This window comes from Caretta caretta, chromosome 3, assembly GCF_965140235.1.
Source record: "Caretta caretta isolate rCarCar2 chromosome 3, rCarCar1.hap1, whole genome shotgun sequence".
Taxonomy (NCBI): Eukaryota; Metazoa; Chordata; order Testudines; family Cheloniidae; genus Caretta; species Caretta caretta.
The window spans coordinates 132358370-132430458 of NC_134208.1; the positions used below are offsets into that span (position 1 = coordinate 132358370).

General features: G+C 43.4%; 1 protein-coding gene across 1 annotated transcript; it reads right to left on the minus strand.

The window, feature by feature from the left end:
* Window positions 1–50446: 50446 nt before the first annotated feature.
* RHOU (ras homolog family member U) lies at window positions 50447–59482 on the minus strand. The gene is made up of 3 exons (XM_048843889.2): window positions 58690–59482; window positions 57037–57095; window positions 50447–53472 (listed from the first exon to the last, which is right to left on the minus strand). Exons 1-3 carry the CDS (start codon window positions 58973–58975, stop codon window positions 53017–53019), a joined length of 801 nt encoding a protein of 266 aa, XP_048699846.1. The 5' UTR covers window positions 58976–59482; the 3' UTR covers window positions 50447–53016.
* Window positions 59483–72089: the final 12607 nt, after the last annotated feature.

A 72089-nucleotide genomic window follows, 5' to 3' on the forward strand; every position in this document is an offset into this window, starting at 1 on the left:
CATTTTGAAGAGTTTTTTCGGCAATCTCAAGGGCTAGATAAAAAATGTTTATTATGGTTTAGATTGTGGAGTACACGAGTGCAATTACCATGAACAAGTACCAGCTTGTGGAGTCACTGTGAGATGGCCCAGCTTATTCCCTGCTTTGAAACAGCACTAGTCTTCACACCCCCCCAGGGACTTAGTGCACCAGCCAGTGCAGGGCACATCTCTAGTCACTGTGCGTAGGGAACCCAAGGACTGGGGTTGTGGCCCTTCCTGCGCAGGAGGAGCCCAAGGAGGTGTGGAGAGCTTTTGTTACACACCCTCTCCCACACATTGGGCACTGGCAGAAGTCCAGCCAAAACCTGTCCCTAACAGCAAGCACTCTACAGCATCAGTCTGTTTAGGAAACAGATGGGATTTCCAAAGGAACCTAACTTCCTTGGACCTTAATTCATCCTGTGCTGCTGACCCATCCGGCAGGTCACTTCCTCCACTGATTACAGTCACTCACTAGTTGTGGGACTTCTTCTCAGGTGCTGCCAGCACATCCAGTCTCCTCTGCCACTGTCTTCTGCCAATTCTTCCTTGGCCTCCCTCGCTTTCTCTTTCCTCCCTCAGTTCAGTGCTTGCTCAGCATGTCTCCCATCTCAGAGTACGTGTTCCAGCCACCTGCGCCTTCTTTCTTTGATGATATTTTCTAACATGTAGTGTCTACTAATATGTATCTTCCTCAGCCATCTGCGATGGTCAGTCTCCAGGTTTATATGTAAGAAATTTGTCTCTGTGGCTGGCTTCGGCTATTCCATATCACTTATGCCCAAAGGGCTAAGCTGTGCATCCCCCTTAGCTTTCGGTATACAGCATGACACATACCTATTGTCTTCATCCACCTCTCCTCACAGTCCCTTTCCCAGTTAGTCATCTCCATTGTTCTCTGCTTACCCTAGACCAGCGTTTTTCAAACTGGGGTCCGCGGACCCCTGGGGGTCCATGAGGGTACTCCAGGGGGTCAGCGGGCCCCACTGATCAACTCCCTCTGATTTCCCCCTCCCTCAACTCCTTGCCCTCCCTCCCAGCACGTCCGGCATGCCACGGATCAGCTGTTCCTTGGCATCCAGGAGGCGCTGGGAAGAAGGGGGAGGAATGGGCATGGGACGCATTCAGGAGAGAGAGCAGAAAGAGGTGGGGAAAAGAAGGAGCAGGGGTGGAATGGGGGCAGGAAGAGATGGGGCAGGGCCTTCGGGGAAGGGGTGGGGGCGGGGTCTGGGGCTGAATGGGGGTTGGGGGTCCACAAAAAATTCTAATCAAAATAGGGGTCCTTGGGTTGCTAAAGTTTGAGAACCACTGCCCTAGACTGAAGCAATTTGGAGAAGGGGCCCTGCTTTCATCTTTTTCTCTAAAGCCCCAGGCACATATATGGCATGCTGCAAGTCCAACATACATTCTAAGCTACTGATATCATTACTTAATTTTGCCAAACTAAAGCAATAGCAGGCTATCAAATCTTGACCAAACCATTCCCTCAGCCCTTTTATCCAGGACCAGTTGAGACAGGACACTGCAAACTGAGTCATTTTTACAGACACCAACAACAATGCTACAAATAACCAATAAACTTGCTAATTCTTTACCTTAATACTGAGTCTTAGTGTATTAAAGGCTCCCACTAAACTGGGAGACAGCTGGGGATTCATCCAGGTAATAATGCTGTCTCTCCTCTTTGTTGCAGTCTTTCTTTTTTGCACAATGGTATTGTACTATGCAATAGGATGCCTTGGGCCAAGTTCATTCCTACTGTCAATCCACTGATGTCACACCAGGATTGAATTTGGCCCTTCGTGCTTATTGCATTGGTAGAGCTTTCCATCATATCATAGCCTAGGGGCAGTTATATGAAGTCCCCCTCCTCAGGAGAGAGAATAAGGAAGAAACATAACAGTACTCAAAATACTCACCATATCTTGAAAGGATGGTGGTACTTATCCCTTCATCAGTCAGTCTCAAAATGGCTTTCTTGTTGCTTCTGCAGATTGTTCCTGCTAGGTTTAAAGAGAGTTTCAGCTACCGGATGAAAACATGCTGGGACACATCCTTGCAAATGGGTGATTAGAAAGGTTAGAGGTTATGGGTAAGCCAAAGAGGCAGAAGTGAGGCATAATACTGATGAAAGGGGCTAAAATGTCCAGCTTTTCGAGATAGGTATCCTGACATTTGCACAGCTTAAAGTCTGATGTTTTATGTATTTGGGATCTTTATGTTCCCCATGTATTGTGTTTATATCATAAAAATCCAGATTTCTTTCTGACGTCTGTTGTCTGTCTTTGAAATGCAGCACCACATCCTCCCAGGGGCATGTAAGAAGGATGTGAATTGGGGTATTAGTTGTCACCTGCCATGAACAGACTATCAGAAAACCGGTTTCAGAGTAGCAGCCGTGTTGGTCTGTATTCGCAAAAAGAAAAGGAGGACTTGTGGCACCTTAGAGACTAACAAATTTATTTGAGCATAAGCATCCGATGAAGTGAGCTGTAGCTCATGAAAGCTTATGCTCAAATAAATTTGTCAGTCTCTAAGGTTCCACAAGTCCTCCTTTTCTTTTTATCAAAAAACCCTCACTTCCAATCAGCCACAGCAGCACATGGTCTAGTCTTAGTCTCTAAGGTGCCACAAGTACTCCTGTTCTTTTTGTGGATACAGACTAACACGGCTGCTCCTCTGAATTCTAGCGGATGGCATCTATTTGCAAACACTTCAGGATGAAAACTGCCCTGGGATGATTGTGTAGCTCCTATTGGTTTCAATGAGAGCTGCATGTGGATTGCTGAAGGCAAACAGATCTCATCCTGCATTTTTTCTGCATTCTAATCTGACTTCAGTGGGCACTGCTGTGCAAAGAGTGCACCATAGAGCCCTAGTGCTTTCACAATGTTACCAACTCTCATCACAAGTCTTGTGATATTTTGTGTTTTTCTTAAACCCCCAGCTGCTGGAGTCAAGCTATTACCTGAGAATCTCAGCTTTCATTTGAATAAAAGCAAGTTTCTTGCCCTCCTCGTTGCAAAGAAGAGCTTGAAAACATGAACCCTAAATGCTCCAACACCAGAAGACAAATCAAAAGAACGAAATATATGGGATTTTTTAAGTCTTATGGCTTTTAAAGCAATCCCATGGTTTTTGGGGGCCTAACTCATAATTTGTAAATGGTTGGGGTTGGCAATATTGTTTTCATTCCCAAGAGGAAGATAGATTTGATGTACAGATTGACTCCGAAAAGCATGGAACAATCACATTGTTCTTTACACAGTCTCACAGTCCCAAGCCAGACATAATTCTCGAGCTTTGAATCAATGTTCTTAAAATTCTCGTAGCTAATTTTGATGGGGTTTCTCTCTTTCTATGCCAACAGCACCAGCATGTGTGTACTGTATTTGCCTTTATCAGAACTTGAATTGCAGGAAAGGAAGGGCATTAGCTGATTGCACTCTCGGGTGGAGTGAGTTAATATTTGATGGAAGGTGATGGAGTGGGTTAATAGCTCAACTTCTGGTGACATGGGTACAAATACTGAATGGGATTCAAGTCAAAATGAGTTTTGTACTCAGCTCTGATCCCTACTGGACATTTGTCACATCAAAAAATTACTGCACAACATAACACAGTTCAGTAAGTCTGGCATTTTGGCAATCTTTATTACAACAGAGCCCTTTGTGCTAGGCACTGTATACACACTTAGGATATGTGTGCACTGGAGCTGGAGGTGTACCATGCCAGAACTAACATGGGCATGTCTACTCAAGCTGGCAATTACACCTTTCATATCCAGGGTAGACATACCCATAGTCAGACACTACCTACACCAAAGAGCCTACAGTCTAAATGGACTGAGAAAAGGGGAAGGGACACACAGAAAGTTGAAGCGTTATGGCCACATTCACAGAGCAGAATAGTAGCACAGCCAGGAATAGAACCATGGTCTCGTAAGGCCTATGTTAGTGTCCTATTCACTAGACCAGTGATACTCACGGCAAATAAGTTAATAACTTAGTGCAAGTTGATAACATAATTGGTTAATAACATAGTAAAAGCATCCTGATTGGTTAATAACTAAGATTAGTTAATAATTAAATCACACAGTGTTTTAATGTCACGTGCTGTGAAGAGCTGCAGGAGGCACATTAAAGAGCCACTTCTGGCTCGAGAGCCACAGTCTGAATATCACTGCAAGACCATTGTGCCTCTGTAGCTAGGAAAGGCCCAGGACAGTTTGGCACAAGCAGAACTAAGTAGGCAAATTGGTACAGTACCTAAGGCCAATCAGTCTTGCTAGCCCTGTCTCTTCTCCATGACCCACAGCAGTGTGGCCACTCATAGGCGCCAACTTCCCCTCTTTCCCCTGGGTGCTCGACCCCACCTGCCCCTGGTCCCGCCCCCACTCCACCCCTTCCATGAGGCCCCACCCATTCCCACCCGAGCCCTGCCCCCATTCCAACCCCTTCCCCAAAGTCCCTGCCCCAACTCCGCCCCCTCCCTGGCCCTATTCCAACTCCTTCCCCAAATCCCCACCCTGGCCCCGCCTCTTCCCCGCCTACTCTCCTGAGCATGCCACGTTCCTGCTCCCGCTCCCTCCCGGAGTGTGCTAACGCCACCAAACAGCTGTTTGGTGGCAGCTGGGCGGGAAGCGCTGGGAGGTGGGCTGGAGCAGGGACGCGGCATTCCTGGTGGGGGGAGAGGAAGATGAGGGGTGGGGTGGAGGCTGAGGGGAGCTTGGCTGCCAGTGGGTGCAGAGCACCCAATAATTTTTCCCCATGGGCACTCCAGCCCCAGAGCACCCGCAGAGTCAGCACCGATGTGGCCATTCACGCATCCCCAGAAGACTGAAAATTCCAGAACTTCCGGGAATGGCGTGGGCCCACCCCCAACCTGTGTGATGTCATCCCGCAGTGCATGCAAGGTCATGCTGCACAGGGGACACCATGTTGAAGAGCACCCTGCCCCCTTCAGTGTTACTTTGCACACACGTAGGGTTGCCAGATGTCCAGTTTTTGACTGGAAAGTCTGGTCGAAAAGGGGACCTGGTGACAGGACACTAAAAGTCCAGTTACCAAAGTAACCGTGATCAGCCTGCCCACCAGGGCAGGAAGACCAGCAGCTGCTCGCTGCTGACAGACATCCTCAGCGGCAGCTACAGGGAACCTCTTTCATCCCAGGAAGGTGACTCCAGTTGAGGAGAGGGCCGGCCCGGGGCTGGGAGGAAGGGGAGCGCCCGCAAGTTCACACCAGTGCTGCAAGCGGGCATGGGCACGCCAGAGAGACCGCAGGAAAGAAGGGGGCAGCCTGTTACCTGCAGGGCGCAGATGCTGGGAGAGGGGCCATTCAGAGGACAGAGAGGAGAACGGTGTTTTATGGTTAGAGCAAGGCGGGGCTGGGAGCCAGGACTCCTGGGTTCTATCACTGGGCCCTTGCTCTAGGAGGGGAGAGGGGATTAGAGAGTTAGAGCAGAGGGGAAGTCTCTGGAAGTCAGGACTCCTGGGTTCTATTCCCAGCTTCTCCACAGACTTGTGTGACTTGAATGAGTGACTTATGGAGAGAGCAGGTAATTGGCGGGGTGGGGAGAGTGCCGCTGTCCCTGGGCTGGGCACAGGGGCCGGGGGGTGGAGGAGTGAGTGTAGGGCAGGATATTGGGGGAGCAGGGGGTAGAGCATCAGAGGGAGGGGGCAGATCAGTGGTATCCAGTTTTCAGAAATTAGTAAATTGGCAACCCTACATGCACAGTGTGGGCATGATTACACCACGGGGGCAGGGCAGCATGCTCTTCAAATGGTATCCCCCACCTGATACCAGACAAAATCATATCTGATTTTGTCTCAGTACTGGACGAGGGACAAACCTGAGAAAAGTAGGACTGTCTGGCTTAAAACAGGCCATTCTTCCTATATATAGCTTCCCTATAGCCAATGTTATACTCGCTTTGTTTGGCTTTTAATTCAAAGAAACAGTCTGAATCTGTGAAATTATATTTCAAGGCAAAGACTTCTGAGGAATCGGGAGTTATACTTGAATGTGCATTACCCTGTAGCCCCCTGTTTCAATATTAAACCAAGTTCTTTTATCCTATTGTTCCATTTCAATTAATTCTGAAGTTCTGATGAATTGCAATTGGAATTAGGAACCAAAGCTACAGCCCAAACAAAACCTGTTTACGCAGGCTGAATAATCACAGAATATCAAATGCCTGCTGGCCATGATACCCCTTCTGGCACTTTGTATTTAAAAGCACTGTGGATCTTAACTGTGATCTTACATGCCCCTTACATGGAGAGATCTCCAGGAGCACCACACATACAAACAGAATATCAGAGACGGGACCTGCTATGCAGATCTCTCGGGGTGGGGGTTGCCTGAAAAGTGTTCAGAAATGAAACCGCATCAGTGAATGTTTGCACTGGGGGAAGTGTTGGGGTTTTTTCTTGCGATGCTACACTTAGATATGGTTCACTTAGAGAGCAGGATATGGCCATTGTGTATTCGGACTCCGTCGATAGATTTCAGATGTTAAGAAATGAAATCTATTGGAAGTGGTGGTGCCCCTGAACCCCAGAGAGATTCGGAATGCTGAACTGGCTGAATTAAATAACTGAGGACAATCCCTCTGATACCTCTAACAGAGCTACAGCAACCCTGCAACTCATTTTCAGCATTTCCACCCCTGCCCTTCTCATTATCCCCATGTTGGGGACAAATATATACATGATGGGCCAGCTCCGCAACTGATATAAATTGGTCTAGCACCATTGACTTCAGTGGAATCTGGCTCCTTGTCTTAAATCTTACATCCAGATTTGAATTTTATAGGCATTGAGTGCCATGCCAAACTTCACATCCCAGGCAGCTGTGTTTCTCCCCTACAGCCCTAAATCAAACAAGCACAATCCATGGGTAATCCCTTTGTAGAAGGTGTTAGTTTTCTCTGATTGTGTGTTAATGTGTGTAGATGATTTAACCAAAGAAAAAGTGGAGCTTGCAGTCAGAGCAGGAGACAATGCTCTGAAATTGTGGAAAAGCAGCATCACTTGCCCCATAACCTCAGCCGTGCAGAACGCAATGCCATCCACAGCCTCAGAAACAACTCTGACATCATAATCAAAAAGGCTGACAAAGGAGGTGCTGTCGTCATCATGAATAGGTCAGAATTGGTTAGTCTCTAAGGTGCCACAAGTACTCCTTTTCTTTTTGCGAATACAGACTAACACGGCTGTTCCTCTGAAACAGGTCAGAATATGAACAAGAGGCTGCTAGGCAGCTCTCCAACACAACTTTCTACAAGCCATTACCCTCTGATCCCACTGAGGGTTACCAAAAGAAACTACACCATTTGCTCAAGAAACTCCCTGAAAAAGCACAAGAACAAATCCGCACAGACACACCCCTGGAACTCCTACCTGGGGTATTCTATCTGCTACCCAAGATCCATAAACCTGGAAATCCTGGGCGCCCCATCATCTCAGGCACTGGCACCCTGACAGCAGGATTGTCTGGCTATGTAGACTACCTCCTCAGGCCCTACGCTACCAGCACTCCCAGCTATCTTCGACAGACCACTGACTTCCTGAGGAAACTACAATCCATCGGTGATCTTCCTGATAACACCATCCTGGCCACTATGGCTGTAGAAGCCCTCTACACCAACATTCCACACAAAGATGGACTACAAGCCGTCAGGAAACAGTATCCCCGATAATGTCACGGCAAACCTGGTAGCTGAACTTTGTGACTTTGTCCTCACCCATAACTATTTCACATTTGGGAATAATGTGTACCTTCAAATCAGTGGCACTGCTATGGGTACCCGCATGGCCCCACAGGATGCCAACATTTTTATGGCTGACTTAGAACAACGCTTCCTCAGCTCTCGTCCCCTAATGCCCCTACTCTACTTGCGCTATATTGATGACATCATCATCTGGACCCATGGAAAAGAAGCCCTTGAGGAATTCCACCATGATTTCAACAATTTCCATCCCACCATCAACCTCAGCCTGGACCAGTCCACACAAGAGATCCACTTCCTGGACACTACGGTGCTAATGAGTGATGGTCACATAAATACCACCCTATACGGGAAACCTACTGACCGCTATTCTGACCTACATGCCTCCAGCTTTCACCCAGATCACACCACACGATCCATCGTCTACAGCGAAGCTCTATGATACAACCGCATTTGCTCCAACCCCTCAGACAGAGACAAACACCTACAAGATCTCTATCAAGCATTCTTACAACTACAATACCCACCTGCTGAAGTGAAGAAACAGATTGACAGAGCCAGAAGTGTACCCAGAAGTCACCTACTACAGGACAGGCCCAACAAAGAAAATAACAGAACGCCACTAGCCATCACCTTCAGCCCCCAACTAAAACCTCTCCAACGCATCATCAAGGATCTACAACCTATCCTGAAGGACGACCCATCACTCTCACAGATCTTGGGAGGTTTCAGAGTAGCAGCCGTGTTAGTCTGTATTCGCAAAAAGAAAAGGAGTACTTGTGGCACCTTAGAGACTAACAAATTTATTTAAGCATAGGCTTTTGTGAGCTACAGCTCATGAAGATCTTGGGAGACAGGCCAGTCCTTGCCTACAGACAGCCCCCCAACCTGAAGCAAATACTCACCAGCAACCACACACCACACAACAGAACCACTGACCGAGGAACCTATCCTTGCAACAAAGCCCGTTGCCAACTGTGTCCACATATCTATTCAGGGGGCACCATCATAGGGCCTAACCACATCAGCCACACTATCAGAGGCTCGTTCACCTGCACATCTACCAATGTGATATATGCCATCATGTGCCAGCAATGGTCTCCCATGTTTAAGAAGGATGAATTCAAACTGGAACAGGTACAGAGAAGGGCTACTAGGATGATCCGAGGAATGGAAAACTTGTCTTATGAAAGGAGACTCAGGGAGCTTGGCTTGTTTAGCCTAACTAAAAGAAGGTTGAGGGGAGATATGATTGCTCTCTATAAATATATCAGAGGGATAAATACCAGAGAGGGAGAGGAATTATTTAAACTCAGTACCAATGTGGACACAAGAACAAATGGATATAAACTGGCCACTAGGAAATTTAGATTAGAAATTAGACGAAGGTTTCTAACCATCAGAGGAGTGAAGTTTTGGAATAGCCTTCCGAGGGAAGTAGTGGGGGCAAAAGATCTATCTTGCTTTAAGATTAAACTCGATAAGTTTATGGAGGAGATGGTATGATGGGATAACATGGTTTTGGTAATTAAATATTCATGGTAAATAGGCCCAATGGCCTGTGATGGGTTTTTAGATGGGGTAAGATCCAAGTTACCCGGGAAAGAATTTTCTGTAGTATCTGGCTGATGAATCTTGCCCATATGCTCAGGGTTTAGCTGATCGCCATATTTGGGGTCGGGAAGGAATTTTCCTCCAGGGCAGATTGGAAGGCCCTGGAGGTTTTTCGCCTTCCTCTGTAGCATGGGGCACGGGTCACTTGCTGGAGGATTCTCTGCTCCTTGAGGTCTTCAAACTACAATTTGAGGACTTCAATAGCACAGATATAGATGTGAGGTCTTTTTTAGGAGTGGTGGGTGAAATTCTGTGGCCTGCATTGTGCAGGAGGTCAGACTAGATGATCATAATGGTCCCTTCTGGCCTAAATATCTATGAATCTATGAATCTATGAATCTATGTACATTGGTCAAACTGGACAGTCTCTACGTAAAAGAATAAATGGACACAAATCAGACGTCAAGAATTATAACATTCAAAAACCTGTTGGAGAACACTTCAATCTCTCTGGTCACTCAATTACAGTTGCAATTCTTCAACCAAAAAACTTCAAAAACAAAAAGAAAAGGAGTACTTGTAGCACTGAGCTTTCTCAAATAAATTGGTTAGTCTCTAAGGTGCTACAAGTACTCCTTTTCTTTTTGCGAATACAGACTAACACGGCTGTTACTCTGAAACCTGTCATTATTCAAAAACAAAGACTCCAAGGAAAGACTGCTGAATTGGAATTAATTTGCAAACTGGATACAATTAACTTAGGCTTGAATAGAGACTGGGAGTGGATGGGTCATTACACAAAGTAAAACTATTTCCCCATGTTTATTCCCCACCCCCACCCCCCACTGTTCCTCAGATGTTCTTGTCAACTGCTGGAAATGGCCCACCTTGATTATCACTACAAAAGGTTCCTCCCCGCCGACTCCCCCGCTCTGCTGCTGGTAATAGCTCACCTTAAGTGATCACTCTGGTTACAGTGTGTATGGTAACACCCATTGTTTCATGTTCTCTATGTATATAAATCTCCCCACTGTATTTTCCACTGAATGGGTCTGATGACGTGAGCTGTAGCTCACGAAAACTTATGCTCAAATAAATTTCGCAAAAAGAAAAGGAGTACTTGTGGCACCTTAGAGACTAACCAATTTATTTGAGCATATAAATTGGTTAGTCTCTAAGGTGCCACAAGTACTCCTTTTCTTTTTGCGAATACAGACTAACACGGCTGTTACTCTGAAACCTGTCAAATAAATTTGTTAGTCTCTAAGGTGCCACAAGTACTCCTTTTCTTTTTGCAAATACAGATTAACACGGCTGCTACTCTGAAAAATGGCACAGCTGGAACCCTGGACTTATATGCAGATAAATCTGTTTAAGTATTTAAATGGCCTCACCGTCACACAGACAGATCCTCCCAGCACCCCTCAGATGTAGGGAAGTATTATTATCCTCCCATTTTACCAATCGGGAATTGAGGCATAGAGGGCCTGATCCAAGATTAAAGTCTTATAACTGACTAAAGTGAACTTTGAATCAGGGCAAGCGAAAGCAAACAACTTGCCTAAGGTCACACAAGTAGCTTGTGGCAGAGATAGGAACTGAAGGCAGATCTTCTGCATCATAAACTAGTGCCTTCAGCACAAGACCATCCTTTCTCTGAATGTCAGTGTGCTGTGAACTTGAACAAGCCATTTAAGCTCTCTGAGGGTCTTTGTTCATTAAAACGGGTGACAGTAATACTGATCTACCTCACAGAGGTGTTGTGAGACTTAATTCATTAATGTTTGCAAAATGCATTTAGATCATTGGATAAAAGGCACTATATACTGCACAATAAATTCTAAGTAGCAGTAGGAACATTCAGCAATATAAAGAACATAAAGTGCATCCTTCCTTTAAGTGGTAAAAGAAAAAAATGTATGTGGAGCACTTATTACGGAAGAATATATTAGAACCATGTTCCTTTCCTGGACTGATGATTATGCACTGCGTAAGGTCACTCAGTAGTTTTCAGTAATCCACAAGGTATGCACCACTGACCTCTGAGGTAATTTTGGATCACGATCAAGCCAAATAAAAGCAGATTTGTGGCTGCAGTTGAGAGATCCTCTGAAAAACTATAAATGTAACCACAGTGTCCTCTGATTTGATCTGAACTCAGTCTGGCCTCCATCAATATTTCTGGATTTAGTCCAGAAACACGGCAGATTAATGACCTAAAGCCATTACATTATTTTATGGTGTAACTTGCCATAGTGTTGTAAAAGTGCTAAGTATACAGCACTGCAAACTTTGGGCCACCCTTACTGCGTGACACATTACTCCACTGAGCATCTGCATCCTGAGCTGTGTAACTGAAAAGGTCAGAACCCCAGTTTTAATTCTGAGTCCATGTTGTGCAGGGCAGTAGAATTTTTTTCAAATCCAGTTCTGGGTAAAGATGACGGGTCAGTTTCAGATCTACCCTGCGTAGGTGAGAACATATTTGTGGGAGGGATGCTGGGGAAGGAACTATAAGAGAGAATCTAGTAACGCTTTAGCAATCTCAGCATCCAGAGATCAGGCACTGTTCATGCAAAATGGATATAATCCTGTAAATTGCTTTCAAACAGCGCTCCCTGCAATTCTGTCAATTACAGGATGGCTGGAGTCTGAAAGGAGGCCATGCTAGAAAGGATAGGCATCACATCATGGCCTGGAGGGGTATCAGTACAACATGTGTTGTTTCATGGCAATCACACTTTGTAATTAAGGGTTAACGCTCCTTTGCAGGGGGAGGGGGAGTCCTCAGGGGAGGTGATCTGCATAAAGTTAGACAAAAGCTTCCATTGGTTTGTTTGTTGTTTATTCAGAGTGAGGCAAAGGAAGAGAGCACTAACACAGACAGGAGCACTCCCAGACTCCTTCCCTTAGGCCTGTAATTGGAGCCCATTGGCTCCAAGATATCAGAGCATTGAAAAAGACCTTGCAAAACTGCACGTCATCCCCTTCAAGAATCATTTGCATTAACCAGCTGTCAGTAGGTTAAGGAAAGTGGCCCCTGAAGTCAAATGAGTCAACAAGACCCTCTGTGCAGCATATGTGTGTGCGTGCAGGCAGAATGTACACACATTCCTCTCTGATTGCTGTCCTGGGGGGTGTTTCAGTGACCCACTAAGTATCCCACCTATCTAACAGCAGTTAAAAACAATACATCGGATGGCTCTTTTTGCAGTTATCAAATAGCCTCCAAAGGAGGTTAGTGATTGTCTCTACAGTGCTTTCAGACACAGAGCACTATAGTCTGTACTCGCAAAAAGAAAAGGAGGACTTGTGGCACCTTAGAGACTAACCAATTTATTGGAGCATAAGCTTTCGTGAGCTACAGCTCATCCGATGAAGTGAGCTGCAGCTCACGAAAGCTCATGCTCAAATAAATTGGTTAGTCTCTAAGGTGCCACAAGTACTCCTTTTCTTTTTGCGAATACAGACTAACACGGCTGTTACTCTGAAACCTGTGTACTGCAAATACTATTGCTGTATTTGCAGAAAGGGAGAAGCGGCAAATACTGCTGGATGTTTGGATGTCTCCTTTTTACAAAAGTGCTTGCTAATTAGTGCTGGTCAGATAATATACCTTGACCAGTTTATATGACAAATGTTGGTGTTTTTCCTCCCTTAAATTATTTGATTAATACTTTTTCACATTATTCATCCAGCTTTAAGTATAATTTATTATGGAGGTGACTTTCAAAGCCACAAAGGCCATTTATGGAATCCAACTTCGATTGGAAGCCAATGAGAGATGGGCACCCGACTCCCATTTATTCCTTTTGTAATCTGCCCCATATCAACAGCTACCAATCTCCTACAACTGAGTAACTACTTAGTATAGTAAGTAAAACATGCAGCGGACTGTGGCAAACTCTTCCCAGAGTTATACCCAGCCCAGTCCTGGAGTTTTCAGAGGAGTGACTCCTGATTAATACCTGCATGAGAGGAATCTCAGGGCTGGTCTACACTAAAAACTTACATTGCCATAGCTACGTCTCTCAGAGGTGTGCAAAATCCACAACCATGAGAGACAGAGCTATGCCAACCTAGCCCCCAGTGTAGAAAGCGCTAGCTAGATGGAAAAATTGTTCCATAGACCTACCTAATTCCTCTCCGGGAGGTGTCCATCAGAGGTTTAGGGACACCCCGAGCATGGGGTTGCATCTCTGACCAACTTGGTTAATAGCCATTGATGGACCTATCCTCCATGAACTCTTGTTTTCCCCGAGTTATACTTTTGGCCTTCACAACATCCCCTGGCAACAAGTTCCACAGATTGACTGTGCACTCTATGGAGAAGAATTTCCTTATGTTTACTTCAGACCTGGCTGCTACCTATCAATTTAATTGGGCAACCCCTGGTTCTTGTGCTATGTGAAGGGGAAAATAGCACTTTCATGTTCACTTTCTCCACACCAGTCATGATTTTATAGACCAGTATCAGATCCTCCTCTTAGTGATCTCTTTTCTAAGATGAACAGGCCCAGACTTTTTAATGTCTTCATACGGCAGCTGTTCCATATCCCTACTCATCTTTGTTGCCCTTTTCTGTATTTTTTCCAATTCTAATATAATTGTTTTGAGATGGGGTAACCAAAACTGCAGGCAGTATTCAAGCTGTGGAGAGCCGTGTGCAGGTCCCAGTTCTGTCTCTGACCTGCTGGTTGACCATGAGCAAGTCATTTCGCCTCTCTGTGCCTCAGTTTCCCCCATCTATAGAATGGTGCTAATGATACTGACCTCCTTTATACAGCACTCTGAGATTGGTGGATGAAAAGGGCTATATCAGAGCTAGATATTAAGATAACAATATGAGCTGGGTTTTGTTATCTTAATATGAATTATAATAATCATTTTAAATGTAAGAATGTGCATTTTTAGTCATGACTCAGTGATCCAGAGCTGTTTTAAAATTCTGCCCTGCCCTTAGTCACATACTGTTCAAAACCTGTTTAGTGGAAAAGAATTGCATTTTACAAGGGGTTTGTTTTTCTTTTTGGTAGGGGTTATAGAAACCAAGATTTACAGTAAGATTGCCTCATGCTCTGCTGATACTAAACCAATGTTGTGCAAAAGTGAAAATTGACCTTCAGTTCAGAAGAACTGGCTTTATCCAGTGACTGCTTTTCCTGCCTCATTCATTTCTTTTGATCATGCCGGCCACGGACACTCCGGCTGTAGGCTGACTCTGGTAGTTTTCACATTGCTGAATGTGTTATAGGTCAGGGCAACTTGGCATTTCCTCTGACATGAAGGCTTTGGCTCTATCTCATTTCAGTAAATTTCGGTGTCAAACAACAGTTGGCTTTGTTGTGATTCTACTGTGACTGGTATGTTGCAATTATCTTTGGATCTCCTTGCTGATAGTTCCGCCTTTTTTTGAATGTGACTGTTTGCACAGCAAGGGAAGCCAGAGTCAAGCTTGTTTTATTGGAAGAATTTGGAGTCTGGAGTCTAGTGAGCTTTTTTAACAGATTTATGCCTAAAATACCCTGTGCTAAGAAGGTGCTAGGCCTTCTCAGATGTGCTCTGGTCCATCTGTTTTTTGAGTAAAAAATTAAGAAGCCAAACTCTGTTCAGTACTATAGACACATGGCCAGGAAGGATCATCACAATCATTGAGCTTGGCCTCCTGCATAGATAGAATTTCCTAGATATGAAGTAATGAATATGACTGAAAACATTTCAGGGACTCACCTGCCCAATATTTCTGGAGTTATCTGGCGAAAACTAACTGTGCATAAACTTCAAGATAAATGTTCATGGATATCTTAATTTCATGGGTGAGTTCCAGGAATTTGGTTCCTCTTTCTCTGCACAAAGAAAAGGAGTACTTGTGGCACCTTAGAGACTAACCAATTTATTTGAGCATGAGCTTTCGTGAGCTTTCGTCTGATGAAGTGAGCTGTAGCTCACGAAAGCTCATGCTCAAATAAATTGGTTAGTCTCTAAGGTGCCACAAGTACTCCTTTTCTTTTTGCAAATACAGACTAACACGGCTGTTCCTCTGAAACCTTTCTCTGCACACACACTCACATTCATTTTCACTCACACACTTTCTAATACATACACTCATTGACACACTTTCTCTCACATGCATGCACTCTCTCTCTCTCTCTCTCACACACTCACACACACACATTCCATATCTGAACCCAATTCACCAGCAGTACCTAACCCCTGCACCTAATTCCCACTCTAAGGCAGAGAACCGAAGCAGCCTTTCACAATATTTCTGATACAGAGAAGAAATAAAGTCCAAAGACAGGTTGGCCTATCAGTTAAAGCGCAGAACTAGGAGTCAGGAAATGAGCATTCTAGTCCCAGCTCTGTCACAGAACTTCTGTATGACTTTGGACAAGCAAGGTAACCTCTTTATGTCTCAGTTTTCCCCAGCTGTAAAATGGGGATAATACTTCCCTTCCTCACAGGGGTATGGAGCAAATTAATTAATGTTCGTAAAGTGCTTTGAGATAGACGATGCATTGGAAATCCTGGAGTATTATTATTAGAACGGAGCGAATAATTCACAGGATATAATTTATCTGAAGAATTTAATCTCTTTTTCTACTCATGAAATATCCTTAAACAGATTGTGATTTCCTCAGATTTATTCATTATTCAAAGGTATTTGTTCTTTGAAATATTTGGATCATGAACATCCAAAATCTAGGCTGTGTTGCCTAGTCAGATAAATCACATGGTATTGTTTCTGTTCCCTGTTTGGATGCGTGTACAAGCTTTGCTGGTGTGCATATCTAAGTGTGGGAATTTAAAATGTCGGTTTCCATGAATTCCCACACATGTGATTTTGAAGTTTATTCTCTAGGAATGTGTTCACCAGCAAAACTTGGTATCTTAAATGTCCATGGCTAGCAAAATAATAGTGTTGTGAAGGGAAAGAAGGAAATTCATGTAGAAATGTAAATGAATATTCCCAGACAATTGTTTGAATTATTTATTTAGGCCCCAAGTCAGCAAGCTACTTAAGCGACTCAGGGCTTGTCTACACTTGAAATGCTACAATGGCACAGATACTCTGCTGCAGTTGTGCCGTCAGAGCACTTCAGTGGTTACACTGCTTAGGCTGACAGGAGGGGTTCTCCCATCGGCTTATGTACTCCACCTCCTTGAGAAGCTGGAGCTAGAATGATGGAGGAATTCTTCTGTAACCTAGCACTGTTTACACTAGAAAATTAAATTGGTTTAACTACACCCCTCATAAGGTGTGAATTTTTCAGACCTCTGAGTGATGTAGTTAAAACAATTTAATTTTTTAGTGTGGACCAGGCCTAATTTTCAGCATGTGAGATTAGTCTCATTAAAGTCAATGGGTCTGCTCCCAACCAGAGTCAGGGACAGGTCTGAATACCATCCTGAATAGAAATGGATTATTTTTTCAGCCCAAGTGCTCTTCTCACACTATATTTTAAAGACAGCCTGTATATTATTACACAGTCATCCCATGTACTTTTTAATGCCAATTGTTCCTGAGCTCAGGTTGGAAACACAACACCTGTTATTCAGGAGACACACAAATTAGTTTGTAAAAATGTTCTCAGTGTCAAAAAACCTCCAGTAAATTGAAAGAAACATTATGGGAAACATTGTCAAAGCTGTATTTGGAGGGCTTAGCTCCATAACTCCCATTAACTTTAATGGAAATTGCCTGCCTACCCATACAGTCGGGGCACAGTGCTTTGAAAATTCACCCTTACAAAGGTACTTTTTGAAATACAAGTCTTTTAATTTTTGTATGAATATACATGCATGAGGGGCCTATTTCAGCTCTCACTTACACCATTGTGACTCCACCGGTGTCAGCAGCATCACCTCAATCTGCTCCAGCGAATACGAAGGGAGAATGAGGCCCACTCAATATAAATAAATCATCGAGATATGATGGAAACAATATCCAGTGGATTCCACTTAAAGCAGAGAATACAGGCTAAATCTTGTTTCTAAAACAAATCTACTATGGCTCGTGCTATCATCAGTTAAGTCAGAGAGAATTGGATTTCTGGTTACTACTCTTTCCCTGAACCAATATGCTAGCTCCATTCCTTGCTCCCTCAGTGAAGGTTTCATCCTGCACTTCTGAGAGATGCAAGATTGGACCCTAAGTTTCTGTGTCTCTTCATGTCCCCCATGCCCTTACAATGGATTCCAGTGGGCTTAATGCTTATTATTAAGGCAGTTGTGGTCTATTGGATTGTGCTCAGGGCTGGGACCTGTGTGTTGTTCCTCATTCTACCTCAGAGCGGTTGTGTGACCTTGGGCAAGTCCAGCCACCAATCTGTGTCTCGGTTACATCATAATACTTACACATTAATGCTGAGGTGCAACAGACAATCCTGAAGTACTATCACTGTAGGAGAAGGCTCCTAGCATACAGCATTTACGACACTCAAGCTTGGGTCTACGTGAAGATTTTTTTAGAAAAAAATTGCTTATTGTTGCTAATGCCAATTTCCAGTGGTGATAGCTGTGGGATATTGAGGATTGTGTTGGAATTGCAAGCTATCACTTTAAGAGTGTGGGAGAGGTGGTTCCTGGTCTGCTTGCAGTCTAGGAGATCTATAGCAAAGCAGGCAAGCAGAGTCAGTTTGCAAAGCGCCAGTTTAAAGCATGGTAGGTGGGATGAGTTGTGTCTCGCTGCCTTAGGGAGCAGCCTGTTTTCTCTGTCTCTGCTTTGGGATTCTTCTGTGTTATCACGTATGTTTACATTGCAATTTATGTTTTATCTAATTTCTGTGTGTGTGTCATGAACATAACAGTAGCAATGATACGAGCAGTAGCATAGACAAGTCTTCTGTGACTGCTAGCATTTTTAACATCATGTTAAACGGATGTTATCTAATCCAGCTCAGAGCAGGCCCAAAATGTCAGTGGCCACAATAGTCTTATCTGTGCAAGCACTCCCCCCATTGATACTACAGTGATGATTGCCATAAAAGTGCCTATAAATAAAAAGCTTTTTTAAAAGATTTGATTTCCTGAACCCTGTCTTACATCCTCCTCCTGCAGAGATAGAATTTCATAGAAATGAAGTAATGAATGTGACTGTAAACATTTCAGGGACTCACCTGCCCAATATTTCTACAGTTACCTAGCAAAAACTAACAGTCCATAAACTTCAAGATAAATGTTCATGGATACCTTCATTTCATGAGTGGATTCAAGGAATTTGGTTCCTCTTTCTCTGGCATGTATACACACTCACATTCATTTTCACCCGCACACTTTCTAATGCATAACTCATTATCACACACATTTCACTTCTGTGAAAAGTTCCTTCCATTATAAGGTTCTGCCTCACATAATGATGCTGAAGTTTTGAGATCTGTACATAGGAAGCACTCTATAAATGGGAGTAATGTTTTATGGGTGGACTCTGGCTAAGTTGGACCCCTGTCTGACTTAGTCTGACCTCTCATCTTGAGAAGTACCAGGCTCCTCCTTCTTTTACCTCTGAGGCAGAGACTGGCGCGCCCCAATTTAGATCCATCACTTCTTTATTCCACAAAAAGAAAAGGAGGACTTGTGGCACCTTAGAGACTAACAAATTTATTTGAACATAAGCTTTCGTGAGCTACAGCTCACTTCATCGGATGTTAGTCTCTAAGGTACCACAAGTACTCCTTTTCTCTTTGCGGATACGGACTAACACGGCTGCCACTCTGAAACCTTCTTTATTCCACTGATTCAGTTAGAACCATCGTTTGGGTTGTACATATCAAGGTTGCATTCTCCCCTTAAAGTACACAGCTAGCTCCCATTAACATTAATCGGAGTTACAAGAGTGCACCATCAGTGAAAGAACAGGCCTCTTACACTGTTAATATTTAATGAGAGCTCTGCAAGCTGGGCAAATTTCAGTCGCTCGGCTCGGGTTTCATACAGACTATTTTCTGCAAACATTATAAATCCACATGGTATCCCAGAAAGTTATTTAGTAATACTGGGCCAAATTCAGAGGCAGGTCTAAGGAAGGCAAAATTGCTGTAACATACCTGTTCCTCTTCCTGCTCTCTCAACCTGTAAGTCACACCAACTTCAACGCTCTTAGATTCAGACTTATTTAGTTGTATATGTATTTATGTGTACAAAGCACCATCCAGTGCTCTGCGCTTCCTTTGTACAAAATGTATAAACAACGGACCAGGTCAAAAGGACCAAACAAACAGCACAATTCCCCAAGAGAGGTTACTCTCGCTGCTTGTTACAGTCACGTAAAAGACATTGCGTCAAATTCTTCACTGCAATAAATCAGCGCAGCTCCATTGAAATCAAAGCTGCTGTGCTGATTTATACCAGCAGAGTATTTGGACAGTTAATTCTTACCCTCCCTTAATTTCTACCCACCTCATGACAGCCTTTCCTGCTCCAGTACCTCTGAGGAGCCCCTGATTCGCCTCCAACCATCTATCCTGCAGTGAGACAAATTTAGAGGTGATGTGTAAATTACATATTGGTGCTAGCTTAAGGGAATCGAACTGAGTCTAAGCTGGTGTGATTTAACATACTGAGACGGCCAAAAGTGTAAAATACATCAGTAGCGACTCAGCTCTGAATGTGAACCTATAAACCAAGTTCTGCCCTTACTTACATCTCATTGGGGCTACATACAATGTACATCAGGAAGGAATTTGCCCCATTTGGGTCTCCCTCTTAGATTCATAGATTCCAAGGCCAGAAGGGACCATTGTGATCATCCAGTCTGACCTCCTGTATAGCACAGGCCGGAGAACTTCCCCACTATCTTTCCTAGAGCAGAGCTTTCAGAAAAACATCCCATCTTGATTTATAAATTGTCAGTGACAGAGATCCTCCACAACTCTGGGATAATTGTTCTAGTGGTTAATTATTCTCACTGTTAAAAATGTGTGCCTTATTTCCAGTCTGAATTTGTCTAGTTTTAATTCCCAATCATTGGATCATGACCAGTCCCTGCTCCCAGACACATGTGGATTCTGTTAATTTCAATGGGAACTCACATCCACAAGGAGAATTGTAACTGAGAGCAGCTTCATGTAAATCTCCAAGGATAGGAGTTGATGCGGACTCTTTACGAGCTTTAAACATGTTTGGAAGGTGGATGTCAATTTGACTTTATAAATGAATAATCCCTCATTCAAGTATCTAGGTATAACCCCCTGCCTACACACCCACCCATCCACCCACAAATAAGAATCACGGAGATCACCAGTGATGGGGTTGTCTGAAAGGAAATTCAGGGTTTCAGATGATTTCCTGACTCAACTGTACAGGCATCAGGGGCCAGGACAGTTTTGCTTGGTATCAGATCAATGTTGAATTGAGGCTGTCCAGATCAAGGAGAACGATTTAACCAAAAAACCTGCTGGACATTAAAGACGTGTCTGCCAGTGCCAAGGTATATTCTATCCATAAGCCAGGGTTTCAAAAGTTGTCAATTTGAATCTCAAAGAAGTAAGTTAAATGGAAAGCTCCATTCTGACAGCCTGTCTGAAATCACCAATACTCCAGGCCCCATGTTGTTCTGAAAGCTAATGCTCATGCTGTGTGATTAAGTAAACACCACATCATTCCAAATCATTATTATCAGGGGGGAGGGAGAGCATTTGAGTGAGCACAATGAGACAAAAATATTTTGTTTTCTCCATGCACCCATATAGTTCCCAGGCATTTTTAAGAAGCAATGAGAGAGCCTCAAAAGTTTCAGAAGTTGGTTTGGTTCAGATAAGCATCCAGAATGCAAAATATTTGCATGAACTATCTGAGCCTCTTGAATCTGCAAAACTACATGGAATAAGAATAAGCTTTGCCCTGAGATTTCTAGTACTGCTTGCTCCCAGGCAGGCAGGAAATACCACAAGAATAGCATTTCTCACGGTATCTTGCATGGAGAAGGTACCAAGCCACAAAGTTTGATTGCAAATCTGGATCTGAACAACTGTGACAGGGCATGCCTACCGCACCCCTGCCTCTTCCAGGAACAGGCCGCTCTGAGATCTTCTTACTTGAGAACACCAGCATGTACTTCGTTTACAGTGTCTCATCCCTCCCACAATACATATCAGCACATCCACACCTTTGCACTGTTTTCCAGCTTTCTGGCCCATTCTCCCAGGGAGGGTGGGGTTAAGGTATCTCTACTCAAGGACCACTGCTTTTTAGGATTCCTAGCCTTCTCTCTCTGCCTCCTTCCTCCTCAAGCATTTCCTTCCTCTGTTCTTTTTAAACCACTTTCCCATTAATGGGTTAATTAGCTCATTGACTTCCTAACCCCAGTGTGGCCAGGAATTCAGGCACACCCCGACCAATTAGGCCTTCTCCAGGGAACGCAATTGGCGCTAACAGTGACCAGAGTGCTGGCTCAAGCTCTATCTCTCATCTCTCTGTCACAACAACTTTAATGCTTTGGAGCTATTGAGACCTAGGTCTTGGTTCCAACACATTTCTCATTTGGTATGAACCAGAATGTGGCATGGCAGAGGTGAGCAAAAATAAATATAATGGGGCAGGACAATAACCAAATATTGCACAATCTACTGTGTGTGGGTCCAACGCCAGGGACACCAGCTACCAACTCTGTGGGTCTTCCCTGTGGGCTGCAGTTTTCAGATCCTCCTCTGGCTCTACGGGGCAAACCTGTCAGTCTGTGGAGAAAACCCTTCCAATTGGCTGCCCTTCCCCACTTCACTTTTTGAGGACACGCAGCCAACCAGAGCCGCTCCATGTGATGAGGGGCTTCTTCCCCTCTCAGCACATGGAGTGGGCAGCGCTCTCATCTGCCACCCAACCTAGAGTGCTTGGGATGCCCGCCGTCCTCCGGCTCCCCGCTGACTCTGCAGCTCTTCCTCTCCGTACTGCCCCTCTCCTGGGGCTTTAAGGATGGGGACGAGGGGGCGAAAAAACTCCCCCTGGTCTCCCCACACCTGGGGGTTTGAGAGACTGTTGCCTCCTCCACCTCACGCAGCAGCAGCAGCAGAAGGGAAGTGAGGGAGCAGAGTGGCTGGGGTAGAAGCAGCGTCTCAGCACTAAGGAGAGCCATAGGAATGGCAACAGCAGCAGAGTCTGCAGGGATGTATTTGGGCAGAACAGAGAGGGGGGATGAGGAGCAAACAGGAATGTAGGAAACAGCACAGAAAGGAATTGGTGCCATTCCTTTTTTTTCCCTGTTTTGAAAGCATGGTCTAAGTTGACATGGACAGTAATACCCAGCTATTATTATATCACGGTCCAAACTGAGATCAGGTCCCCTTTGTGCTAGACACTGTACAAACACAGAGCAAGAGCCCCTGAGGGTTGGCAGTCTAACCAGAGAAGACAGATTAAGGATGGGAGGGAAAACAGGCACAGAGAGGTGAAGCGATTCGCCACACAGTAGGTTAGCGGCAGAGTCACGAGCCAAACTCAGGGCTCCCAGTTCGGTGCCCTTGCCACTCAATCACACCGCTCTTACAAAGCATGTTTTTCAGCTGGTGTTAAAAACATGTCTTTCTGGGTGGATAAGGTGCTCGCCCTGTGGAAACAGTTGTTGTCAGCTGCCACTGCAGGTAATCATAAAAATATGTACTGCAGTGTGAAGCTTTGATGTGGAAATGGGATTTAAAGAAGCTTCACTGACAGGATAGTGCAGGCAGCATTTAAGCAGAGTTTCAAACTGATCTTAATACTCCACTTGATAAATGTCTGGTTTTGAACTTTTCTAAGCCATTAAGGTTTCACATGAAGAATAACAAGCTCTTATGAAATAAATTCTTACTGTTCTGGGGTTTCTCTTAGGAGAAAAAAAAAAAAGACTGAAGTAGAAAAGAGACCAAGAAGTATATCTGGTTCCATTGCCTCCATTAAACACCACCATATACCATTTATACTGTCCCAGAAACCAGTGATGAGACACTGACTGATTTCCTCTGAATCCTTGCCTAACTTCTTTCTAAAGCAATAATAGTAACAAGTGAATCTCACAGTGCACAGAAGTTTGGTTACAATTAGTCCCCATCTATCCATCCACATGTGTATGCCTTTCTGAAACAGAACCAAATCTTTAAGTCTCCCCTTTGTCTTCACATCTCCTTGTTCCGCCTCTCAACCCATATATATCCTTCTTGCTTTCCGCAGCCTCCTCTAACCTGGGGACTCCTAGTTTAAGGAGAGGGATAATAATAAATAATAAAATAAATAAAATAATAACAATAATAATTATAAATAAATAAATTGCCTGAATTACCTCAGCTCCAAGAGAAGGCCTGCTGCTCTTACCATAAGGACAGACTGAGAAGTAAACCTGAAGGGACTGGGAACAGAGCCCAGAGGGCAGGCTTCAGAGGAACCGCAAAGCCAGAACTGTGTGTTTATTTGGAACTTTTATGGACTATTTTGTATGAGTTTTTATAACAAACCTGCCCCCGGGAGGATGTTATTGAGTTAAGAGGGCCTGAAGTGGAGTTACTGGCTTTCTGAAAGGGGAAACCCAGGCAGGGTTTACCTGCAGTGCCATGCTAGACAGGAAGAAAGCATGCTGGGCTGACTTCCATGTCCTTACATTGCTCTGAAATCCACCTGCATACTCGGAATGTCTTGGAAATTGCTATCCCTCATCAGGACCCAGGGTAGGGTTAGTGGTTCCAATTTGAGGACATTTGACCAAGGGGTTCATGAGGTACATTGCCTGGAATAAAAGGATCTGCCAGTAAGATTATCCTGTAGAATTCTAATTGTAGTCTACTGTATTTTATCTACTTCATTTGCATCTTTTTATAATACCAGAACTGTGCATGTATTCCAAATGTATCCTCAGCCAGCCTTTGTGCGGTGCCAGTGTGGTTTCCTCTGACCTATATTCAGGGCTTCTAGTTAAGCGTCCTAGAATTTTATTGGCTTTGTCTTTTTCCTGCTAGGCAGATTTTTGGGGGAAATGCTTACCTCAGTGTCTGCCAGTGTGCAGTCCAATTGGCTCAGTTACCAATGATTCAATTCCTTAGTGTAGAAACAGGAATTTTTTCAAAAGCATCCAAGTCTCCCTTTCAGAATAAGCTAGGTACTTAGGATCCTGAATCCCATTGACTTTCAATGAGACTTAGGCTCATAAGTCCCATTTTCAGAAGTGACTTATCCACTTAGATGCTCTGGAAAATTTTATCCACGGCCTTTTTCCAGGCAGTTATGTACATCATGGCGGGGCGGGGGACTTAATTCTGTGTCTGTCTTACCTCTTGGGCAATCTTCCTTTGATTCTCCACCTTGAAAAAGCTTGCTCTGTATTTTGTAATCTTTCCAGGTCTCCTCTAGTCTATTGCCAGATGTTTTATACCATGCTTCACCCACATACACCCCTTTCTTACTCTTGATTGCAGATGGCGTACAAGGGTCATCTGCTGAGCACACACTTATTCATCTTTGAATTCTTTCCCTTTTCTATTCTATGGCCCTGCTGGTTGTGTTTGTGTAATTTGCTGCTCAGTGTGCGTTGCATGTACATCTCTGTCCCAGAAGGTGTGGGTATGTCTAGCTATACAGTGTTTGGAGCCCATGGGGATAAGCCTTCAGACTGGGTCGATAGACTCATGTTAGTGGGGCTCATGCTAGAGTTCTAAAAATAGATGTACACCCAGAGCTCTGAAGTTTCAGCTCAGGCTTTGAAGGGCCCCACACCCCCACACCAAGCGTCTTCAGCAAGATGCCAAGTTATAAGCATTACATCATCAGGGAATCTCAGTGGATGATCATCACCCAAGGGAGATGTCAGAGTTACTAGCTTTATAGAATTAACCCGTTCATGGGTGTCACATGCCTCCTGCTGTTTCATAACCTTTGATGGCCCCTGTGTTCCAACATTTGTTCAGCTGAAATTCCCCATCCTTCACTTACTTTCCATTTTTTTGTTTCACTTTCACTCTACTTTTCACTCTCAAGCTGCAGTGGGGGAGGTTTAGGTTGGATATTAGGAAAAACTTTTTCACTAAGAGGGTGGTGAAACACTGGAATGCGTTACCTAGGGAGGTGGTAGAATCTCCTTCCTTAGAGGTTTTTAAGGTCAGGCTTGACAAAGCCCTGGCTGGGATGATTTAACTGGGAATTGGTCCTGCTTCGAGCAGGGGGTTGGACTAGATGACCTTCTGGGGTCCCTTCCAACCCTTATATTCTATGATTCTATGATTCTTACATACCCAGTGACATTCGTGGTGACTGTTGCTGCCTCTATCTTCAGTCACATCTTCTGTGCTACTCAGAGGACAAAATGACCCCCTGTGAGTCATGAGTAGATTTCAACTGTGTGTTCTACACTCCTAGCACACATAGTGTTCCCACTCATGGCAATGGACATTATGGTTTGGAAAGGGGACTCTTGCCCTAAGTGAAGACATGCTATGACCCATCCTGTGGAAGTACCCAAAGGAGGAAGACAGGGGGGCCAGCATACTCCAGAGTTCCCTGAAAATTATCCTCTGGAAAGGGGCTGGGGGTGAAGAGGCTTGGGAGCAGGGGGAGTGGCTCCTGGCCCTGAAGATCCTTGGGATCTACGGACAAGGGAACCCCCATTCCTGAAAATGGCCCAGCACAGCTCATCTGGCCCCTTCTCCTATTGCTCATTCCTGTCAGACTCAGGCTGCCACTGAGCGGATGGCACTGATGCAAGGGGAAAATAAAGCTTTCTACAAGGGCCAATCACAAAGTATGAGCTGATGCTGCTTCAAGCAGCATTCACATAGGCACAGACAGCCCTTGCTAAGCAAAGGGAGAGTGCTAGGGGGAGCTGTTACTTCCACTCCTACCCAGCCCCACCCCCAAACCCTGCAGAGCCAGAACCCCACAGAAATTGAGCAGAGGGGCATCTGCTGGATTGCAAGGAGGTGGAGTGATGATTCTATCAAAATGCAATCCCTCCACACCCCATGACCTCCCGCAGATATGCACCCACATGAGAACCCCTGCAATGGCAGAAGTCAAGGGGACAATGTGGGGGAAGGCATTATATTCTCTCCTTGACATAATGTACATGAAGAAGCTGCCCTCAGCTAAGTCCAGAGTTTTTCTTTATATTGCACATGCCTCAGTTCTTATCAAGGTAGCTAAAACCTCCCTGTGCAAACACACTTCCTGCAATAAAGGCTGTGGCACATAGAGTGATGGTAAGAGACTAAGCTTTGTGCCCTGGGTCAGAGTTCTGTAAGGCAGCGGTTAGTGCCTACTGACTACAGTAGCTATTTTTACACCTCCCATGTTTGTACTTTACATGGTTCTGTCCATTCCTGTTACCCTCTTGAGCAGACAGGCCATAGCAAATTCCTGGTGCCTTGCTTCATTTTATTAGCTTTCTTCTTAATGCAGAGTGGCTCTACCCCACCCATTCTTCCTGTCTCCAAACCATCTATTACACACAGCACAGTCTACCTCGCCCCTTTCATTCTCTCTGATTTCTAGATTTCGGTACAGTATTCAATCTCCCACAGCTCACAGTTACGCTAATGATGTTACAGTTATTCAATACTTCTCAGTTACCCAGATTTCCATTGTCTTGCTTCTTGCTCTTGTATTCAGATTAGAAACGTAGTGAGCAACATTCTTATTATTCATTCCTCTTTTCCAATGCTTTTCTGCTTATTTCAATTGCTTCCTGTACACTAACTCCTGGATACACTCCTTCCCTGCTTGCCTGCCTTTGAGCCTTGTCCAATAAAGTTCAGTTCTACCACAACACAGTTCTGTCTGTCCTTCAAGCCACTACACTGATGCCTTGGTTTTCAGGTGTGAGATACTGCAGTTAGAGCAGGGATCTGCAGTCCCCTCTCCTACCACTTTCACCATGAGGTACTGCCTCTCCCTAGCAGATTCTGTCACACTCACCCCTTCCAGCAGCTTCCTTTTCCCCTAGCCACAGGGACACCACCTGTGACAGATCAGTTTGCACATCCCCTAAGGACTGCTCTGTGCTTACAGTTTTGCCCATATAAAGCGCATGATCTGTGCTGACATAGTTATGCCCCTAAAAGCCCTAAAGTAGATCCTGTTATACCAGTGTAAAGGTGCCTTATAACAGTACAGTTTATTTCAGTTCCTGAACCCAAATAAGCTATATCGCTATAAGTATTTTTAAACCCATAAAACTGCATCTGCTTTGGGGGTAGGGAGTTTGCCACTTCAATTATGCTGCCATAGTGAAAGTACAAAACTGAAGGGTAGACAAGCCCCTAAGACAAGTTCTGCTTCTGAGAAGAGAACAGAGTCACCTTCCCTAAGCCAGAGCCTGGGTCAGCAGCAATGGAGATGAAGTGCTACTTTCTGATGTAGGTAGGGCTGAGTTCAACAGCAAGGCCTGGTCTACACTTAAAAGTTTTGCTGAGATAGCTATGTTGGTTAGGAGTGTGAAAAAAACCCACCCCCCTATCTGCTATAGGTAGGCCAGCAAAAAGCCCCAGTGTAGATGCTGGTTTCAGAGTATCAGCCGTGTTAGTCTGGATTCGCAAAAAGAAAAGGAGGACTTGTGGCACCTTAGAGACTAACCAATTTATTTGAGCATAAGCTTTTGTGAGCTACAGCTCACTTCATTGCCGGTATAGCTTATTTTGTGCAGGGAGCTGGTATAAGCTACATGGCCAAAAGAACTCTTTTGTTGGTATAAGCTGCATCTCCATGAGGAGGGTTTGCCAGTATAGCTCTACTGATACAGCTATAGCCGCAGACCCTTTTAGTGTGGAACAAGGCCTCGCGCCCCACCCTTGTGCCTAGGGTTTGCTCAATAGTACACTGGGGCTGTGCTCCTTGATCCTCCTTTACCAGCTCACTTGATCCTCCTCAGCTTCTCATAGAACTGTGAATCTCCCTGCTGGTTTCACTGTGAGGGGTTTTTTCCATCCGTAACATGAAGGGGAGCCCCACTCAGGCAACTGAGGGCAAAATAAGCAGCCTTATCTTCTTTCCTTTCTCTTTCCTATTGACAGTAATTAAATTCCCCTCTGTTGCTCTGTCATCTACGGTTTACTATCCAGGACTTCCTTTCTATTTTCCCTTCACACGGCCATTCTTCTGGAAACGCAAACCTTTCATTCTCTTTCACGCTGTGCAACAGCTAAGACTCCAGATGAGTAACTTTGCTCAGGAGAAACTGAACCAGCCAGCACAAAGTGCTCATTGTGCTGTCCCTGGACGTCTTGATTCAGGAAGCCCTGAGCTTCTATTGTTTGCAGTTCACAGAGTTCACCTTTGTTTTAGTCTCCTCTTCTATTAAAGAAAACAAAGGGAGCAGGGAAAACGAGAGACACGAACATAAAAGAGGCAATAGGTCAGTGAGCCCACACACTCTGTACTCACTCGGTATCAGTCGTGGTCCAATCAATCAGCCTCAACAGCCCACGGGAGACTACATGCCCAACTTACCCAAATTTATTTTCTTTAATAACAAAAACCTCCTGTGACTCTGCAGTTAGTGCTGGCACAATGAAAGGCCTGAGATCTGGTCTTTTGCTCCCTGGGGTGTGTTGAGCACTGGAGCCATCACCCTGTTGTTTTCTGCCTACTGCCCCTTTAAATCACTACAGGACACCACTGTCTGCAGAGGTAGGCAGAGTTTGACTCAGTGCAGACTGTCAGATGGGCCACACACATTGTGCTTTCTCCCATGGAGACTCCGACTTCAGTTCTTTCTTGTCTTGCTGGTTTTTTACATTTCGAGAACATCATAATGACTAGGCGTATCTGTCTGTTATTGTATCTGAAAATCTATTATAAGCCCAGGGTTGGGAAAACTGTGCAGGCAACATGGGATCCCATTGCAGCATGGGAAGAGACCACACCCAAGTCTCGACAGTTATCCCTTTGGCCAAAGTAAAAGCAGTGGTGATAGCCTGCCACGTGTTATGCACAGCCCTTAAAGGCACTGAGACTCAATAGAGAGGAACCTAAACTATGGGCTTTATAAGTCATGTCTCCACTGTATGAATAGTCACCCAACACTGACTAAACTCCCAAAGGCCCCACCCATGCGCTGTGCTCAGTGTAAAATCTGCTCTCTTTTTCGGTTGTGCCTAAGTCGCAGAGAGGAATCTGGAGGGTGTGTCTCCAGTGTGTTACTGGAAGGGAGCTCTACTCATCCCTCAAGTGTCATTGTGATGGGGGTCTTTGAAGGGAAAGTTGGGGGGATCTCCTAAGGTTGACAGAAAAGCACACTGTTCTTTTGAAAAAAAACAACCTGGGATTTAAAATCGTATCCAGTGATATCTGGATTTTTCCATGGTCATATGGGGCACCCAAAACCTTCAGAAAACTGGAGTAGAGGGCCCAGCAGACTTGGCAGTCAGCTTTCAGGGTCCACCAGGCCCAGATTTCAAAGCCTACAGAGCCAGTACTCCCCTCTTTAGAGGATGGCAGCTGGCATTCTCTCGTCACATTGCTGTGGGCTCAGTAGCTTTGTTAGAGGCAGCCAGCTTTGAAGGGATCATGGTCTACCTATCTATGAAGTTATACAGTCCTCCACACTGTAGTATCTGAGCACCTCACACTCACTAATATATTTGTCCTCACCACACCCCAGGGAGGTAGGGAAGTGCTTTTATCCTTATTTGACAGGGGAGGAACTGAGGCCCAGAAAAACAAAGTTATTTGCCCCCAGGAAATCTGTGGCTGTGTCAAGAATTGAACACCAATCTCCTGAGTCCTAGGCCAGTGCCTTATTCTCTAGGCCTGATGGCTTCCTCCTTAAAATTTGCAGGATTACAAAGCCATCAGGCAGTAGAGGAGAGCAGACTTGAGGAACCCAGAGTACAATGAGGAAGCAATGCTGTCTGGTATCGACAAGGTTCTCTGCAGCCCTATGGAACAAACTTCAGTTACCCAGAAGTTCTGGAGTTTGATAAATCAGGATTGCACTAAATACCAACATCTTCCTCTCAAGCCTGGGCAATAATCCAGTCCAAACAAAATGGCTGGATGGTGCCAACTGCCTTCTTCCTTCAACAGGAGGAGGACGTTGGCAGCCGGTGTCAAGTGGAGTGCCCCAGGGGTCGGTCCTGGGGCCGGTTTTGTTCAATATCTTCATAAATGATCTGGAGGATGGTGTGGATTGCACTCTCAGCAAATTTGCGGATGATACTAAACTGGGAGGAGTGGTAGATATGCTGGAGGGCAGGGATAGGATACAGAGGAACCTAGACAAATTGGAGGATTGGGCCAAAAGAAATCTGATGAGGTTCAAAAAGGATAAGTGCAGGGTCCTGCACTTAGGACGGAAGAACCCAATGCATAGCTACAGACTAGGGACCGAATCGCTAGGCAGCAGTTCTGAGGAAAAGGACCTAGGGCTGACTGTGGACGAGAAGCTGGATATGAGTCAGCAGTGTGCCCTTGTTGCCAAGAAGGCCAATGGCATTTTGGGATGTATAAGTAGGGGCATAGCGAGCAGATCGAGAGACGTGATCGTCCCCCTCTATTCAACATTGGTGAGGCCTCATCTGGAGTACTGTGTCCAGTTTTGGGCCCCACTCTACAAGAAGGATGTGGATAAATTGGAGAGAGTCCAGCGAAGGGCAACAAAAATGATTAGGGGTCTGGAACACATGACTTATGAGGAGAGGCTGAGGGAACTGGGATTGTTTAGTCTGCAGAAGAGAAGAATGAGGGGGGATTTGATAGCTGCTTTCAACTACCTGAGGGGTGGTTCCAGAGAGGATGGTTCTAGACTATTCTCAGTGGTAGAAGAGGACAGGACAAGGAGTAATGGTCTCAAGTTGCAGTGGAGGAGGTTTAGGTTGGATATTAGGAAAAACTTTTTCACTAGGAGGGTGGTGAAACACTGGAATGCGTTACCCAGGGAGGTGGTAGAATCTCCTTCCTTAGAAGTTTTTAAGGTCAGGCTTGACAAAGCCCTGGCTGGGATGATTTAATTGGGGATTGGTCCTGCTTTGAGCAGGGGGTTGGACTAGATGACCTCCTGAGGTCCCTTCCAACCCTGATATTCTATGATTCTATGATTCTATGACGTGAGCCCCATATTGCTCACCTCTCACTAAACGTCCTCTTAGACTCTTTTGACTTTCCCAATTTCAATGTCTCTCCAAAGCGATCAACCCTTGCACTCTCACTCCGCTCCAACAGCAGCTGCCTGATTCAGCAGGAGCAGGAAGTGGATACCTGGGCAATGGAAACCAAATGTCCTGGAAGTGGCTCTTTCTCTACATCTTAAAAGCAAGCTGCCTTCATTTTTGCTCAGCACAGCATTCTTGACAGTTCAGAAACTACAGAGACACTTCACTACAAGTACTAACTGTGAAACAGGGGGTTCTTTGGCGGGGATTTTCAGCGTCGCATTTAGCGTTTCTGCTCCTGATTCCCAGGGTGGCCAACCTGCTGCCCAGGCAGGGCATCATTTTCTGTCTCTTCAGGTTCATTTACCACCCCCATTTCCCTGGGATCTCACCCCCTTACAAATGCACAAAAGAGAAAAACCTGAAAGATTACTGCAGTTCGGGAGCCCCATTTCAGAAACTCTGAGCAAGTTTTGACTCATGATAGGCAAAATCTCAATTAGTTCAGAGATTCAGATAAAGCATGAAAAACGTGGGAGGGAAAATAGCTAGATCAGGGGGTTTGTAATGAATAGAAGAGGAAGCCTTTCACCTCTAGATCGCTGGTCAGAACAAAACTCCAGTCAGTGGTAACTGACTGCTCTTACCATCGAGGGCTGTTCAGTGACCTATGTGAATTGAGATGGCAGCCTCAGTCCAGCTCCCAACGGGTCAGTGTCCACATTGCAGAAACCCCCACCACGAAGTGCCATTGTTTGTTAGCAGTCCCAGCAGAGGCTAATGAATTGACTGGGAATGGGGACCCTGCTGCCATCAGGGCCAAAGTACATTGTATGGGTAGGGTTAAGTGGCTTCTGCTGCTGCTGCTCACGCAGCACCTGCTCTGTGAATAAAGAATGTCCTGGCTCTCAGACTGTCAATTCACCGCACTTCTTAAATTCCTGAAAAATGTGGATGGCTGCTGAGCCAAAACTCAGCTATAGTCACCAGGATACTTTAAGGTTGGTCCGCTGCAGCTCTGCTCCCTGAACACTGTCCTGGCACTGCGCCCTTTCCGTCATTCCAGACACCCTCGCATTTCTCTCCTGCTCCGTGATTTCCACCAGGTTCCTTGCATCATCCCTCTCTACAGCCTCTCTCTCCCATGTGAGGCAAGCTACCCATCTGAGACTGCAGCCAGCCTTTCAGTGTGTCAACCTGACAGAGGACAATGCAGAGAGACAGAAGGATGGAGGAGGCCTGTTGGAAGTTGAAGGAGGAAATAGGGAAATAAAGGTGGGCAGAGAGGAGGAGTTTGGGGCCAAACTATTCGAACCCTGCACTCTGAGGCTTGCCGGCTTGCAATCTGAACCTCCTCAGGTCAATTCACAAGGGATGGCAGAAGCTAGCAGGTTAGCTTGGACGTGTAAATTCTACAAGGCACAGAGGAGTTGTCCTAGGGAGCAACCAGCCCCAGGAGAATGAAACAAAACAAGGAACAGGCTCTTGGCAGCCCCCACAGACAACAACAGGTAAGGAAGAGGGTCCTCCCATTCTGGGGTGAGGCGAGGTCTGTTTGGAATGGGGGAGGAAGCTGGGTGCCGCGGGAAGGACGTAGCAGTGAGAGGAGGAGCTGGAGAAAGAGGAGCTGTGTGAATAGCATCAGAGAGGCTTAGCAAACCCTGGGCCGATCTTTACTAACAGAAGAGAACCCGTGCCCAAGCTGATCCTTGGGGGTTTGAGTTCTGTATGACCTGGCATAACCCTGCTCAGTGGATTCAGTTGGCCGGAGGGCTCTTCACTTTCTGTCTTAAAACACTAATAAAAAAGGATATAGCCCCACCAGCTTTCATCCAAAAGGATCCCCAAGTGTTCATTCCTGGGTATAATCACTTCATCCACCTCTATGGTGGGACCGAGGAGGTGTTTCACGACACACAGCAACACTATGCAACAGCAATAGTGTTGTGAAGACAGAAAAGTGATAGAATAATAGCGTGTCCTATTGCAACAGTGTAGTGAATGGAGGCCGGTAGAATGTAAGTACCAACTTCCACAGTTCAGTGCCCGCTAGCCATGCTGGGCAATTGAGTACTGACTCAGAGAGCCCCCAACCTGACACACAGCATCTCTTCCTGATGCACCTGACTAGTCTAGCTGTTGTAATGATAATAGGACCGTTTTTCACCTTTGCTCAGGAAAAACTGAGCCACAGCCAGATGCAGTAATCTGCCCAAAGATGGCCAGCAGCAGAACTGGAAATAGAACAAGGTGTCCCAAGTCCCAGACCAGTGCTCTACCCACTAGGCTTTGCTGCCTCCCATTGTTAGCGCAAGGAACTGGGATTTCGGACTCTAGCTGGGGATACATTTCTAAGTCTGACACTTCAGCCATTCACAGCTTAGTAAAATGGATATATCATCTACCTACCTCAAAGAGGAGCTGGTCAGGGCATGCTTCCTAACGATAAGTATGACTACTATCAGTAGGGGAGAGTTAGGACCCTGACAACCCTCAGAACTCTGATGCAGAGTAACAGAAGGGCAGTGTGTCCTTTCTCATGTAGTTTAGATGTAAAATTTTCTCCCAACTCTGCCCTGTCTGGCAAAGTACAGTATGTTCATCTAGGTAAAGCTTGAAAAAACACTTCTATTTCTCACTCAGAAGAATGAATCTGAATTAAGCAGGATCTTATCACAGTAATGCTGCGTATCACTAAAAGAGAATATAGAGGACTTTGATGATGTACCTTTTTGCTGAATTCAGCTTCAAGGTTAGATTGAAGATTAGGTTTAATATAAGCTTCCCTCCAGGAAACTATAATAATAGGGGAGTGGAAAACACTGGTGCTAAGTGGGCCATTCCTTCGCTATTGTGTTCCATGGGGGCAGGAAGAATTTTTGCAATTGATTTTTGTTATTTGGTGGGTACCAGGGCAAGACTTATATTTTACAGATATGAGACTGGCATGGACTGTTGTCCCAGAGCAGGACTCCACTGCGGTTGCACAGGTGTAATGGTGGGCAAAATGTGGTCCCCGATAAGAGAGTAAAGCAAAAGAGCTGCTTGGGGTAAACTCCTGATCGCAATGGGATTTTAAGAAATATTTTATTTGAAAAATAGTCAAGAAGAAAAGAAAAGAAAAGAAAAGAAAATCCTCACTAATTAAATGTGGAACCCACATGTTACATGAAAACAACAGTAACTTTGGAAAAGAGCACAGATATGGCAAAACTCTAGAAATGGTTCCAAGCTTCAACGTTTGGATATGAATCTAAACTGTTCCAAAGTAAGGGGGTGTTTTTAAGATCTAGAGCTTTGGCTGGGGCCCATCCTGACACAATTCACATGTCAAAACAAACGGTGAGTGGCAATAAAAGAAAGGAGGCAGAGGAGAGGAGTGAAGGAGAGAGGGTTGTGAGAGTAGGTGCATGATGAGTCTGTAGTGAATGGATTTATATGGCCTCTAGGTTCCCAGGTAAGGCAATATCATAAGCTTTTTAGGATCCAAGCCTGTCAGGTGGTGAATGCAGCCTGCTGGAGCTAAACACTCTCCGTGCAACAGGAGTTGAGGATACACTGACCTTCGCAGGACCAGGCTGCTAGTTTGTTCTTCTGGAAGGTACATTGCATTTATTCTACAATTTCTATCTGGTCACAATAGAAAGGTCTTTTTCTTTCCAACAGGAGGAAAAGCTTGAGTGGTTTTCCAAGGAGGTGATGGGTCACCTTTGTCCAATTCCAGAAGGCAGAATTTATGGAGAGAGTTTGTTGATGAATCACAGTGTTTCACTGATCCTGGCGCACAGTGAGGTCTAGAGTGGATTGATCTTTTTGCATAACCCTATGATGTATGTGAGACTAGCACAGGGATTATTGGCATCCCTAGTACATTTTCTTTGTAGAGCCTGGCAGGAGTGCTGTGTGGCGAATGTTCAAATCCCCTGCACACTGACACTTTGAACTAAGAAGCAGGCTCATTTACATTAGCTCCAAATTATTTTCAGGACATTTACGATATTTCTCAGGGCAGAAGATGAGAATTAAGGAGGAATGGAATTGAGGTGTCTATACGCCATCAAAAGTGACACTCCCAGTTGGCAGATTGGGAATGCTGTAAGATTCCTTCTGTGCTGATGCAATGGAGTATCTTCCTACAACATGGTAATAAATAGATGGGCTGCAAGCTAAAAAAGTGGTACAGGCTCTCTATAAATGTATGTCTAGCCAGTATTGTGTCACTGCCTGCATCTAATCCAGATTGTGCAAATCTTCTTTTGGAAATTAATTGACTTTACCCTGCCTGTCCCTCAAAATGGAGTTTTACCTTTTTAGGTTTGTTCAGACCCAAAATCTTAGGTGAAATTCGGCTGGTACAAAACTGTCCAAACCACTCCTGAGAAAGTTAAATCATAATCTAGTGTGAAACCAGCAAGTTTTCCACTGCTTGCATTTGAACACCAAAAAGCCAGACAATCAAAATGCAAAAGGCAGGTGAAATATAAACACGTAACAAATACCCTGAATCCCTATGAGTCAGCAGTACCCAAAGTGACATTGGACAAAAATGTAAATACAGACCCAGAGTGCTCCACTTCAGCTTTATTCATTCATCTGAAATTCTGGAATAGACTGTAACTACTACGTGCTTTTCTGATTGTTAGCTTAATACACATAACTTTCTGAAGAATGTCTTGTACGTCCCCCTATGTGCTAAACATTATTTATTACTGATAGCTATTAGTATAGTAGATCTAATCTTTTGAAAGAAGCTAAAGAGAATAGGGAAAGAGTAGACTTCAGCCAGGACATAGAATATTCCTGTGGTATTATTTGTTACATGCTTAAGGTCCTATACATACATAATTGTCTAATAGGAGACGAGCATTATTTCTCTAACCAGGCTGGAATGGGGATTTTGTTTTCTGAAACCAAAACCATACCATAAACTATGTAGGCTTTGTCTTCCCTGGAAAGCTTAGCCTATTGCATCGTTTGGATAGAATGGTTTTCAGAAATCAGTTCCTGCTCATTTACATGTTAGGGAAACTCTGCTAAACTGCTAATTGCAATGGTGTTTAAAGCACCTGTCATATCCCAAGTCACTAGTTCTATTAAAGGATAGTGGCAAAGCAAAAATGGAAACTAAGCTCAAATTCACATGTAGATGTTCCCATTAGCCACGTTCCATCGAGCATTCAGAAAATAAACACCAACACACACAAATATATACATGTTAAAATCGTATGTATATTCCCGCTGAAACCCTCTTGCCATTTCCTGGCTCACCAAACATATTCCAGCATGTATCATTATGAGGCAGCACTGATATAGTGATTGTCATTAAAAAGTCAGAACTGGCAATAGCTGAGATATTGGATTTTACCCCTATTTTTAGAATAATAAACAACGATCATAGGTATGGTATATGAATGTTGACTTTGTAATGACAACCACTGTATTACGTACTGCAATGAGATCTCTGGTAGTTGTGGTATCACATTCTGAGGGTAAATAAATCAAAAAGGTTAGTTAAAATGTGTGTATTGAATGCCTTGCAGCCCCCAAAACACACCAAGCCTTGTTTGTGAGTATATTCTTTAGAGAAATCTGGAGTCAATTCTCTTTTCAGTTTTGCTTTGCACTTCCTCTTTAAACAAATGTCCCAGAAGCTTCCCCAGCTTGCATCACCACAGATTAGATGAAGATAACATTGAGACAATACTTTCCTTCATATAGATTACAAATATGAACTACCCCTTGCAACATAAAAACTCCACCCTGATAGCTGATGGGCATAGAATGTGGAAAGTATCTGTCAGCTATGTAACTATGACACAGTTATTACTGTTCATTTTGTACTGCATCTTTCAATTTCCAGGCCTTTTTTCTGCAGAGGTAACGGCCATTTTTGAGAGTCTGAGCTGATGCAGAAAGTAACAGAGGAGGTACACTCTCAATGAGGAAACAGCTTCTTATATTTACCTTTGTTCATTTTGCTTTCCCCCTTAGTCAGCCATTCATACTGAAAGAACACTATTGCTCTTGGTCTATGGAAAACGTAGTAGAAGTGTTAAAGCAAAAAGCAAAGACAGTTCTGATCATGAGACATTTTGTCTGACCCTTGAAACCAGTTGAACGCTTAATGGATAAGCCAAATTCTGCCAAATTCAGTTACAATGGTGTAAATCCAGAGTAACTCAATTTACATCAGGTTTCAGAGTAACAGCCGTGTTAGTCTGTATTCGCAAAAAGAAAAGGAGTACTTGTGGCACCTTAAATTGGTTAGTCTCTAAGGTGCCACAAGTACTCCTTTTCAATTTACATCAGTGTAACTGACAGCAAATTTTGACCCCCCCAAATTAGCAAAAGCGGTCCCTCTCTGGCGCACAATAAAATCATTATGGAGTATCATTGCCAGATCACAGCTACTATTTCAGTGTGCTTATGTTAGCCGAGTGATCTGACTCCAGGCCAGAATCCTTGTTTTTCATTGCTTTTCATCAGTTTCTCCTAAACTCACCTGATTGTTTAAATGAGCAACCCCTGCTGTTTGTTTAGAAGAGCAAACAAATGGCAAATGACATCAGGGCCTTTGTAATCCAACTGGCCACTGAGAGAACAATCCCAGATCCAAGCACAATTACTGGATCACTAATAGACGAGGTTTTTACTTAGCTAAGGAGGCAACATGTGGCCAAGAATGACCAAACGCCAACTAATCTTTATTAGCTGCAATTAGATGGGGGGGGGAGGGGTGTGTCAAATTGCCCATGCAAACTGTTCCAAGAGAGAGGGGAGAAAAACCAAAACCAAACAAGAGTTGAATAATAAGTGTTTGGAAGCACATTTATTTAATAAGACCCATATCCTCTCCTTCCCTTCCTATTACCTTGCACTTATCCCTCTCACACAAACCTAATGCCTTAATCTTGCTAAATATTTGCAAATTGGCACCACATCTGATTTGAGACAATAGAGGTGGAATGAATAAAGTGCTTAGAGCTATGATATACTTCTTATTACAGCGATAGCGTTTCACAAGATTAAAGGGGATTTTCTATAGGACAGGATACAAATCCAGTGCCAGCTTTACTGAGTGAATGTCACAGATGCTGTGCCGTTAACATGTGGTGGAACAAACAAGGGAGATTATCTGCTTTTCTAAATGAGCGCTATCTATGCTGTTACTTTATAATACATTTTCCACTCACCTTTTCAAGCGTTAGCTGTGAAAGTCAATGCAGATTGACTGCAAAGTCTTGAGTGAGTCAACTGAATATTCTTTGGAGCAGAAATTTCAATCAGATTGCAGCACCCTGGGAAAATATAATCCTGTGACACTGTTTTGGGGAATAATAACACCAATCAAAAAGAAAAAAACAACAATCAAACCTCTCTCCCAGGGGGAGTCTGAGGACCCCATATCCTGAAAACCTGCTGTCTGGTCCTACCAATGTGACAAAGCGATTTGTAAGCACCAGATTGTGTTACCTTGGCTCCCAGCCTGATTGCTAATTAATCAGAAGCAGAAGTGCCACAGAGAGGAATCAGAAGTACAAAGTGTTGTATAAAAATGAACAGGAACCTGACTAACAACCAGGGGCCAAATCCCACTGTCCTGACTTGGGTAAAGACTTCCTTAGAAGTCAATGGAATCTCACTCTTACAAAGTAAATGGGAGCTTTGATTCAGGAAGGACTACAGTTTAGGGTGGGATAGTAACTGTGCATTCATTGGCTTCAGTGGGCATTTTGACTAAGGAGTGTGGGATCTGATCCACTACCAATATGCACAAGTAAAACTATGCTGCCATGAAAGCATATGTCAAATTCCAAGCCTTATGAACTTTAAAGCTAGTAACAGTACAGTCCATTTTTGCATATGGTCATAAGAGAGTTGCTGTTGTGCTGTCATTCTCTTTGAACCGTTGCACATCTGTGGGGTTGTTTTCTGGTAAGAAAGGCCTGGTCTACACTAGAAAGATTTCCCAGCAAAACTTGCCTTCGGTGGATCCTAATGCTAACTGCTTTATAACATTTAAAAGGGATTTTAGTGACTATTTCAACTAATCCTTACGGTGAAGAACTTTAAGGATGTGGATTTGATCCAAAGCAATGAGTGTTTGCTTATGTTTGTACAATTATCAAGGCATTTTTCCATCATCTTAATTGTCAAATGCCTCTTATTTCAGCCATCACATTATTTTGAGGAATCTCAGATCATTTTGATATCACTGCTACCAAAAGCATCATGTGCATAGATTGCCCATTTGGATTCCAAAATGTACAAAACTGAATCTATAATTTTTTTAAATACTGGGCCAAATTCTGCCTCATGTGATCCCATTGAAATCAATGTATTTTCAAAGGTGTCACTGACAGTAGAATTTGGTCTATTATGGGATATGATGTAAGAAAATCTGTGCTGAATTTCTGTGCAAATGATGCATTTTCTGCAAAACACAATTTCACCGTTTCCAAAACAGAATTAAAATAGCTTTTAAACAATGACTTAGAGGCCATTTTTAAGACACTTTTGATAATGTCATAGTACTTTGCACTTCTATAGCACCTTCCACCTGAGAATTCTAAAGCACATTAAAATATTATAGCTAAGTTATTCAGAAGTGCCTAGTGATTGTGGGAACCCAACTGGAGACATCTGAAAGGGGCCTGGTTTTCAGAGCGTGGGTGCTCAGCATGTTCTGAAAACCAGACCCCTGTAACATAGCGCAAGTCGTCTATCCAAAAACTGAGACACCCAAAATCACTAGTCACTGAAAATCTTGAGGAAAATCTGAAAGATTTAACCTCATAGCACTCCCTGCAATAAAGAATTATCGTCATCCCTCTTGTACAAAGGAGGGAACTGAGGGCTTGTCTACATTACAGGGACTAGAGTGACTTACCTGTGGTACCGGACCTATGCTCTTGTAGTAACCCTGTAGTGTAGACACATCCTACAGTGAAGGAAGTGGGTTTTCTGTTGCAGTAGGAACACCACCTCTCCGAGCAAAGTAGCTATGCTTCCATTGTCCTAACTATATCCACAGCAAAAGGTGAGGTTGGCATAGAGACAGCACTTGTGATTTGAATGTTGCACACCACTGAATGTCATAGCACCGTTGATCTAAATTTTTAGCATAGACCAGGCCTAAAACATGAAGCAAATACTTGTCTTGCCTGAAGTCACACATAAAGGTAGGGGCAGAGCTGGGACTAGAACCCAGCTCTCCTCACTTCTAGTCGTGGGCCATCTTGCCTCCTTTCCACAGTTCTCAGTGTTGTTAGATAAATTCACAAATGCAGAATCAGGAAGCTGATGTTACATAAAAATGCTAATTAAGCAAAAAGAAGTGAGTTTCATATTACATTACATTTTCCGCATTAATCCCTTGCATCCCTCGTTTTGGGTCATTGACCCACTTGTGGGCCTCAGCTCTGTCTGAGAGTGATGATTACATAGACTAGATAAATATGTGTGCTGCTGTAACCATTTTCAGGAAGACCTACTCCTTCCTCTCTTTGTAATCTGTTATCTTCTAAAGGAGATTGTCAGAAGGTACTTCAAAGTCCTTTGAAAATGGCCAGGGTTCTATCTGAATTGGAGAAGATACAGTACTCCCTCCCCAAGATGTCAATAACTGCTAAATGCATAGGCATTTGGTGCCTTCTTATCACAGCTTTGTGCAACCATAATAAGCCCAGTGACCTCACCCCTCTGCTATCATAAGCCAATTGATACCATTGCTCAGCAATATACACCCAGATTGGTCTTTTTCCTGTTTGTTAACCCTTTCAGATTGATTGTTGCAGATTGACAAAAAGAGACCAGTTTTCTCAGAGATGAGGAACAGCACAGTGTGCTGGGCTTGGAATTTACAATATGGAAAGGCCGTGTCAAAACTCAAAGGCACAAGAAAGGGATGCAGGAAGCTTCAAAATCCCCAAAGCTGGACAACTGGGGCAAAATGCCATTTCAAATTAAAAATAAATTTAAAAATAACCAGTATCACTGAGCAGGAGAGATCAGCCTTTGGAATTCAAAGATGACCTGGGAAGATTTAAGTTCATTTGTTTCAGCCACTGTGTAAGAGAGATGCTATCAGAGTGCCTTTAGAGGAGAGATGGACTACCATAAGAATTGCAGTAAAACTGAAATTTAGTCATTTTATGTAAATTTAACCTCTTCTGAATTGTCAGAGTGTAGATACCCCTCCGAACCAAAGCTAAACAGAGGCAACCTTGCATACTGTATATACCCAGGATTCACTCCATTGCTAGCTTTAAACAGACAGGTTCAACTTCAAAATCACTTTTCTGTCTGAAAATGTTTTACCTGCCGTTGTTACAAATAGCATCTACAATCACTATTAGTGAAAGAAGGGTAAAAAATTGAAGGTAGTATATAGATAATGGTCTGGAGACTTTAGGCAGCTATATTGGGTTGTTTGCTATGGGAATGCAAATTTAAAAAATTACTGTGCAGAATTATTTAGGGACTATGCTTGCTGAGCCTGAGCCTTCCTCAGATAAGTGATACCAAAGTGATATTATTGAGATAACATGCATGGCTGAGGGAGCTACTTAAATCAGCTCCTTTGTTTATACTAACATTTATGTACAAAATTTGCAAGTCACAATCTACAAGGGATGTCAGGGCGGGGGTGGATTGGCTGCAGATCACCCCATAGAGCATAAGAAATTTGAGGAATAGGGCCAGCATGCCTCCCGAGGATTGAGGCTACAGGGGAAAAAGCTGTAGCATCTTATTTTGTATCCACTGTAAGATATTTCCTTGAGATAGTGGGTGCGGGGGTTAACCAGGCAACTAAAGGCAACATACACAAGCTAAACGGGAATCTATGGATCCAGTTGTGATCTCACTTTACACTAGTTTATACAGCTAAAACTCCACTGACTACAATGGCTTTACTCCTCATGTACCTGAAATAAGTGACAACAGAATCAGGTCCAATGTGTCTGCTGCGTTTATTTTGGTTAGAAGTGCCAGCGAACAGACAACTACTGTTCCTAACTGCATCTGTGTTTAACTGAGCAGGAATAGGTCTGGGAAGAAGGGCAGTTTGCTAGATGAGAGTGAGATTTGTGCTGTCTTACATAAGCAGGGAAGGCTGGTGCTTCCACTCCTTGGAAACCATTTATTTGCTGAATAAAACAACTAAGGAAATCCAAGTGCGGGTTTCGTGCCTTTTTTATACACAACATTGCTTTATTTCTCCCATTAAAATACATTGGAGAAATAAATCATCACCACTGAAAGCTGCTCCATATCAGATGGTAAAATCCATTCAAATCACACAACTGGTTTTTGCTCAGTTTATACCAGTGAGGACTGAACTAAATGTGTAATGAACAACCATAATCCTATTAGGCCTACATTCTTTTCACTGGCTGCTATATCTAAGTTGACCAAATTGGTTTATAAGCAGTTGCTATTAACCTGAAGTCTAGTTAATATTTTGTATTTATTATTATGTGAGTACTTTCTAGGCCTACACTTGCCAAATTTTCCTCACTTTACAATTACATGTTCCTGGTTGTTTTTTCCTCCTCATTTTGCTGCGTGAAAGGCCAGCACAAACAGAAGAAATTGGGTGGTGCCTCGTTCATGCAAACACTTACGCACATGAGTTGTCCCATTGAGTGCAACAGGGCCACTTGCACATGTGAAGTTACATGTACGCCTAGGCTGGGGGCAGAACTGACTATGCCTGATCCAAAGGCACACTGAAATCAGTGCCAAAGCTTGGCCATTGAGTCCAATCACCATGAAAGTAAGCCTAAAGTGCAGTCCAATGCTCTAAGTAAGCACATGAAAAAAATGGGTAAAAGTATATTTTCTCCCCCAGGAAGATAGGTCACAACTTCTTTTTTTTTAAGCACTTGGGTTTCATATAATGAAAAGAAATTCCCCCCCCTCAGGAACTTCCACCCATCAGAAAATGACAGATTTTAGCATTACTAGAAAACCTTATTTACAATGGACTTACTTCAATGTGTTCTTATCAGCCTTAGTTGCCACCTCACCCAATATCTCAGGCAGGGCAGCTGAAGGGGCCTTTTGATCATAACAGAATGCATGTGTACAAAGTTACCATTGTGCAAAGTACAGTCAGATCTACTTAATCCACGCTTGGTGTTGTCCAGATGGCTGGGTATATAAAATGCAGCTTATATAGCTGCATGATATACAAACTACTGGTTTGAAAACCTGAAGTTATTTTTATCCAAATAATATTTACACGTGTAAAGAAATTTGGAGAAGTAGTTAGATCCTGAGTATTTGGATAAGGCAGGTTTTTTCTGAAAATCAATATGCAAATAGCACAATGGTTTCCTCCACAGTGAGGCAACGTTACAACATAGCATCAACCTAGGGCCTGATCTCATTTCAAAGACTTACATGTTTCAGATTACGAGTGCAAACTAAGTGGCAGTGGCAGATGCACGTAAGCAGCAGGTACTTGCTAGAAAAGAATCCTGCTGACAGTTCAGACTCCTGTCCTGTATTTTCACTGTGCAGATTGCTAAGGTAAATACTCCTTCTAGCATTCTTCATTTGCTGTCATAGTCATAAAAGGAACAGGAAGGAGAGAACATACATATTTTATTTGCAACAGCAGAAACTCTGGCTGTGGGAAAAATAGCTTATTAATCGTCTGTCTCTCTGATTCACACTGTACGTATATTTAGATGGTTTGCAACAGTTGCATAGATAAAAACCCTCTAAGATTTGTGCTGCTACAGCTGTGCTGCTGTAAGCTTTCCAGCGTAGACGCTCTTTGCCAGCAGGAGAGAGCTCTCCTGCCGGCAAAATAGAACCACCCCCAGCAAGCGGCGGTACACCACCATTGACTTCAGTGGGACTACTTGGGCTGCTTAAAATTTCATTCACATGGTGACAAGGTGTGAATGGTTTGTAAATTTGTAGGGAAATGCCAGTTTATAAACTGAATGAGGATCTCTAGCTTAGGACAGCAATATTCCAACAGTTTAGATGAAGCAATAACTAATGGTGGTCAGGCTGACTCTGATAAGAGCAGGGAAGGTAAAAAGCTACAGGGGCCTAAATCATAAGTGGGATTTTCAAAAGTGGTGAGTGTTGGCATTACTCATTGTGTGGGAGGGGAAAACGACAATACTCAGCACTTCTGACACTCCCCTTCTCTCTGCACATCTCTTCCCTTCTGTAACACAATAGCTGTGCATATGGATTGGACAGGAGAGCTTTGGCTTCCTCGACCATGGGATACTGTTCCAGGAAGCAGGACTGCTGGGAAGAGATGGGGGCCATCTGACCAAGGGGAAAAGCATCTTTGCACACTGACTCACCAACCTAATGAGGAGGGCTTTAAATTAGGTTCAAAGGGGGCAGATAACAAAAGCCAATAGGTAAATATAAAAAAAGATTATCTTAACCCAGGGCTAGATGTTGGGGGGATATTAAAAATTGCAATAGGGTTTGTGACATGGATGGTTCACTACAAAAACTAATTTCCCCCTACTGTTACTCACACCTTCTTGTCAACTGTTTGAGATGGGCCACCCTGATTACATTGGCATCATTACCACTACAAAAGTGATTTTTCCTCCCTTTATATTCTACTGTTGAGTATAGCCCACTTCCACTTTAAGTGAATTGTCTCGTTAGCACTGACACCCCCCCTACACACACACACACACACACACACACACTTGGTAAGGCAACTCCCATCTTTTCATGTACTGTGTATATATACCTGCCTACTGTATTTTCCACTCCATGCATCTGATGAAGTGGGTTTTAGCCCATGAAAGCTTATGCCCAAATAAATTTGTTAGTCTCTAAGGTGCCACAAGTACTCCTTGTTGTTTTTGCTGATACAGACTAACATGGCTACCACTCTGAAACCTGCTTACAAGTGTAAATATAATGTAACTGAAATATGCTTTATGCAAAAGGTCTCTTGTAAGGTATCATTACAAAGCTTATAATCTACTGACTGTGTTCATCCTATTTGTATGAATGTAGCATTCTTGTATCTGAAGCTAGAAATATGAAGTATTACTCTAAAGTCCTATTGTAACTATGCAAAGTGTGGGCTATTAATAATGGCTTGGAATCTTGATGGCTACCATTAACCAGGACAATTGGTTGTAAATGGCTCTGTTTACTTGCAAACCTTCCTGGGTACTTGCAAGCCAACCCTGAAAGAATGGAGAATGGGGTCCTACGACATGTGATCATGTCACCTGGTACTGGAATCCATCTTAAACCTGGTGCTTTTCCATTTAGAAGGAAGGGTGGGAACCCACAAAGGATTCCCGCCTTGTGCCAAAGCTATAAAAGGGAGTGGAACAGAACTAAGGGGGCTGCAGTCATGAGAAATCCCCTAGTTTCCACCTGAGTGGGAACTAACAAGAACTATACCAGGGGAAAGGATTGGGCCCAGACTAGGAAGGAGTCTAGTCTGTGAAAGAAACTTATTGGAACATCTCTAAGGGAAAGAATTACTTGTATTCAGTTTCTAAATGTATTAGGCTTAGACTTGTGTTTTGTTTTATTTTGCTTGGTAACTTACATTGTTCTGTCTGTTATTACTTGAAACCACTTACATCTTACTTTTATACTTAGTAAAATCACTTTTGTTTATTAATTAACCCAGAGTAAGTGATTAATACCTGGGAGAGCAAACAGCTGTGCATATCTCTCTATCAGTGTTATAGAGGGTGGACAATTTATGAGTTTGCTCTGTATAAGCTTTATATAGAGTAAAACGGATTTATTTGGGATTTGGATCCCATTGGGAGCTGGGTATCTGGGTGCTGGAGATAGGAAACCTGCTAAGCTGTTTTCAGTTAAGTCTGCAGCTTTGGGGGCGTGGTTCAGACCTTGGGTCTACGTTGCAGTAAACTGGCATGTGTGGCTCAACAAGGCAGGGCTCTGGAGTCTCAAGCTGGCAGTGGAAAACTGATTCAGAAGTAATTCCAGCACATCAGGTGACAGGCCCAAGGGGGTTTCTGTGACCAAACCTGCCACAGGGTTGTAGGACCAACAAGTGGGGAAATCTGCTCAACATCTTAATGTCCATACACAAATGTAAGGAGCATGGGGGATAACAAGGATAAATTGGAAGTATTAGTACATAAGCTAAACTATGACTTAATTTGCATCACTGAGACTTAGTGGGATAGATATCATGACTGGAATATTGAGAGAGAGGGGTATGGCTTGTTCAGGAAGTAACCGGGGTGGGGGTGGGAAGCCATTTTAGACTGAATTCTGACCAACAGGGAGGAGCTGGCAGTTAATCTGAAGACTGAAGGCAGTTTGGGTGAAAGCGATCAGAGTGAGCACTTCAGACTAAGGACAATGAACTTTAAAAAAAATTTTTTTTACAAACTCAGAGAACTGGTAGGTAAGGTCCCATGGGAAGACAATCTAAGGGGAAAAGGTGTTCAGGAGAGCTGTCAGTTTCTCAAAGAGACAATATTAAAGGTGCAACAGCAAACTATCCCAATGCGAAGAAAAGATAGGAAGAATAGTAAGAGGCCATTATGGTTCTATCAAGAGCTCTTTAATTACCTGAAAACCAGAAAGGAATCTTACAAAAAGTGGAAACATGAATGAATGTTTATACTGCCAATGAGGAGTATAAAAGAATAGCACAAACATGTAGAAAGCAATCTCAGAACAATTAACAACTATCTTTGAGAATGCATGGAGGACAGATGAGATTCCCAAAGAACTGGAGAAGGGCAAACATAGTATCTAGACCAGTCAGCCTAACTTCAATACCTGGTATAATACTAGAACAAATTATAAAATAATCAATTTGTAAACACCTAGAGGATAACAAGGTTATAAGGAATAGCAAGCATGGATTTGCAAATCCTGACCAACCAACCTAATTTCCTTCTTTGACAGCCTAGCAGACAGGGGTAAACTGTAGATGAGCTATATTTTGATTTTAATAAGGCTTTTGACACAGTCCCACATGACATTCTCATAGGTAAACTAGGAAAACAGTCTAGATGAAATGTGGGTGCAAAACTGATTAAAAGACCATACTCACAGTAGTTATCAATAATTCATGGCCAGACTAGTGGGAATGTATTTAGAGGGGGTTCCACTGGGGTCCATCATGAGTCTGGTATTATTCAATATTTTCATTAATGACTTGGATAACAGAGTGGAGAATATGTTTATAAAATTTGCAGATGACACCAAGCTTAGAGGGCTTGCTAGCACTTGAGAGGACAGGGTTAGAATTCGAAATGACCGTAACAAATTGGAGAATTGGTCTAAAATTCAACAAGATGAAATTCAATGAATTACACTCATAAAGGAAAAATCAAATGCACAACTACAAAATGGGGAATAACTGGCTAGGCAGTAGCACTGCTGAAAAGAAGCAACAAAAATGATAAAAAGTTTTGAAAAACCTGACTTATGAGAAAAGGTGAAAAAAAAAACAAAAAACTTGGTCTCTTTAACTTTGAGAAAAGAATACTCAGGAAGGACCTGCTAAGTTTTCAAATATGTTAAGGGATGTTATAAAAAGGACAAAAAGAAAAGGAGGACTTGTGGCACCTTAGAGACTAACCAATTTATTTGAGCATGAGCTTTCGTGAGCTACAGCTCACTTCATCGGATGCATACCGTGGAAACTTCAGTAGACATTATATACACACAGAGACCATGAAACAATACCCACTCCCACCCCACTGTCCTGCTGGTAATAGCTTATCTAAAGTGATCATCAAGTTGGGCCATTTCCAGCACAAATCCAGGTTTTCTCACCCTCCGCCCCCCCGGAAATGGCCCACCTTGATTATCATGCACATTGTAGGGAGAGTGGTCACTTTGGATAAGCTATTACCAGCAGGAGAGTGAGTTTGTGTGTGTGGTTTTTTGGAGGGGGGTGAGGGAGTGAGAGAACCTGGATTTGTGCTGGAAATGACCCACCTTGATTATCATACACATTGTGAAGAGAGTGGTCACTTTGGATGGGCTATTACCAGCAGGAGAGTGAGTTTGTGGGGGGGGGGGGGTGGGAGTGAGTTTGCAGGACAGTAGGGTGGGAGGGGGTATTGTTTCATGGTCTCTGTGTGTATATAATGTCTACTGCAGTTTCCACAGTATGCATCCGATGAAGTGAGCTGTAGCTCACGAAAGCTCATGCTCAAATAAATTGGTTAGTCTCTAAGGTGCCACAAGTCCTCCTTTTCTTTTTGCAAAGACAGACTAACACGGCTGTTACTCTGAAACCTATAAAAAGGACAGTGATCAATTGTTCTCTATATCCACTGAAGGTAGGACAAGAAGTAATGGGCTTAAACTGCAGCAAGGGAGATTTAGGTTAGATATTAGGAAAAACTTCCCAAATAGAAGGATAGTTAAGCTCTGGAATAGGCTTCCAAAGCAGTTATAGAATCCCCATCATTGGAAGTTTTTAAGAACAGGTTAGACAAACACCTGTCAGGGACAGTCTAGTTTTAATTGGTCCTGCCTCAGCACAGAGGGCTGGACTAGATAATCTCTCAAGGTCCCTTCCACCCCTACATTTCTATTATTCTGTAATCAGAGCAACAGATGTAGGAGGCTAAGTTCAAAGTTTCATAGTTGTCCGACTTATCTCATGCTCCTCCCTTCTGTTTGTTATATGCACCCGGTATCTCTTGCACTAGACAGATTGTAAGCTCTTTAGGGTAAGCTGTGTATTTTCATTGTGTGTAGGTATGGTACCCAGCACACTGGGACTATGAGCACTCTATCCTTCACTCTGGCCTCTAGACCAGAGGTGGAGGCTATCCTCCCCTCCCCCACAGCCATGCCACCGCACGGGCAGCACAGCTTGCACCCGCCCGCCTCCCAGGCTTTCCAGTAAGCCAGTCCTGCCACTCTGAGCGGCCTGGTAAGGGGGTGGGGAGCGGGCGGATTGGACAAGGGGCAGGAGGTCCCAGGGGGCAGTCAGGGAACAGAGAGCAATTGGATGGAGTGGAGGTTCTGGGGCAGGGGGTGGGGGCGGTCAGGGGACAGGGGGCAGTTGGATGGGGCAGAGGTTCTGGGGGGAGCAGTCAGGGGGATAGGGAACAGCGGGGGTTGGATAGGCGTGGGAGTCCCGAGGGGCCTGTCAGGGGGTGGGGGAGTAGATAGGGGTCAGGGCAGTCAGGGGACAGGGAGCGGGGGGGGGGCACGGTAGTTAGGGATCGGAGATCCCAGGAGGGGGCGGTCAGGGGACAAGGGACATGGGGGGGTTGGGAAATGGGAGGGGGCAGAGGCCAGGCTGTTTGGGGAGGCACAGCCTTCCCTACCCGGCCCACAGTTTCGCAACCCCGCTGTGGCCCTCAGGCCAAAAAGTTTGTCCCCCGCTGCTCTAGACACTATCTCAACACAAATATTAAATGGCAAACACAGAGCTGCCACTGACTCCTGTTGCAGCCTTGGCCAAGGAACTTCAATTCTGTTTTCTTGACAGGTGCGGAAACAAAGGGGATAAAACATATTTGAGTAGGCACAGGATCCTAAAAGTATCAGTTAATAGTGGTAAAGAGCTCTGAAGATGAAAAGCACGACGAAGGTTAAGTATTGTTAAGAAAAGAGTACTGGTTACCAACTACCAAAATAGCTTACAGCTGATCAGCTGTATTACAAGTGAAATGAGAAAGTGAATACGGTCTATGCTCTATTCTTCTATAAGTGTGGGATCGTTATTCATGGTGGGAGAAGCCTGCACTGTAGCAAAGGGATCAAATGTAAAAGTATAGACATATTGGGATTCAGTGTTCCAGTCAGGCTCCTTATAGAGATAATCTGAGACCTGTGGCTCACAGCAAACATCAAAAACTTCCAGCATTTGGAATGGGGTGCAGGAAGAAGGGGGAGGTAGGGATCCACTGTTCTTGCTCAGCCCCATCTCTACATTCAATTAATTTTTTAAAAAATCTTGCTTATTATTTGTTAAGCACCAGTAATGTACTTGACATTAGTCTAAGAAGTATGTCCCTCAGGACATTAAAGTAGCCTAGTACTGGCGGAATGTTATGTAAGACATAATGCGATGAAGTAGAGAGGCTTTCAGCATAAAACTGTTGGTAAAACAGGCAGACAATTACACTGATCAGAATTTATTTTCAAATACCTCATTTATATCATTCTCACATGAAACATTTTTTGCCGTATAGCCTACACTTAGAAAACAGAAGAGAATTTCATAAGGCACATGAGATTATAGACTACATGGAGATATCTCCCCTCTCTTGCACTTGTAAAATACTGGTGATTTTAAAAGTAACATTTCTAAATCTAGACCCTGTATAGCCCCATGTATAGCAGTATCCATGAAATTATTAGACTTTATTACACATATACCTAGTAAAGGGCTATAACAAGTCTTATATACATCACATTTTCAGAAACAGTCACAGCTGGCTACATTTAAAGGTTATGCTACTCCAGACGCTATGAAACAGGCTACTTATAAAAATATAACTGTCTGCTTCTGGTATGGTACAATACAGAGCATCAAAATCTTATGGAATAAATTCAGTTATTTTTGCAATGGGTGCTGTTCACTTTCACCTCCTCTTCCAAAATCCACATTTTAAATCAATTGTGTCCATTTTACAGAGAAGCAAAATACACAAGAAAAATCTAGCTTCATCATCTTCAAATGGTCAGTATGACTCCATATATTTGAAATCATGTCAGAACATTACACTGAGGAATATCAAGACTCAGCTGTTAATTTCACAACCATTAAACATTATGGACCACATGCAACTAAGTTAAAATACATCCTCCCAATTTTGAGTTATAGAAACTGATTTTCCAGGCTGCCCCAATGCAGAAGCCAACATATTTTTATTGAATAGATCTCATGGACTTCAGTAAAAGGTTTCTATTGCATTTTTTAAGTTCAGCTATGGAATGTTATGCATTTATTTTGCTTTAACAGAGGGAAATTTTGCTTATGGCACTTAAGCCAATATATCCCAGAATGCATTTACATAATGTCATTTTCTTTACGTAGGCCAGGAGGTAAATTGTGGCCAACTTTATCAATTCAAATGACTTCCATAATTTTCTTATAATCAGATATCCATTTTGTTATGATGAGAAAGAAATTGTGAACAGTTAAAATTCCAGTTTAATTGAAGACTCTGAACAAAGGCTCACTTTCAGGCTGCTGCCAAAGAAAAAATAAAGCCAGAACATAACTGAGCTTGGAGTATATAGAACAAAGCAAGCTGGGGCCATAAAAAAGAGACAATATAAACTAAGGCTTTTCACTCACTGTGCAGACACTGGCCTTGGAGTTAACCACATCTTGCAAATAGTCAAATTAACCCTCAAACAAAGCAGACTGGAATTCAGCAGGTTTTGTTAGACCAGGAATTGTGTCATATTTGATGCTGCAATAGGCAAACCACTAAATGACATTTTAAATACACTTCACTTTAATTTGTTGAAGGTATCTGTGAAAGAATCAGTTAAATTTCACTGCTTGTTTCAACACAATTTTGCAACTATCACCTAAAACAAGTTTAACCGACCAACAACTGCTTCCTTTGGAAACAAATAAGAACTTTGTTCAAAACAGTATCAGAAACAGGTCACAGCAGTATCACTTTTCTGGTGTTCGGTTATGGCACGTAATCTGCCTTTTTTATAGGCCTTTCATTTAACTGGCAGCATGAAAATCTCTCAGCGAGGAACATTCTGAAGTTCATATTTGTAGACTTAAAACAGACACATTTTGTGTGGTGTTATATGGACATTTGTTGCATCCCTTTTAAAAAACAGCATTTACATTCTTTCATCAGTTGATCTAAATGAACTGTCATGGTGTCTGTATAAATACAAAGGCACCCACGACTATTCAAAATGTAACAAAGTAGGACTTTGTAATGTTCATAGGACGTGCACATTACTGCATGTAAAAGAGAGAGAAAGAGGAGAAGAAAGGATTTCCAAGTCAGGAGGCTACAAATAAGATGTAATTACATCAGTTACTTAACATGTTAGGCAGCCTAACAATGTGTTGGAGGTATATGCATGACCTTTCAAGCAGCAGCATTTGGGGGAAGACTCCACCTCTTGTTTCACATTGTTAAAGTCCACACACACACACACCCCGCCCCCCAAAGTGGTTGAGGGAAGGAGATGGGGGGAAAGAGGGAGTAAGTTTTTAAAGCTAAAATGTCATTTTGGAGGCACAGTGTTAGTTTTTAAAAATTGTCCATCTATATAGAGCTCTATATTTCCATAGTCCTGTGTTTCTTCTAAATAGCCCTAACCACAAAGGCCTCAGTTTTGTTCCTCCCTCTTTTATATACATTGTATAGCACAGCGGTCTAAGCTTGTCAAATACAAGATACAGAAAGTCAAACCCTTTGTACAATTTCTAACTTCACAAATGTGTTCCTTGACGTGAGACTAGTCCGGAAACTCTGACATCAGACAGGTGAATGCTGAAACTCCTTAACCTGATTTAACAGGAACTGCCTACCTATGTGTTCTTCCATCTCCCTCAAAAGAGAAGGGGAAATTGAGATTTCTAATAGCAACATAAACACACTTATGGATCTATGCTACACACCTGGAGAATACAGAGTGAGATTTAAGCTAATATAGCTTCTATTTGATTTCACTAGAGCAACATTTAGGTCCTCGCAAATACTATACAAAACAACAGTACTTTTTCCACCAAGATTTGGAGAGATTTTTCATTTTGTCTGGAGTCCTGCACTTGGATTTCTTTGGTTGGTGCTGGGTATCTGAGTACTGAATGCCAGCGACAATGGCTGCGTCAAAGACCTCTTTGAGATTTTTCTGAGTCAAAGCTGAGCACTCAATGTAAGATGCTGCTTTTATTTCCTCAGCACAGAGCTTTGCGGCCTCTTCTGCAACAGGCTTTTCTTTGCATTTGTCCAGCTCAATGAGAACTTTGACATCCTCTCGGAGGTCCGACTGTGTCCCAACCAGAATAATAGGAGCTTTGGGGCAGTGGCATCGGATTTCAGGAACCCACTTTTCACTCACGTTCTGGAAGGACGAAGGGCTCACAACACTGAAGCACAGCAAGAAGATGTCTGTGTTGGTGTAGCACAGCGGTCTAAGCTTGTCAAATTCATCCTGCGCAAAGCAAAGCAACATTACTGCTGAATAAAAATAGCATTAAAAATTATAAAGGTACCACCCTTACCAGTTCCTAAATACTTCCCATTATAGAGATTTGAACTACTGAACGTATAAAGGAAAGGATCATGTTTAACTGTTCTTCTCACACAGGCACAAATTTAACTTGCGTACAACAGAACATGGTTTTTTCATAGTAAAAGCCATAAATATGCCAAATTTCAGCTTCATCCTGCAACATGGAAGTCATCTGAAATTTTGCCATCGACTCCAATGGGCACAGGGCCAAACAATATCTTCTTAAGGTATTTAAGATTCATAAGCTCATGAAAGCTTATGCTCAAATAAATTGGTTAGTCTCAAGGTGCCACAAGTACTCCTTTTCTTTTTGCGGACACAGACTAACACGGCTGCTACTCTGAAATCTAACACTGCTGATTTCTTTTGAATGCTTTAAGCCTTACTTTAGTGTTTGTATTTATGGCCTTCTGCCCTATCTCAACAGAAGAGCCAGACTGTAGAGGTGGAGTGCAGGCTAAGGTAGACCTTAAATAGGGGGTTAGATTGAGGGTGTAAATTCACCTTTAACAGAGATTAATCATGGATCAGCTCAGATTTAAAATGCACACACACCCGCAATGCTGACCACACTATCCATATGTTGAGATACAGACAAGAGTACAGAGACAACGCAGCTGCAAGTGTTCCCACGCAAGAATAATTTTAAATAAATGAAGGTTCAATAGCATCCTACAGGAAATTAAAATAAAAGATGAGCTCCCTACTATTTTGTGTTCATATTTCTTATTACCATCACACTTAATGAATTACAATATAAAGGCTTAACTTGCCAATGGCATAATATAAAGCCCCTCTTTACTTCTCATTCCCCTCTACATCACATCAACCACCTCCAAACCGGCAGGGTTAGATTTTTTTTCCTTTCTGTCTTTTTTGCCTTTAAAATAAAGATCTAGAATGCAAGGCTCTGATTTTCATCTTGAGGAATCAACTAACAATGTAGATCAGTGGTTTTCAACCTGTGGGTCCATGGATCTAGGTCTAAGATTTCCAAAGGGGTCTGTCTGCACCTCCATTCAACATTTTTAGGGGTCCACAAATGAAAAAAGGTGGAAAACCATGGATGTAGATGACACCTAAAAGGTAATAGAAGACTTGGCCATCGTGGCATTCTCACTTATCGCAGCAGCTCAAAGAACTGTAAGAAGAATGCAAAATGAGGCAAGGGTTAACTATGCATAGCCTGATTTTATGCTGACAGCAGGATAAAAGCACAGTAACACTAATAGCCTAAACAGGTAGGATTTGGTTCAGCCATGATGACATTTTAATTAAAATTCACCATGCTCTCACGGGGTCTTAAATTAAGAAGAGCAAAGAGCAAATAAAGTCAACAATGCCTCTCTAGGAACAATATTTTACTGCTGAATTGCAAGTTACATGTTAATTTGTCAGGATTTAAGATTTTACTTGGAAGCTTCTGAAGAGTCTAGGATATGCAGTTGTTTAAAACCTCAGAATTCCCATTCCACTTGAATAAATTTATTTCAATTGTCATGCAAAGGTTGACAACAGATTATAAAACAAGAGTCAAGAAAGCAGGCTTCATTAGTTCTCTTGATTCTCAGATTAAGCCTCTCAGGCAGCAAAACAGCAATGCAGGATTGTCACCATTTGGCTTAAAAGGAACCCTGTCTTTACAAAGTGTTCTGTCCTGTGCAGCAAAGAGGCCAATTAAAAAAGACATCTCCCCATGTTATTGCAAGGCATTATGAAATTTTGCAGATTCAATGGTTTCAAAAGCCAAAAACAGATGTTACTGGAGATTTCTGTAAAGATGATACATGGTCATTTATACAAGTACAGTCTGCAGACATTCTTTGTCTCACTGCTAGATCCAGGGACTGCAGAGCTGCACCTTTGGGCTCAGGACACCAAATCCTCAATGTTTCTGTATGTTTTTACCTATTTAAATGCTAATCCCATTTTGAAGCTGCCTCACACACACAACCAAGATTTTATTTGATTAAGCATCCTATACTGCTGGAAATGGCCCACCTTTATTATCACTACAAAAGGTTCTCCCCTCCCCCCCCCCCCCAATAGCTCACCTTAAGTGATCACTCTCCTTACAGTGTGTATGGTAACACCCATTGTTTCATGTTCTCTATGTATATAAATCTCCCCACTGTATTTTCCACTGAATGCATCCGATGAAGTGAGCTGTAGCTCACGAAAGCTTATGCTCAAATAAATTTGTTAGTCTCTAAGGTGCCACAAGTACTCCTTTTCTTTATATTCAGAATGATTTTCTTCATTTTACTGGTTTCACCGAACCCTTTCCTTTTAACGGCAAACACCAGAGAGTGGTTTCACTGGTTATTTCACTAAGGAGTTTTTACACTCCTGAACCAATAGCAGTAACCAAAGCAAAAAGTGACTGGACTTTTTAAATCTTCCGGAAACCAATGCTTTTGCCACTCCGTGGGGCCCCCATCACCAAGGATATGGTTACAATTACATCTGGTACACTCTACTTCTGAATTCACATCTCAGCTGAAGCTGACAGCATGTTGCCATGCCCCCTTGCCCTCCATCAGGGTATTACATTATGGGACAACCCTAGTGGCCTATCTCATATTATTGTTCAAAGGGGGTTTCTCTGTACTCTTTTAACCTGGGTTAGAACTGCAAAAAGTATAGGGAAAATGCAGTGCTGGCATTGTATAAGGTATAAGCCAGTACTGAACCGAGCCCATGGAGTTCACATCTTTGTTATAATGCCCAATTATAACACTGCTCATTAGGATAATGGGGTTTGTCTACTGATGCCTTCATACTCTCCTCATACTGCTTTCGCTAATGCTTGGCTCCCTCAGATGGTATTGCATTATTTGGCTGGATGCATATTCCAGATGCTTATGTAAGGAATGTGAGTTTTCATATGGGTGTGGAAAACTGGGGGCTTTGGGTGGCTTTAACCCTCCCCCTAAAAATTTAGGGAGTGTCTTAATAATGGAAGCACTGAGTTTAGAATGAAGCTCATTTATCTCATCTTAGTAAGAGCTGACAAATGTGATCATGGTACAAAACTACTCATGAAATGGACATTCAACAGCGTTCTTTTTAATTTCCAGACACCTCAATAAAAATAGTTGTCCACACCCTTCACTTGCCTTCCTATCTGTGCTCAAAACATACAGAATCCCCCCTCCATTCCCCGAGCAGCAGCACTTTTAAACTTATAGATAATTAAAAAAATAAAATTAAGTCAGTGGCAACAAGTCTGAGTGAGAACTTACAGTCTTTGGGAATTCAACCTGACAGTGAAGTTAGCAGGGAAGCAGTCTGAACCAACAACATGACACTCCTAAACCAACCTTATACAGTGGGTTAAGAATTACTTACTCTGATGGCAATTTAATAAAATGATCAAACAATGGGTATCCTTTTAAATCCATAAAGTCTTTAGGAGGACTATTTTGTGTGACACTTCTCCCTTCCCCCCATCACTTAAATGAAATAAGAAGCTTCACTGACCTGACCAGCCGTGTCACAGAGCTGAAGTCTCACGGGTCTGCCATCAACAGACACAACAGCTTAGGAGAGAAAAAATGTGTAATGAGTTCAACGTTACACATTTTTCAGTTAAAAAAAAAAGAAAAGAATCATGCCTTCCCTCAACATTTGTTTTCCCTTCAATTAATTTAATGACTTGAAGAACTGGAACCAAGTCTGTCACTAACATTTAGGCACATACAAACCCTTCAGGGCTTTCCAATTCATTTCACTGCAGCTGATGAAGTAGCAAATCACTGAACTAAAACTCTTTGATGACACAAAAAGAGAGTGATCCGAACAATTAGGTTACTTCTCTTGTTACAGAGGATTTGTCTTCTTGTCACGTTTGTATTTTCAGAGGTCTGGGTCCAAAAAAACCTTCCCAGTTTTTTAAATCACTGGGAAGACAATGCAAATATTTGTGTTTTCCCTTGGGAAGCTCCTCTTCCTGCACTACTGGAAATTTTGACTACAGAATTTGTCATTAAAACAAGCTAGCTTGATGTGTGACCATGTGCAAACACTGACTATGATGGTATCTTTTATAAGAGAGACCAGCCTCATTATTTCTTTCTAGCGATTTGAATATAAAATGCTTTTAGCCATATTGTAGATTTCATTTATTATTTGGTCGCTAGGCTTCACAGTATTGATTTTCAATAATACAGAGAAGTCATGCCATCCAATCAATCTTCCAGCATTTAGAATGATTACATTACCTTTAAAGCTAGAATGCTAGCTGCTAATCATACATAAAGTACACGCAGAAAGGGACCGTTTGGATCAGCTCCATAAAAACTAAAAAACCGAGTACTGAAGCTGGACACCCAGATTTGTGCCAGGAAACTGAAAGTCTCCGGCACAGCTGACCTCACACCACTTAAGCTAGAGAGACTAGGGAGCCATGCATTTAATACCCTCATGTGGCCCTACAGTCTTATTAAAACTTTCAAAGAGTGACAAAGATATATAACTAAAAGAATTCAGGAGGCAGTTTCAAGAGCCCCATCCATCTCTGCAGCCACCTTCCAACACAGTTCTGAACAAACAGAGGGGAGGAGATGAAGGATTTACTCCCTCCGTCCTCGCGCCCCCAGAACCCAACTAAAGGAGGCAGGGTTGTGACACACCGATATTTCCAACATGATCTAAAGTTCAATCCTTTAAAAAAAAAAAAAAAGAAGCAAAGTCTTATCCGGGCGCCTGGCTGAACACAGCTGTAAAATATGGGCACCGCACAAGCACAGAGCTAGGAAAGCTACATGCTAACAATATGGGCCAACACGCGTTCATCACTGGGAAGAAGGGGCGATGGGCGGTAATGATGTTTGCCCCCGAGCGTTGGGGGGTGGGCCTTTCGCCTGCCCCATGGGAGCTCCCTCCCCACCCACAGGGGGGAATTCACTCTTTCACCAGTGCCAAGCCATTTCACTTCTCCCCGAAGAGGGAAATCCATGCAGCTCCCTCTAGCGGGGGGTGGGATCGGGGCATGGCGGTACTCCCCCTTCCCCTGACAGTTCATCTCCGGGAGGTGGATGGCAGATCCCCAAGCAGGTCGCCAGTGCTGGGGGACTGTCCCCGAGGGATTTCGTCCCTTCCACCCACCTCCCTCCCCCTGCGGCGGCCCCTTACCGGAGAAGTTGTCGAAGGCGGTGGGGATGTACTCCGTGGGGTACCCATTCGTGGTGTAACTCACCACCAGGCTGGTCTTGCCCACAGCCCCGTCCCCCACCAGGACACACTTGAGGCTGCGGCGCGGCTCGGCTCCCGCCCCGGTCCGGCATCTGCTGCCTAGGGCCGCTCCCAGCGCCGCCGCCCGGCTGCTGCGGACCCTGCGCGGGGGCACCGGGGGCACCTCGCAGCCGCCAGCCAGCGGCTTGCTGATGTAGCCCGCCTCCCCCTCCTGCTGCGGCGGCATCCGCCTGGCACCGGCGAAGGAGAGCTCTGCGGAGCGGGGATCAGAGCCACTGGGCTGGGGGTGCGAGGGGCTCAGCGCCCGGCCTGGGTACAGGGGTGCCCTGCCCCTTCAGGGTCCGCCGCCCCTGCCGCGCAGCTCCTCCGGCGGGGAGCCGAGTTCCCCCTCGCCGGTCTCCTCTGGCTCCAGATCCTCCCGCCAGCAGCCGGTGCGGGGCGCCCGGGGCAGCTCCTGCTCCTCCGAGCCAGCACGGTGCTGCCTGAGCCGCTTCCCGGCTGCCCGCCGCTCAGCGCGCCCGGGCGAGAGGCTGGAGGGGCGGAACAGCAGCCAGCTCCAGCGGCGGGACGGAAGGGGCGCGATCCCGGCCTTCCCGGGGCACCGGAGGGTGGGAGCGGCGGCAGCAGCAGGAGCCCTACGCGTGCTGCACTCGCCTCGCCGCACACTGAGGAGCCTCCAGCCCCGGCTCTCCGCCTCCACAGGACACGACGACGCGAGGGCAGCCGGCGGCGGGGGGAGGAGTCCGGCGCTGGGGACTACCCGGCAGGCGGCGCTGCGGCGCTCCCTGCCGCCCCTCGCGGTGGCCACTGGAAAAGAAGGCGCCTGGCGGCGGCAAGAGCTTCTGCCGAGACGTGGGGCCCGGGCAGTGGCTGCGCCGCTTCTCATTGGCCAATTCGCTTCCCCTTCGAACGCTGAAACAGCCCGCGCCGCGGCTATTGCCTGGAAGCGGCCACTTCTCCGCCTGCTCTGCCCCGGGCTGTTCCGTCCCTGCCGGCTCCTTCCTCCCGTCTCCACTGCTTTGCCCTCTTCCCCCTGCTCCTCGCCCCCATGCCTGCCGCCCTCTTTGCTCTGCTCCCGCTTCCATCTCTCTACTCTGGGTGACCTTGTCTCCCAGGCCAGGCCCCTTTCCATAGCCTGTCTCCTTCTGTCTATGCCTTCCCCGACTCCTACTCCCCCCAGCCCCCACATGACTTCCCTCCTCTCCATCTTCTTCTTCAGCTTCCCTCCCACGGGCTATTTTTTCTCCTCATTCCACGCTGTCCGTCCCCCCACCCCCGAGGCTCAGCTGTAATTTCTGTAAAACTGTCTAATCATGTCAAAGCTCTGCCTACTTCACAGAGGGAAACAAAGTTTCCGGAGCTAATTTATCAGTATTAATGAGACATAATATGAGAGGAGATTTATTTGAGCACAGCTAAAGGCTACATCAAAGGAACAGTATTATCTGATTTTTCCATCCGCGTTTCTCTGTCTCTCTGGTTATATTTGGGTATGTCAAAAACAATAGAGTTAATACAAGGTATTTTTTTTACTATGGAAGTTCTCTTAATTGTATTTGTACTTTGTGCATATACAATACAAGATCAGGGGAGTAATGGCTACTTGATATGCTTCCACCTGCGAAAGGAATAAACTGAGATATTTGAGTTTTAACACCTTTAAAACAGTGTCACCAGATCACGGGCTCCCCCTGTGGTTGCAACGTGATCTTCAAAGTGTTAAATCCGTGTCTACACAAGCTGCTGGGTGATGTTTCAAGTCACTTTAGCTAACTCAAGTTTCAGAAAAGCATCATTTTTTTTCTAATCTAGACACTTTGCTACTATTTCTGGCCAACTTTTGGCAGTATGGAGGAAGAGATCACAGAACCAGAGGTGTGCTCTGTTTTAGATAGGTCCTTATACCATCCTATCACAACTTCATCTGAGCACTTTCCAATAGTATATTAAGCAACATCTGTCATGTGTGGTTAGTTCTTTCTCTCACTCTTTCCCTGGGTGGAGAGTTGTGTGCACCATGTGGTGTTTTGTTAGAGTAGTTTTTTTATTTTTAAATGTACATACTGATATAAAAGCGGCAATGAGTCCTGTGGCACCTTATAGACTAACAGACGTATTGGAGCATAAGGTTCTGTGGGTGAATACCCACTTCATCAGATGCACCTGATGTAATGGGTATTCACCCACGAAAGCTTATGCTCCAATACGTCTGTTAGTCTATAAGGTGCCACAGGACTCTTTGCTGCTTTTACAGATCCAAACTAACACGGCTACCCTCTGATACTGATATAAATTTATGTTAGAGAATTAGGGCTCTTGGTTAATTGTAGTTAACTCAGGCAATTAACTCAAAAAATTAATTGTGGTTAAAAAATTAATCGTGATTAATCTTATAACAATAGAATACCAACTGAAATTTATTAAATATTTTTGGATGTTTTTCTACATTTTCAATATTGATTTCAATTACAATGCAAAAAGAAAAGGAGTACTTGTGGCACCTTAGAGACTAACCAATTTATTTGAGCAAAAGCTTTCGTGAGCTACAGCTCACTTCATGGGACGCATAAAGTGGAAAATGCAGTGAGGATGTTTTATACACACAGATCAGGAAAAAAATGGGTGTTTATCACTTCAAAAGGTTTTCTCTCCCCCCACCCCACTCTCCTGCTGGTAATAGCTTATCTAAAGTGATCACTCTCCTTACAATGTGTATGATAATCAAGGTGGGCCATTTCCAGCACAATCCAGGGTTTAACAGGAATGTCTGAGGAACAGTTGGGGGGCGGGTAGAAAAAAACAAGGGGAAATAAGTTACCTTGCATAATGACTTAACCACTCCCAGTCTCTATTCAAGCCTAAGTTAACTGTATCCAATTTGCAAATGAATTCCACTTCAGCAGTCTCTTGCTAGAGTCTGGTTTTGAAGTTTTTCAGTAGTAATATCGCAACTTTCATGTCTGTAATTGAGTGACCAGAGAGATTGAAGTGTTCTCCGACTGGTTTATGAATGCTATAATTCTTGACATCTGATTTGTGTCCATTTATTCTTTTACGTAGAGACTGTCCAGTTTGACCAATGTACATGGCAGAGGGGCACTGCTTGCACATGATGGCACATATCACATTGGTAGATGTGCAGGTGAACGAGCCTCTGATAGTGTGGCTGATGTTATTAGGCCCTGTGATGGTGTCCCCTGAATAGATATGTGGGCACAGTTGGCAACAGGCTTTGTTGCAAGGATAGGTTCCTGGGTTAGTGGTGGTTCTGTTGTGTGGTATGTGGTTGCTGGTGAGTATTTGCTTCAGGTTGGGGGGCTGTCTGTAGGCAAGGACTGGCCTGTCTCCCAAGATTTGTGAGAGTGATGGGTCGTCCTTCAGGATAGGTTGTAGATCCTTGATAATGCGTTGGAGAGGTTTTAGTTGGGGGCTGAAGGTGACGGCTAGTGGCGTTCTGTTATTTTCTTTGTTAGGCCTGTCCTGTAGTAGGTGACTTCTGGGTACACTTCTGGCTCTGTCAATCTGTTTCTTCACTTCAGCAGGTGGGTATTGTAGTTGTAAGAATGTTTGATAGAGATCTTGTAGGTGTTTGTCTCTGTCTGAGGGGTTGGAGCAAATGCGGTTGTATCGTAGAGCTTGGCTGTAGACAGTGGACCTTGTGGTGTGGTCTGGGTGAAAGCTGGAGGAATGTAGGTAGGAATAGTGGTCAGTAGGTTTCCGGTATAGGGTGGTGTTTATGTGACCATCGCTTATTAGCACCGTAGTGTCCAGGAAGTGGATCTCTTGTGTGGACTGGTCCAGGCTGAGGTTGATGGTCGGATGGAAACTGTTGAATCATGGTGGAATTCCTCAAGGGCTTCTTTTCTATGGGTCCAGATGATGAAGATGTCATCAATATAGCGCAAGTAGAGTAGGGGCGTTAGGGGACGAGAGCTGAGGAAGCATTGTTCTAAATCAGCCATAAAAATGTTGGCATCCTGTGGGGCCATGCGGGTACCCATAGCAGTGCCGCTGATTTCAAGGTATACATTATCCCCAAATGTGAAATAGTTATGGGTGAGGACAAAGTCACAAAGTTCAGCCACCAGGTTTGCCGTGACATTATCGGGGATAGTGTTCCTGACGGCTTGTAGTCCACCTTTGTGTGGAATGTTGGTGTAGAGGGCTTCTACATCCATAGTGGCCAGGATGGTATTTTCAGGAAGATCACTGATGGATTGTAGTTTCCTTAGGAAATCAGTGGTGTCTCGAAGATAGCTGGGAGTGCTGCTAGCGTAGGGCCTGTGGAGGGAGTCTACATAGCCAGACAATCCTGCTGTCAGGGTGCCAATGCCTGAGCTGATGGGGCCCCCAGGATTTCCAGGTTTATGGATCTTGGGTAGCAGAATACAAAGTTCACAGTGCTCACTTTATATTATTTTTAATTACAAATATATGCACTGTAAATATTTTTCAATTCACCTCATACAAGTACTGAAGTGCAATCTCTTTACTGTGAGAGATTTATTTGGTGTTGGTCCTGCTTTGAGCAGGGGTTTGGACTAGATGACCTCCTGAGGTCTCTTCCAACCCTAATATTCTATGATTTTAAGTGTAACTTACAAATGCAATTTTTTTTATTACATAACTGCACTCAGAAACAAAACAGTGTAAAACTTTAGAGCCTACAAGTCCACTCAGTCCTACTTCTTATTCTGACAATCTCTAAGACAAACAAGTTTGTTTACATTGACAGGAGATACTGCTGCCTGCTTCTTATTTACAGTGTCACCTGAAAGTGAGAACAGGTGTTTGCACAACACTTTTGTAGTCGGCGTTGCAAGGTATTTACATGCTAAACATTCATAGGCCCCTTCATACTTTTGACCACCATTCCCGAGGACATGCTTCCATGCTGATGATGCTTGTTAAAAAAATAATACGTCAATTAAATTTGTGACTGTACTCCTTGTGGGAAGAATTGTATGTCTCCTGCTCTATTTTACCCACATTCTGCATATATTTCATGTTATAGCAGCCTCAGATGATAACCCAGCACATGTTTGTTTTAAGAACACTTTCACAGCAGATTTGACAAATGTGATTTGACTGATGTGAGATTTCTAAAAATAGCTACAGCACTGGACCCAAGGTTTAAGAATCTGAAGTGCCTTCCAAAATCTGAGAGGGACGAGGTGTGGGGCATGCCTTTAGAAGTCTTAAAAGAGTAACACTGATGTGGAAACTACAGAACCCGAAACACTGAAAAAGAAAATCAACCTTCTGCTGGTGGCATCTGACTCAGATGATGAAAAAGAACATGCGTCAGTCCACACTGCTTTGGATCGCTATCAAGCAGAACCCATCATCAGCATGGAAGCATGTCCTCGGGAATGATGGTTGAATCATGAAAGGCTATATGAATCTTTAACACATCTGGCACATACATTTCTTGCAACGCCAGCTACAGCAATGCCATGCGAATGCCTGTTCTCACTTTCAGGTGACATTGGAAACAAGAAGCAGGCAGCATTATCTCCTGCAAATTGTAACCAACCTTGTTTGTCTGAGTGATTGGCTGTCCAAGAAGTAGGACTGAGTGGACTTGTAGGCTCTAAAGTTTTACATTGTTTTATTTGTGAATGCAATTTTTTGTATATAATTCTACATTTGTAAGTTCAACTTTTCATGATAAAGAGATTGCCCTACAGTACTTGTATTAGGTGAATTAAAAAATACAATTTTTTTACAGTGCAAATATTTGTAATCAAAAATAAATATAAAGTGAGCACTGTATGCTTTGTATTCTGTGTTTTAATTGAAATAAATATATTTGAAAATGTAGTACACATCCAAAAATATTTAAAATAAATGGTATTCTATTGTTCTTTAACAGCGTGATTAATACATGATTAATCGCAATTCATTTTTTTAATTGCTTGACAGCCCTATAGAGACTACAAGGTCAGATCAATGCAACTTGCACTTAGAGCAGATGATGAGGTTCCTGATGGTTTTTAGTTTCCAGGGGGCATTTATTCCACAGTCTTAGGCCAGCTGCTCCCCCACCCCCACCCCACAAAAAAACCCTCTATCTCCTGCACTGAGGAGCTTTATTAATCCTTTTAATAGAAATGTCCAATGTGCCCGAGGAGAGAGTTGTCAGCCATAGTCTTCCTCTCAGAGTTTAAAGCTGTTCTCTGCCCTTCCCCCTTATGCTGGGTTTCTGCTTCCAAACACCACAGGGTAATCATCTCCAACATTAAAAATGTAATGAACCATTCTACCATGGAGAAATAGTGAAACAAACTAAACAGACAAGTGTAGATTCACTCACAAAGAAAGCAAAGAGAGAACTACAATTAGATTTAAATAATTTGGGTAAAGGTTGTTTTATTGCAAAATTTATTTTAATTTTGACAGTGTTCCTTAAAATAAGCCATCCCAGGAGCTGTTTGAAAATGAGAAGGATTTGATACCAAAAGGTGAAATGGGGTAAGCAGCATAGATTGGTCATCTTGGCCAATGTACCATGACATGTTGTATTCATGACAGCTGTGGGCAAATGAACACATGATGATATCTTTAATGCCAGGGTGAGAAATGACCTGGCTGAGGGCACTGGTAACACCTATTAGATGTCCCTGTTTTATCTCCCATGACAAATGCCAAAGTTGTGTCTTATACCTGTGCTGTTAAGGGATGTTATCAACAGTGAGGGTGAACAGTCAAAGGCAGGGAAAAGCTCCTGTAAATGGGAAACGAGACACTGGTTAATATATTCCCAGAGGAAAAACAGATGACAATAGCTATTTTGCTTGTGCTGAAAATAATTAAAGATTGATGGAAAAGCACTTAATGAAAATACTGTATACGGCAAGTAAAAATACCATGGCTACATTTTTAAACACTGTCAGCAAAGAAATATGATCTATTTACTGAACTAAAGGATCCAGATAGACAACCATAATTGCTTGTGTTATTCCTGTGCTTCAGAGCAGGGGCCATGTGAATTCAGAGCTGCATGGTTGCATTATATTGTGATGTACCCTGTTGAACACAGTAGCCTTTTGTTAAAGGGGACGATCAAGCTGACTGTTGTGCAATGGGGGAGTACTGGTTAAATAATCGCATCACGATAGCAAATCAAAGAGGCTGTCAGTGATAGCAGTTACAGCGGGGCTAGAGGGACATTAGTGTGTAGGATTTGTTCAGGAATATATAAATAATTTGATGCATGAAATTGAAACCTCTGTGCTACAGCAATTGAATTACAAATACTTCACATGTATTAAAATCTAGTTTTAAAAATGCTGATCTGTGCTGTACACAGGCTTAAATCCACTTAAGTCAGCGGAGTTGCACTCCTCTGCTGAATTTGGCCCATTATCAGTTAGTATGAAGAAAAGCATTCACCCTATCTTATGTCCTTGCACTAGTCAAATATTATTCTTTGAGAAAATGACAGAGAGAGGAAATTATTTCATCAAGACATGAAATAGGTCATTGTTATTTCCAAGCTTATCATTTTCCCTGGGCCATCGAAATATGAGCTTGATGTTGGCCTTGTAGAACAAAAGATTATTTTTTTCTCCACAGAAGTTTTAGAGCTGAAAATGAGAGAGACAAGGGAATGATACAGCACTCTGTTGATATGCCGTAATACACTGTCACATGCTTTAATGAAGATTCTCATTTGGGGAGCTTTCACCCAAACCCTGTTGTTTGTGAGAGGAGCCACTGCTGTTTTGGAGAAACCCATCCAGGAAGAACCAGGAAAAGATATTATAAAAATAACCTCTCCACCTGCCAAGGCATATATTTCCTAAAGCTTGTTCTATGGTTGGAAAAATATTTCCAGTAATAGATACACATTTTCTACATAATACCATTTCCAAACAAAACATGATGTTAAACGGGGGTTAAGGCAAGAATACATTAGCAGTCACTTAAGGGTAAAATGTTTCACACGCATGTTGTAATTATCCAAAACAACAAGCATTGCAAACCTAGTACCCAAACAACCTTAACCTTAACCCTACAGTAACTCCAGGTGGAAAACCATCATGAAAAAATAGGGCTGTCAAGCAATTAAAAAATCTAATCGTGATTAATCATGCGATTAATTGTGCTGTTAAACAATAAAATACCATTTATTTAAATATTTTTGGATGTTTTCTGCATTTTCAAATATATTGATTTCAATGATAACACAGAATACAAAGTATACAGTGTTCACTTTGTATTTTTTTTAATTACAAATATTTGCACTGTAAAAAACAAAAAAAAATTATTTTTCAATTCACCTAATACAAGTACTGTAGTGCAATCTCTTTATCATGCAAGTTGAACTTAAAAATGTAGAATTATGTACAAAATAAACCCTGCATTCAAAAATAAAACAATGTAAAACTTTAGACTCTACAAGTCCAATCAGTCCTACTTCTTGTTCAGCCAATCGCTCAGACAAACAAGTTTGTTCACATTTGCAGAAGATAATGCTGCCTGCTTCTTGTTTACAATGTCACCTGAAAGTGAGGACAGGCATTTGCATGGCACTGTTTTAGCTGGCATTGCAAGATATTTATATGCCAGATGCGCTAAAGATTCATATGTCCCTTCATATGTCCCAACTATAGTGCATCAAGAGATGGCACTACAGTACTTGTATGGGGTGAATTGAAAAATATTTTTTTGTTTATCATTTTTACAGTGCAAGTATTTGTAATCAAAAATAAGATAAAGTGAGCATTGTATACTTTGTATTCTATGTTGTAATTGAAATTGATATATTTGAAAATGTAGAAATAAAAAAAATTAATAAATTTCAATTGGTATTTTATTCTTGAACAGTGCAATTAATCATGATTACTATTTTAAGTCACGATTAATTTTTTTGAGTTAATTGCATGAGTTAACTGCGATTAATTGACAGCTCTAGAAAAAAACTAATCTCACATTTTAAAAAAATCAGTTTCCTCTAGCCTGGGACCACAAATGCTAAAGGAATGCAAGGCTGCCGAATGTCATGCATCTCATGTGTCATGCATATATTGGAAGCCCTATGCAGTGCCATACCCCACCTGGATAGTCCTGCATCTCTCTGGGCCATAAGATGGGGGCCAAAAAGGTCCTCCGGGCTGCAGGCAGGACCTGCAGTTCCTTCAGCTGGCAGCTAGAGGCTGTTGTTAAGCCTGGCATCAGGCAGCCAAGTGGCCTCTCCTCTGGCTCTCCCCCTGCTGGATCTCAGCATCACAGATGCAGCTGGCATTGGCAGCAACAACAGGTGGCCAATTAGGGTGACCAGATGTCCTGATTTTATAGGAACAGTCCCGATTTTTGGGTCTTTTTCTTATATAGGCTCCTATTACTGCCCTACCCCACCCCGTCCCAATTTTTCACATTTGCTGTCTGGTCACCCTGTGGCCAACTGGCTGGGTAGGAACAGAAAGTGATGAGCTCAGTACTGACTAGCGTGAAAAGACAGCAAATGTGAAAAATCAGGACACTTTTTTCCCCTGGGGCCAGTGGTGTATAATTGTATATATAGACAAAGCCTCTAATATCAGAATGGTCCTGATAATATCAGGACACCTGGTCACCTTAGTACTGACAAAAGAAATAACTTTGTTCGGAACCATGATAATGGCATTGGTTTTACTGAACACCAGAACAAACAGTAATTACATAAAGTTCCATATAACTTTTTGCTATATAAGTTCTGGCTGCTGCAGGGCACCAGTAATATATTAAACTTCCCTTTCATTTTGTTAACATTGTTTCATAACATGCAACTCATTTTAGTATTATATTTCTGTCTGTGGGTTCCTGCATCCCACATATTTACCAGGAAAACGTGTGGAGAAACCATAAATGGCAGCCTGAACTAGGAAATAAATCAAGTAAACTGGAAAGGTTTTTTGAGATAAGAAATTATTGGGGAAAATTTATTTGGTACCGTGCAGCATGTTATTGGAGAACATGGGAATCACAGATGAGAAGCTAAGAGAAGAATGGCATGTTCATTTGGATGCAAATCTCTGGGGAAGCAAGATTCAGAATAACTAAAGACGAAAACAGGTTTGATATATGCTACATGTGAGGTGACTCACCACCAGACTCTGCTGATCAACTTATATGTGAGCCCCTGCTAGTTTCTGCAACCTTGAAATCCCTCAGGTAACTGGCCCCCTCCTCAACTCCCCTCCCCTCCTCAACTGGCCCCCTCCTACAAGAACAGCTGTAAAATTCCCAATCCACACTCCTAGCTGTTGCAATCTTCCCAATATAAGAGCCCTCTTTCCACTAGTTGATTGATGCAATGGGGGTACAGGAAAGAACAGAGTCTCTAACCCCCTTCCAACTCCTTTCAGATTGACATGGGTTTCTCAGCCAAACCATTCTCAGTGCTCGTTGTCTGCTGTAGCACTTCAGTGGTAACCTCCCTCCTTCCCCCACACCCAGCTCCCAGTTCACACAATGTTCCTGATCATCTGAGTGCTAAAAGCATCCTTCCTGACCCCCACACACCTGCTTTAACTATCTTCATGCCCTAACAGGCTGCATCCTTTGCTCAGCCCACTCTCAACTGATCCCCCAGGAAGGAGGGTGTCATAAATATAAAGGGAAGGGTAAACCCCTTTGAAATCCCTCCTGGCCAGGGGAAAGCTCCTCTCACCTGTAAAGGGTTAAGAAGCTAAAGGTAACCTCGCTGGCACCTGACCAAAATGACCAATGAGGAGACAAGATACTTTCAAAAGCTGGGAGGAGGGAGAGAAACAAAGGGTCTGTGTGTCTGTCTATATGCTGGTTTTCTGCTGGGGATAGACCAGGAATGGAGTCTTAGAACTTTTAGTAAGTAATCTAGCTAGGTATGTGTTAGATTATGATTTCTTTAAATGGCTGAGAAAAGAATTGTGCTGAATAGAATAACTATTTCTGTCTGTGTATCTTTTTTGTAACTTAAGGTTTTGCCTAGAGGGGTTCTCTATGTTTTTGAATCTAATTACCCTGTAAGATATCTACCATCCTGATTTTACAGGGGGGATTTCTTTATTTCTATTTACTTCTATTTTTATTAAAAGTCTTCTTGTAAGAAAACTGAATGCTTTTTCATTGTTCTCAGATCCAAGGGTTTGGGTCTGTGGTCACCTTTGCAAATTGGTGAGGCTTTTTATCCAACATTTCCCAGGAAAGGGGGGGTGCAAGTGTTGGGAGGATTGTTCATTGTTCTTAAGATCCAAGGGTCTGGGTCTGTAGTCACCTAGGCAAATTGGTGAGGCTTTTTACCAAACCTTGTCCAGGAAGTGGGGTGCAAGGTTTTGGGAAGTATTTTGGGGGGAAAGACGCGTCCAAACAGCTCTTCCCCAGTAACCAGTATTAGTTTGGTGGTGGTAGCGGCCAATCCAAGGACAACGGGTGGAATATTTTGTACCTTGGGGAAGTTTTGACCTAAGCTGGTAAAGATAAGCTTAGGAGGTTTTTCATGCAGGTCCCCACATCTGTACCCTAGAGTTCAGAGTGGGGGAGGAACCTTGACAGAGGGGAATTGCATTTTATTGCTTCTTCGCTTTGTGAGAATCTCTGCTGAATTCTCCATAGCAATCATGCCTCTCCCAGCACAGACAAAGCTTAGATTTCAATCCATGTTTTCCCATGAACCCTTTCACCCCATTCTTTATTATCATTATTTGCATTTCTGAAGCACTAGTGACTGTAGTATCTGGGCATTCTCAAAGCCAGTGTCTTTGCTCTTTAGAAATCTCCGCTGGTCTATGTAAAATGCATTTATATATTTGGCTCCTAGCAATTAGGACAAGAATATGAGTTGTTTCCATTTTGATTACCTACATACATACCACATATGTGGTGGTGACATCTCTGTGTTAAATCGCAGCCACATGCTAGCTGAAGTTTACCAGGCACCTTTAACCACCACACCTGCACTCTGCCCACCTATCCAGCTCCTTTCTGTCATACCAAACCATGGAGCAGCTTCCAACAGCCACCAATTTTTAAAGCAACTTTCCAGAAAAAGGTTTCCTTCTGCGACACTCCAGCACCCCACATTCACCACAGTAATATGATTATGATGTAATTATGTGGCATCTTGTATAAAGTATGTCTTGTAAGGTATCATTCTAAAAGTCTTAATCTGCTGAACATTAATATCCGTTGGATTGTATGTGTTATCATTGTAGGTGAAGTTTTGCTAGATATGTGTTACTGAAAGATGTTGAAAACACCCACAGCTAGCCTTTCAGGTACAGCAATGAAGAAGCTAGTTAGTGCTTATTGCCCATCAGCAAAGACAATGGACCATGGAAAATGTTTGTCCTCACCTGGGAACATTTCAGCCAGCCTATGAGTAATGGCTGCTATGACTCAGCAAGGCATGCAATGGCATGTGACCAGACCACATGACACTGAACTCCATTTTGGTACCTGTATTTTTCCACAAACTGGGCTAGGAATTTAGCTTGAAACTATGGGTTTCACCATAGGAGAGGCTATGTAAGTTGGGGAGTAACATCATGATTGGTCTTCACTCCCCCACATCTCAACACCTGAAAGAAGCTCTGGCACACAAAGGACTTGGAATGGAGGAGGGGAACCCAAATTGCAAGGCAGATGCAGCTTGTGCCTTAAGAAATGCAAGTCTGCTTGTATCATTAGTCAGGGTGAGATATTGCTAATTCAAGCCCCATCTATCTAATATATTAGGCTTAGCTTGCATTTTGTTTATTTGAAAGGTAATCTGCTCTGATCTGTTTGCTATAACTTATAATCACTTAAAACCTATCTTTCTGTAGTTAATAAACTTGTTTTATGTTTTATTTTAACCAGTGCATTTTGAGTGAAGTGTATGAGAAAATCTCAGTTTGGTTAATACAGGCTTGTTGCATATCTTCCCCACATCAAAGGGGGAACAAACTATATTAATGAGGTTGCACTGTATAGATCCCTGTGCAGTGCAAGATGGTATAATTCTGGGTTTATACTCCAGTAGGGGTAAAAGGCTGGGGAGCTGGGAAATTAGCTGGTTCTCAGTTGTGGATCTATGAGTGGCTTAGGTAAAGCACTCAGGTAATTCAGTTGGGTGTGTGGTGCCACCTGCTGTCGGGTTGGGTGATAACAGGGCCTGAAGAGGCTGGCTGAATAACCAGCAGAGCAGTGTGAGAAAGGCCAACCCAGAAGGCACAGCGGTTCTAACGGCTTCCAGACTGCACCCCAGGGGTACAGCCTGACACTCCTTCTTTCCCCCAAATGACAGTCCAGGACTAGGGGCAGATTTAAGGTGCAGTATCTCACAACCCTCTAGCACTGGAAGAGGGAGAGATTCCCAGTTGTTTAATGGGTCA

Excerpts from the sequence above, each read along its gene's own strand:
- RHOU (XM_048843889.2), bottom strand. The coding sequence starts at position 58,975 with ATGCCGCCGCAGCAGGAGGGGGAGGCGGGCTACATCAGCAAGCCGCTG. Across the intron at positions 57,096-58,689 it reads CGCCTTCGACAACTTCTCCG|CTGTTGTGTCTGTTGATGGC; the intron begins GTAAGGGGCCGC and ends TTCTCTCCTAAG. Across the intron at positions 53,473-57,036 it reads TCTGTGACACGGCTGGTCAG|GATGAATTTGACAAGCTTAG; the intron begins GTCAGTGAAGCT and ends TGCTTTGCGCAG.